The sequence below is a fragment of the Quercus lobata genome, chromosome 7 (assembly GCF_001633185.2).
Source record: "Quercus lobata isolate SW786 chromosome 7, ValleyOak3.0 Primary Assembly, whole genome shotgun sequence".
NCBI classification, from domain to species: domain Eukaryota; kingdom Viridiplantae; phylum Streptophyta; class Magnoliopsida; order Fagales; family Fagaceae; genus Quercus; species Quercus lobata.
Genome location: NC_044910.1, coordinates 36,783,452 through 36,855,209, shown reverse-complemented (window position 1 = coordinate 36,855,209; position 71,758 = coordinate 36,783,452). Strand labels below are relative to the sequence as shown.

General features: G+C 37.2%; 6 protein-coding genes across 6 annotated transcripts; all 6 read right to left on the bottom strand.

Moving 5' to 3' along the window:
* Positions 1 to 6,363: 6,363 nt before the first annotated feature.
* Positions 6,364 to 9,343, bottom strand: LOC115953677. Its single transcript, XM_031071434.1, has 4 exons — positions 8,846 to 9,343; positions 8,544 to 8,702; positions 8,198 to 8,417; positions 6,364 to 6,809 (listed from the first exon to the last, which is right to left on the bottom strand). Exons 1-4 carry the CDS (start codon positions 9,062 to 9,064, stop codon positions 6,685 to 6,687), a joined length of 723 nt encoding a protein of 240 aa, XP_030927294.1. The 5' UTR covers positions 9,065 to 9,343; the 3' UTR covers positions 6,364 to 6,684.
* Positions 9,344 to 24,507: 15,164 nt separating this feature from the next.
* On the bottom strand, positions 24,508 to 24,960 carry LOC115951993. The gene has a single exon (XM_031069099.1). The coding sequence runs from the start codon at positions 24,958 to 24,960 to the stop codon at positions 24,508 to 24,510; it is 453 nt and encodes a 150-aa protein (XP_030924959.1).
* A 4,075-nt stretch (positions 24,961 to 29,035) lies between these two features.
* On the bottom strand, positions 29,036 to 30,609 carry LOC115953522. The gene has a single exon (XM_031071235.1). It carries the CDS (start codon positions 30,421 to 30,423, stop codon positions 29,632 to 29,634), a length of 792 nt encoding a protein of 263 aa, XP_030927095.1. The 5' UTR covers positions 30,424 to 30,609; the 3' UTR covers positions 29,036 to 29,631.
* A 7,381-nt stretch (positions 30,610 to 37,990) lies between these two features.
* Positions 37,991 to 42,668, bottom strand: LOC115952410 (protein CHROMOSOME TRANSMISSION FIDELITY 7-like). The gene is made up of 7 exons (XM_031069581.1): positions 42,442 to 42,668; positions 41,810 to 42,034; positions 40,944 to 41,208; positions 40,571 to 40,666; positions 40,229 to 40,297; positions 38,920 to 39,272; positions 37,991 to 38,546 (listed from the first exon to the last, which is right to left on the bottom strand). The coding sequence occupies exons 2-7, from the start codon at positions 41,968 to 41,970 to the stop codon at positions 38,393 to 38,395; spliced, it is 1,098 nt and encodes a 365-aa protein (XP_030925441.1). The 5' UTR covers positions 41,971 to 42,034; positions 42,442 to 42,668; the 3' UTR covers positions 37,991 to 38,392.
* Positions 42,669 to 45,306: 2,638 nt separating this feature from the next.
* Positions 45,307 to 57,235, bottom strand: LOC115953122. Its single transcript, XM_031070630.1, has 21 exons — positions 57,139 to 57,235; positions 56,787 to 56,857; positions 56,612 to 56,684; positions 56,308 to 56,430; positions 55,905 to 56,074; positions 55,651 to 55,800; positions 55,075 to 55,224; positions 54,233 to 54,293; positions 53,339 to 53,649; positions 52,972 to 53,103; positions 51,445 to 51,564; positions 51,239 to 51,325; positions 50,965 to 51,087; positions 50,644 to 50,764; positions 50,429 to 50,554; positions 48,786 to 48,920; positions 48,100 to 48,251; positions 47,782 to 47,922; positions 46,667 to 46,906; positions 45,882 to 46,024; positions 45,307 to 45,694 (listed from the first exon to the last, which is right to left on the bottom strand). The coding sequence occupies exons 2-20, from the start codon at positions 56,841 to 56,843 to the stop codon at positions 45,914 to 45,916; spliced, it is 2,583 nt and encodes an 860-aa protein (XP_030926490.1). The 5' UTR covers positions 56,844 to 56,857; positions 57,139 to 57,235; the 3' UTR covers positions 45,307 to 45,694; positions 45,882 to 45,913.
* Positions 57,236 to 65,325: 8,090 nt separating this feature from the next.
* On the bottom strand, positions 65,326 to 66,459 carry LOC115951992. Its single transcript, XM_031069098.1, has one exon. It carries the CDS (start codon positions 66,457 to 66,459, stop codon positions 65,326 to 65,328), a length of 1,134 nt encoding a protein of 377 aa, XP_030924958.1.
* Positions 66,460 to 71,758: the final 5,299 nt, after the last annotated feature.

Below are 71,758 nucleotides of genomic sequence, written 5' to 3'. Positions count from 1 at the left end.
ACTACGTTTTTCTTTTTTTCTAGTCAGTAATTATTGACAAAAAGAAAAATCTATTATTAAGGTTTTATATATTTATATTTATAAATAATAGTCTAACTTTAACCATTTATCTATTAAAAAAATTTTGTTTAAAAAAATACCACAAAGTCAAATGATTAGACAACTCACTGACACAGTGACATACCAATTAGTATGACCAATCTACTTTCCCACTATATCACTCCCCACCACACACGTACACCTTTCTTTAATGAAAAAAAAAAAAAAAAAAGGAAAATGGCAGGGAGAGGTAATTTCGGAGAAATGTAGCTCTAGTTTGGGAAGCTGGAAGTGGATTTATGTGGCCGTGCACTTTAGCACACTTCCATTTCTTTTTTTCTTTTTGTAACTTTCTCTTTCCCACGTTCATAGAGAGAGAGAGAGAGAGAGAGAGAATAATACAGAAACACACAGAAGCAGTAAACCCAACTCTAGCACCCCAACAACCTCTCTGTTGTCAATCTAGCACCCCACACGGTTTACTATCAAAAAGTTTTATTTTTTCAGTTCTCAGTGTTTTGTATTTTGTCCTCCAGTACCTCTCTCTCTCTCTCTGTGTGGAAGTTAGATCTCCATCAGATCCTCTCATTCACTGCCTCACCGAAGAGCTGTGGTTTCAACACCAAGCATGAGCATTCAGTAATTTTCTCCCTCTCTCAAGCATAGCAGATCTGAGGAAAAAAGAAGATTTTTTTAGCAAAAAATCTGTCCTTACCCACTTAGACTGGCAGATCTGAGAAAAAATAAGAATTTTTCTGCAAAATAAAGCTCCATTTCAGATCTCCTTCATCAATTTTGCAAAACCGGTTCAACCATTTCGGTTTCCGGTTTTTCCGGTTGAACCAACGGTTACCGGTTAAATCCGATTTTTCTTACTTTTTCGGTTTTTAAACATAACCGGACCGGATTACTGTCCGGTTCCCGGTTGAACCGGTCGAACCGGACGGTCCGGTCCGATTTTTAAAACTATGAATTTTTTCTTTCACTTTTTTTTAAAAAAATTTAAGAGTTTCAATGGCGTTATATCCTGATTTTTGCTCTTTATTATTAAAAGTTTAGTGACGAATCAAATCCCGACAATAAAAGACTTTATTAATTGAACTAATTAGAATTTACATCAATTTTTTTCTCTTAACTTTTGAATTTTTAAAACATTATTTTCTTTTTGAAAAAAAATATATTACCTCCAAATTAGTTCGAAAGAAAATTCATCTAATTCACTATTTAATGTTTAAATTAGTTACATGAACTTAAAAGGTTTTTTTTTTTTTTTTAAATTGTTACGTAATGAAGTGGAAGAAAATATTTTTTACAAATTTATATGAAATCATTATATGTAAGAAATGAAAAACCAAAGAGCTTCAAATGAACAATTGAGCATTATTTATGGTCTTCAAATATTTGGATGCATTTAGTTACTTTTTCTTTCCTCTCACTTATTTTAGCAACAGCATCCGAGTAAAGTCCAAAAATAGACCTTACAAAATACTCCATTGGGGCAACAATTGTTGCTTTAATAAAAGGTTTAAGGAAAAAAAAAAAATTAGTTTTTGTTGTTGTGAATTGGCTGTCTAAAAAGCTTGGCTATACCTATACTATACGTAGCCGTTGTTCAAGTGTATTATTGTATGTATTATGCAGAAGCAGGGAAAATAGTAGTACGTACTAGGAGTCTAGGAGAAGCTGCGATGCAAAAGATTCAAAAGATGGTGAGAGGTCTAAAGAGAAAGTGGAATGGAGAATTGACTTAGCATCTGAGCATGAAAAGTATGGTTCTATCTTTTTTGTGTTCCTTCTGCTTGAAGCTTGGGGTTTTTATTGTTGCCTAGGTTCATCCATGTAGATATAGTTGCTCCATGTTAAAAGATGTCCACTATTATTGTGTGTATGGCTATGTTTGTTTCATGGTGCGGAGTTTAGTTGAGTCAAGTCGAAAGGATGCGTCACCGCTTTAAATGGTTAGAGAGAAACTTTGTCCTTTATGGCAAGTTTTGAGATATTTTGTCATCTTTAATGAATTGGTTTCAACATTAATGAAGTAGAGATGAAATTAAAAAAAAATGGACAGTCATGAGACTATTTAGAGAGAGAAGCAAGCTCCTAGAGATGGTAATAAAATATGTATAAAAATATATTAAATTATATATGTAAATAATTTAAAGGGATAATTACAGCAAACCCACATGGAGTTTGGCCTGTTTTCACATTACCTACCTGTGGTTTAAAATTTAACATTTTGCCCACCTAAATTTCAATCTGTTACCCATCCGTTACCCACCTTTGGCTTTTCCGTTAGAAAACAGCTTTTACAACCAAAACATAACATAACACAAATCAAAAAGTTAGGGTTTGAATTTTTTTGAAAGAGCTTGGAGGGTTTTGTGTCTCTATACAAGGACAGAGACAGCAACACATGTTTCCAGAGTTGAATTCAAGGGTATGGTTCTGTGTAATGATCTATTTCTTTAACAATTAACATTAATCTTTCTCGTAAAATATTTAGCATTGGAAAAAAAAAATCATGCAATAAAATTATAAACATGGTGGTGGCTCTTCTGTACTTCAAACTCATCGTATCAACATGGTGGTGGCTCTTCTGTACTTCAACATGATCTTTGCCTTCCACAAACTCATCAACAACCCCATCACCCAGGTCTGAGAGAGGAGAAAAAGGATTATGAACCACCCAATGGGTACTGACCAAGGATCGGTGACACCACTGTCAGACTCGAAGGCTCAATCCCCGCCGTCGTCGAGCTACCCACCATAACACCGGTGGACGCAGAGTCACGATAGCCTCGTCCATGAGTAACCTCGGCATCAGAGACTGAGCCCAACAAGAAACCCACCTTAATGGAGCCGAGAACCATCGCGTCGGAGTTACTACAAGCCGCCAAGGCTTTTCCGGCCACTGGATGTCCAAGAACTCTCGACGAGATGGGTGCGAGAAGCTTCGAATCTTGATCGGAGCTGGATATCGACGATGTACCTACCGTCGTAGCCTTGGGCATCGCTGATGTCTCCGTTGACTCCATCGTTGGCTTTGAGCTCTCTCCCACCACACTTACACTCTGACTCACACTCACGCCCAACCCAATAGGAAGATCTCAGAGAGATATTTCAAGTATGAGAAATTTTTGATCATGTGTTCTAGGTTTGAAATTTTTTTGATTTGAGTCATCTTCTAAGAGATGCCCATTTTGATCTTTCTTTCTTTTGTTTTTGTTTTTTTTTTTTTCCTTGTTTTGAGAGGAGAGAGACATAATTTTTAACAGAGGTGGGTAACAAAGGCTAAACAGAAGTAAGTTCAGGTGGGCAAAGTATTAAGTTTTAAATCACGGGTAGGTAATGTGAAAACGGGCCTAATCTCAGGTGGGTTTGCTGTGATTATCCTTAATTTAAATTTATATTAAATAACATATCTTTATCTCGTCACCTCTTTACAGTAAGAAAATCCCGCACAAGGAAAAAACAAAATAAGTCAAGCATACCTACCATTGAGACGACCACCATGGTCGTATCTTCTATTGAATAACAATCATATTCAATTTTTCTTATAAAAAATCAATAGTTAAGTACTCTCTCTAAATATATTACTACCATTATATTTGTGTTCTTTGTTAAATTTATTTTTGTTTTTAGAATTGTGTTTTTGCATATAAACGTACTATTTATATATTTAATTAGTTTGAAAAATGATCTTATTCTAGATTTAATTAAAATCATTTTTAGTTGAAGGATACTAAACACAATGTCTTTTATGCTTGTAAATGCTTATATTATTTCAATTCTTTGGAAAGTTCGATTTTTTTAAAACTTCATTTATTGGCCATCTCATTACTCATTAGTAGATATGAACGGAAATGTCTTTTTTCAAGAGTAACCTAATATTAAGAGTACAAATTCAATTTTTAAACCTTTAGAGGGCAAGATTCAAATAATCCTAAACTTTAAGGGTCTTAATTGCAATTGTCTAAATTAAAAAATAATAATAATAAACAATGATCATTGAAGTTAAGGTTTGATTTTGATAGGTACATGAGTACAACCAGCTCTAGTCCCAATCAAGCATGGTTTTAGTCCCATATTTTGAAACCAATTGCTAAGGCTTTTCTTCTAGTTCTTACGTGCCAATCAGGTACACTGATAAAAAGCCCATTTAGCACGCAGAGCTTTGGAGTCTTCCATTTGGCAAATAGGATTTGGGCACAAGGTAGTGTCATTGATAATGTTTTGGGATACCAATGGCTCCATTCAAAGGATGATCATATGAGTCAAATACATGAGCCATTTCTCTTACATGAGAGTGAATCTCACAAGCCCCATGTGAAAAGGAAGACTCATGCATGATATTCCTCCTCTACAGGAAGACTAATTATGGTCAAAATAAAAAATAAAATAACAACATTGAATAATAGGAGACTACTTATAGTTTTTTAAAAAAAATTAAATTAAATAACAACATTGAATAAGTGGTTAATTCCAATAAGTAATGAGAACAAGTTGCCAAGAATTTGTAACTAACTAACACATCTTGCTATTTTTAATAGACACGTCTGGAGACTTAAAAAAAATAATTTAAAAAATAAATAAGTTTTTGATTAATTGAGCGATTAATATGCATAGTTGTCAAAACGTGAATCGAATTGTGAATCGATTTTTTATTTTTCTGTATCATGTATCGAATCATATCGTGTATCGTAAGATACATAGACACCTAATAAAATTTATAAATAATTATAAATAAACATATATAAAGTATATATTCATTATAAATTTTGAATATATTCAATTAATGACTAATTTATTCATCATTTATATAATAATATTTAACAAGCTAACTAAATAAATCAAACTAGCATGTGCTTATAACATACACATTCAAATTGCTTAAATTCAAAGTAATAATATATTACAAAAGCCCAAAAATAATAATTTATTTTCATCATATTCGTCATATTGCCTAATTAACTCCATCTAAGTCAATACTATCATCAAATTTATCATTTTGCAAACTTATTTCTTCATTAAAATTTTCTTCTTCATCATTAACATTTACTATCTCTTCTTGTTCTTTTCATTTTAATAATTTTTTTTATTAAAGAATTTCTTATTGACATTCTAGTTTCTTTAACTTATAACAATAATGACAAATAAAAAATTAATTATTTTGTTAATTAATATCTTATCCATAGTATAGAAAATAAATTTGTAAATATTAAAGTGAAGTGCAAGTGTATACTGTGTAGTCCAAATTTTGTAAGAAAAAGAGAGAAGAAAAAAAAACTTACGAATATGTTATTTTATTAGACTAAATTAAGTACCCTAATAATTTTTTGATAAAAAAAGTCTAACAACTTGTTAGATTCAAATAAAAGTACAAATTTCAATTAAAAAAAAAAATCTCATTTTAAAGCATTTTTCTATATATCATACGATACGATACGATTTATATGATACGCACATTGTATCGTACGATTTATGAACACTTACGATACACCAATACAATAAGAAATTTTTTACACACGATATGATACTTATCGTACAATACTAACAATTATGTTGATATGACTCATATGAGCATCCTACATACACATGATGTATTTTTCTCCCTTCATAGGATGCTCTTATGAGTCAAATACATGAGTTCTTTTACCTTATATGAGAGTGAATCCCACAAGCCCTATTCATAGGATGCTCATATGAATCAAATACATGAGTCATCTCTATTACATCATAGTACTATGGCCCTACAAACCCAGCCCTTGTGAGAGGGAAGACTCATGCATTCCATATGAAGACTACTTTCTGTCAAAATAAAAAATTAAATAATAACACTGAATAATAGGAGACTACTTATAGTAAAAAAAAAATTTAATAACAAAGTGGTTAATTCCAATAAGTAACTGACACATCTTGTTGTTTTTAATAGACGTGTGGAACTTAAAAATAAATAGTTGTATATTATTTCATATGTAAACCGTTAGTTTATGGAGGAAAAGTTGGTATGTTCTTGGCCTGAAATAAATAATTTTGGGCCACATGCTGACAGTGAATAACCTTTGAAAATTGCGTATTCAAACAAAACAGAGAGGGAGTTCCAGCATTCAACCTTCATGTACTATTCGGCTATTTCCAGGTGGAGGGGTCATAATAAATGTTTCTGGTTTTGTCTTCACCAGTGGAAAAGGAAAATGAGGTTTTAAGGTAGCTATCATAGCACGATCAGTCGCAAGAGTAATAAATAAACCACAAACAAACAGAACAAGGGTCTTCCAAGAATCCATTAAATTATTATACTACTGAACTACAACATACTAAAATACTATTTAATGTAATACTAGAATATATAATAAGCTGAAGAAACAGTTCAAATTCCGACAAACACCCTTTCAAACACTTCTTATTTATAACTTAAAACTCTACAAAAGCTAAACAGCATAGAGAAAACCAAAAAAACAGGCCTAAAAGTTCTCTAAACTTCAATTTCTTTACTTCTACTGCACAAGACCCAAAAGATTATATATAATTTGACCTTCCATTCTTCCACTTGAGCTCTCTTTTTTTATTATTCTACCATTCTCAAGACAGAACTCAGAAGGACCACTTTACAGCAGAAAAGAGAGTGTAGGAGATAATTAAAGCTCAATAAGTCCAGTCCTGAGGCAAGGCCATCTCAGGTGGAAGATAGTGATGGCTCTCCCTTTGCTTGCCCATGCCAATTGCTTTGAAGTGTTGAGTGGCTTGAATCTCTTGCCTATTTCTCAAAGCTGCCATAGATAAATGAACAAAGATACTTTTAAAAAAAAATTCATCGTCAAATTAAGAAGATTGAGGTAAACATAAATGAAAACTTGGGATCAAAGAACTATTTGAGGGTTGAAATGGTCAAGTTATATACAAGTGTGAATATAAAAAACCTACCTTTCTTTGTATTAATAATTTGTGACCTCGTATATAGCCATGTAAAAAGGAAAAAAAGGGAATTATAAAAGGGTAAATTTGAACCTAATACTAAGATTATTTTTTTGTCTCAACAATAACCCATAAAAACCTTCCGCTTAAAATTTATTGTAAAAATATTATAAACATATCATTTCTCATTATAAAAAAGGTAAAGAAAACAATTTTACAACAAATTTTATGTAGCAAGTTGTTACTAGCAATGTTATTGACGGTCAAATAATTAATTTTAGGTGATTGGTTCAAATTAAAAACAGTAACAACTTCCCATTTTCAATTTATTGTAAAAGTATTGTGAACATATTTAGATTTCCTAATTATACTCAAACTAGGATTCACACTACGAAGGAATCCTCCATTTCACACCCACTGCACGTACTTCTTCCTTCTTTTTTTTCTTTTTTTGCTGACTTTTCATTTTGGATTTATCGTAAAAGTGTTGTGAACATATTAATTATACTTGAACTAGGATTCACACTACGAAGGAATCCTCCATTTCACATTCATTGCACGTTCTTCTTCCTTTTTTTCTTTTTTTGCTGACTACTTTTATTTTTTATAGGTTTAAAATGGATTATTAAAAAAAAATCAATAAGTGCTATGCTGTAATTAGTGAAACATAAAATTAAACGCCAAGCCTTTTTTTTTTTTAACCCACATATTATACACTAGCCAACTACCATGCAACCAAAATTTAATCAGGAACCTAAGTAAGCCATACTTTGTGTTTAGCGTTTAGCAAGAAGTTATGAAAAATTACGTGATTCCAGACTCTTCCTTTTCTTTTAGTTCACAGGACACTTTCCATGTCATATAACGTCATAACGTGTGGAAAAAGAAATTGGATAAGGAAAGCAGTAAAAAAAAAAAAAAAAATACTACCATTCATTAACACCAACCACGTGCATTGTAAAGTACCGTACCATCACCCCCCAAAAAAATAAAAAAGCAAGACCCACTTCATAAAAATCTCATACGAAAAGATATCTTTTGCAATTTTTTTTTTTTAAATCCAATTATGTAAAAATCTACCAATGTTTCTTGTCATTCACTTAAAGTTAAAATTACCAAAATAATCAACACAGTCAATCAGTCACACAAAAAACCAAAACCCATCATAAAATTTTCCACATAAAAAATAATAATAATAATAATTAAAGCAAAGAATAAAAAATAATTAGTTAAAAAAACTGACCTTGTTTCTTTCTCAAATCAGTGGTGGTGGTGGTGTTCAAAATACGTGGATGAAAGACACCTGTACCACCAGACTCTTTGACAAAACCACCACCACCACCACCACGTCCTCCACCACTAACCCCAAAACCGCTACTTGCTTGAAATGGATAAAGACGGTTTTGTACGCGGCTTTGCTGACTCTTCAGAACCCTAGCCCTCAAGCTATTCTCATACACATCCTACAAAAAAATATATTATTAATATTAAAATAATATAATAACAACTCTGAACTCTCTGAGACACTCGTTTATTAAAAAAACTGAACCGAACAAAAAAGCAAAAAATAAAAAAGCTCGAAACCATACCTGTGGAGGTTGAGGTTGTTCAACGAGGAGGTGCTCGTGTGACAGCCTGTGACCGTTACGAGAGGAAGAACGGCCGTAACCGCCGTTGAGGTCAAGAATATATTCCAGCGGCGCATGAGCTTGAGTAACAGAACCGTAACGAACAGCTTGTCTGAACCTCTGCAAGATACAAAAAACAAAAACAAAAACAAAAACAAAACAAAAAAAAGAGAGGTGGTTATTATAAGATTGCCATGCAAGGTGGTTAAAATTTAACGAAACAAACAAAAGGTAGGTTGGGGTTTTTTTTGAGAGAGGGCGACCTCTGAGTTTGGGGGAGGTTTCGAAACGTTTCGGAGAGCGAAAGCAGCGAAACGCTGAGCAAGTTCGTCGTACTCGTCTTGCATGCAAGAGCAAGAGCAAGAGCAAGAGCAGGAGATATGGTGGCGTGGGTTGAATTTGGTGATGGGTTTTTCGTTGATGAAAATATCAGAGGGAAGCCATACTTCTCCATCGTCCAAATTTGGAGGAAACTGTGCCATAGTGTGAAACTTTTAACCCCCAAAACAAAACCAAACAGAGAGAAAAAGAGAGCAAAGGCTTGGGTTTTGGTTTTTTTGGGGGTGGGGTGGGGTGGGGTGGGGAGAGAGAAATAAAAAGAAAGGGTGTGTGTGTGAAAGCGGGAATTTTTACTTTTGGGGAGGAGAGATAGTAAGGGGTACAGAGATAGAGACAGAGAAGAGACTAGGGGCTAGAGAGAGGGGTCTATGATTTTAAACTCCTCCCTCTCTCTCTTGGGGTCTCTCTCTATCTCTCTTGGCTTGGGGTCTCTCTCTCTCTCCCTCGTACTCCCACCTTTATAAGGAGGGTAGGAATGAAAGAGAGAGATTAATAAGGTTTGTTTGGTTTGTATTTCTATAACAACTTTCGACAATTTTAGCTCAAAATTTATTGGTTAGTTATTTAGTTATAACTCTTTCGTTTTCGATCATTCGATTGTTTCAACAAGAGGCGAGGGAATTTGAATATTAGATGTCTTGTAAGTAATAGATTGTAAGTAATAGAATGTGTCAATCTATTGGGCTAGTTATACTTATTATAAGACATAATACAATTTTGAGTATAATATTTTCACAATAAAATTTAGGTGGTAAATTATTAACAACTTTTGTTATAAAAATGTTATATATGTAACAATACTCTATAAGGCATGACCTGTTTACAATTTTTGATTGGCAATATTCAGTTTTAGATTTTTTTTTTTTTAATATTTAATATCGACTATGAAATGAATTAATTTTAAATGGAGAATATATTAATAGGTAAAACTTAAGTATAATTTTTTAAAATCTTTTCTATAAGGTTTTCTATTCAAATATAAACAAATAGTTACATTTACCAAAAAAGAATAAATAATATTATTTATTCCAATACAATTAAATTCAATAAATTAAAATTTTTTCAAACAATTAGGGAACATAATGTACTGCACCTAAGTTTTCTCCAATTCTAATTGAGTTTGGAGTCGGTGGTTAAAGCACTATACAAATGTTGCTATTTAATTAGTATCACATTATGTAAAAAAATATTATTTCTTAATTAGTGAAATCAATTATGATTTCGTATTTGATGAAATTAAAATTTGAAATTCATGGTTTTATGGACACCCTTTAATTTATAAAACTAAATACGAACCAAGATAAACTAAATGAGGAAAAAATGTTTCAAATATTATCTTTGAAAGGCCAAAACATTAACATACGAATTTTACCATACAAGGATATATAAGACATGTATAAGTATGTACTAAAATTCAAAACTAAATTATTACATTAAAAAATAAAATAACATCTATTTAGTATTAACAAAATATAAGCAAAAGTCATTAAAAAAACACAAAATATACTTTTTTTTGAGAAATTTTAACTCAGTTATTTATGACATATCAAAATGCAACCTGACATTCTTTTAAATCCTTTAAAAATCATAATATTCAAGGATATAAAATTCTTGTTCCATAATTGTAATAGAAACTAGAAAAGGCAAGCACAAGTACAACAACTCTACAAACAAGTTGGTCATTAGTGATTTTATGGTTCTTTGCTAGCCTTTGGAATGACTCAAAAAATACTTAGATAAAATTTTCAAATTTGGATGCTCAACCCCATTGTCCTCGTAATTGATGATAAAGTTTCATTTTCAACTATTTATTGTTACGCGAATAAAACAAATTGTCTTTTTTAAGGGTACTATGTTGGACTAAGAATATGCAACACAGTTAAATCCTTTCAAAACCAAGTTTTTGTCTTCTTCTTTTTTGTTGCTAAGCAAGGAGATCGATTGCGGCAAAATGAGGGATTTTTTTTGGGCAGTAAGAGTATTCACGTCAGCTCTTGGATAATTGTATATAAATGTATAAAATACACATTTTAACCATTTTTACATATTTTGAAGTAAAAAATACACTGCATCAGTCTTTGTAAACTCGTGTAAACCCATGTATAATTTTCAACGAGCTACAGTATCCGTGTAAATTTACACAGGCACTGTAGCATGTGTATATATTATTTTACTAATTTCCGTTCGCACCAATTTTTATTTCTCTTCTCTGTGCACAACAACCTCAACTCATCATCTTGTTTTCCTCAGATGCACACAAAATACATCCACACAAATAAATCAACACAGAAACACACCCACACACAAACAAACCAACAAAGAGATATGGGTCGCTGGTGAAGAAAGGATATAGGTCACCGGAGCTTGGTTCGTGGATCGGCCGGTGAAAAAAGGATCTGGGTTGCCGAGCTTGGTTCGTGGATCGGTCGGTGAAGAAAGGATCTGCATCGTCGGAGCTTGGTTCGTGGATCGGCCGATGAAGAAAGGATCTAGATCGGCCGGTGAAGAAAGGACCCGGTGAAGAAGTGATCTAGGTTGGTAGTTTTTAGAAAGAAAGGATCTGGGTAGCCGGTGAAGAAAGGATCGACCGGTGAAGAAAGAATTTGGATTGGCCGGTGAAGAAAGGACTCGGTGAGGAAGTAATCTGGGTCAGTCGTTTTTGGGAAAGAATGAGAGAAGGGAGAAAAGAGAGAGACATAGAGAGAGAGAGAGAGAGAGAGTTCTTCAGTTTAGGAAAAATGAGTAAAGAGAGAGAGTGAGAGCATGCGTATAGAGGTAGGCAGTTGAGAGAAATAATAAAAAAAATGATAAAGGTGAATATTTTATTAAAATATCTTGTAAAATAGAAGAACTGATGTGGGTGTTTTATATAGGTGTTAGTGTAAAATAGAAAAAGTAGGTTTTTTCGTGTAAAATAGACAGAAAATTTAGAAGAACTGATGTGAATGTTCTAAAAGGAGACTCTGATTGTTTTGTATTAGGGATACGCTAGCCATAAATATGAACCACATGGTCATTTTGTTTTTTTTAGATGATTTGGGCCACCTTCAAACTTAATGCAGTGGTTTTTAATATTTGGGGCCAAATTTCATATGAGATGTTTTTTGAAGTGCTTTTATCTTTTAGTTAATAATTTTATAACTCAATTAGCACATTTTGATATTTACGTCGGAAATGTATATTGTTTAAATCCCCTTTTCTTTTAGTAACTATTAAATTGGAGTATTAAAAACTAGAAAACAAATTTTTTATGTTTTGCTAGTTTATTTTCTAACTTATTAAATTTTTAGTTAACTATTTGCACTTCTTAAAACTTTTTTTATCAGACCAAGATACCATATATTTTGTATATGCAAAGATCAAATCTCAAATTTCTTATTTAACAACAAGAAATTTTATTAGTTGAATTAAAATAAAACCCACAACAAAACTTTTTTTAAGTTATGAGTGCAATTATACTTTTAGTACGTAATAAGCTACTAGAATGTTATACAAAACGATCAATACAACAATTATATCCCCACGAAGAATTAAAAAAATGTTAGGGTAAACTACAAATTGCACTTCTAAAATTTGGAAGTATTTAAATTTTATATCTTGAAATTTTAGAATTTAGAATTTACCCCTTGAAATTTGGGTATTTTTGAATTTTACACCCTGACATTTCAAAATTTGGATTTTATCCACTAAAGTTTGAGAGTGTTTAGATTTTACATCCTCCAAATTTTAAAATTTTAAGATGTAAAATTCAAATACTCTCAAATTTTAAAAAATAAAATCTAAATACTTATAAAATATAAAAAGTGAAATCTAAATTTTGAAATATTAAAATATAAAATCTAAATATTTCCAAACATAATGTGATAAAATTTAAATTTCGAAATTTTATAGTGTAAAATGTTAAAATAACAAACAAGGCATAGGGTTCCATTAAGCAACCGTACCACCATCACGTGACCACTCGGCACACGCATGTTTTGCCTCAATCCGTCAAAATCTGCTCTTCTCACTCTCTCTCTCTGTCTCTGCAACACTACTCAGCCGTTTGCATCCTGACCACAACCACTGATTTCATTTTCATTCTTATTTTACCATCTTTCATTCTCTACCAAATCCGGGGTTACACAATTTTCAAGCGCCACACTGATTAGACATTTTTTCCCAATTCCGCGTACGTGTCGAGCTGATAAAGAAAGCGTAGGATTTGTTGTAAGCAGAGGCGCGTGAAGAAGAGAGAGAGTTGTTGTAAAAGGCTGATACGTTATGCGACCTACCCATAACTCGATGAGACTCGTCCTCTCCATGATTACACGTGTCAGTCCGGAGATCCATTTGCAGAAGTAGGAGAGAGAAAAAGTAAGATATATATAAAAATCCGCTACCATAATTTTTTGATTGTGAGGGCGCCTTCATTGTCTTTGTTGCGAGCACTCCACCCCTATTGGCACAATGGCACCAAAGCTAGGCCAGCCTGTTCTTTGGGATGTATTGTTCCTTTTTCACAAAATCGATACGAGTAACGTTAAGGAGAATATAAAAAATGCACAATTTTTTGTCACAATTTGTTGTGTGACTAGTTATGAGTAATGAAATTGTATTCTTATGTGACCTATTATTACACATTTACCAAATATAACTCGTCATAATTTATCATACGGCAAGTTATGAGTAATGAGTTGTGACACAAAATTTTTTATTTATATGTATCTCTAACAGTACTCGATAGATATCATCAAATTTTGTCACAATCATCATCATTCTAGACAGCATTAGTTTAGTCTGTGAATCATATTAGTTTTTGCTATAAGTACATATTTAATTATCAATTGAACTATTTGCTAAGAGCTTGATGGCTACTCATCAAAAAAAAAGGAGCTTGATGGCTAGGTGCATGGTACTCTCTCTAACAACAACCTTACCTTTTTTTTTTTCTTCTTCTTTTTAATGTCCACAGCCCTACTTATTATTATTATATGCAAAAAAGGAATGTTATGTTAATAACATTTTCACAATAATTTTATAACAAATAATAAGTGATAAGTTATTATTAGCAATAATTGGTAGGTAAAATTGTAATTTTAGTAATAGGTTCAAATTAGAACAAGTGACAACTTAACACTTAAAATTTATTGTGGATGCAAAAACTATTGAAAAGTACTACATTCATAATATTTTCACAACACTTTTTACAATAAATCATAGGTGGTAAGTTGCTATTGGTTCTAATTTGAATCTACAACTTAAATTATTATTTTGTCCATCCATAACAGTTACCACTTAAAATTTATTGTGAAATTATTGTAGATATGGTATTTTTCAAAACTAATAGTTGTAACTTGTAACGTGCATATTTTTAAGAAAAAGAAAAGGATGAGACTTGAGAGTACTCTAAAATTCAAATGGGATGTACATTAACACTTGTCAAATGATTTTTGTTGTTATTTGCTAAAAAAAATCAATCAAATTACGCACAAATGATAAAGTACTTAAACTATTGCATTGAATTTATGTGTGCTTCCATGAATTATTGATAAATTTATTATTTTTTATTTTTTATTTTTAAAAAAGTGTTACAAATATTTTATATTTCTATACCTATTAACATGTAACATTACGGTATTTGATGATGCCGTAAAATCACCAGTGAGCTTACACGATCCTCGCATGCTTGAAATAGCGACCTGCAAGAAGAAATAAGTGATCTAACAGAGGGCACCAGTGTGATGCCGGCCAAATACCCTCCGAAAGTCAAGTTAGAATTATTCTCAACTCTAGAGTGCTAGAGAGGGGGTAAATTATGCGTACCTTGATTTGTGAGCGTATTGAGGCTTTTATAGTAGTAGAAGGTTGGCCTCTCTTCCTTGATGTAGAAGTCTTTTCCTAATAGGAATCCTCTTGAGTAATCCCAAACGTGGTGGACAATATATTTCCTTGTAGAGAGAGTCTTTCATCAACGTGCGTATCTTCCGGAATTCTTCTTGTACTGGGATTCCTATTTCCTCTGGGATTCTACCAGGATTCAAGCATGTGGAACAAGTATTTTAAGTCAGGGTTCCTGCTACACCCTGGGCTTACCCATTGTCGGCCCATGGGCTAGGATCTGTCAGGCCCAACATAATGAAGGTCCGTCATGCCAATTTTTACCCCTTCAGTTGCCCCCTTCACCCTATGGTCCGTCATGCTTTGGTGGACGGACCAATAGGGTGACGGTTCAATATTCTTTGGGGTTTACGGTTTACGGTTCTTGGAGTTGACGGTTCTCCAAGAGGACGGCACGAACTGCGATCATTTATTGACAGGTTGTCAAGCATTTATGAGGTACGACACGTGTCACTTTTTGATTGGATTTTCTCCCAGATCGAAGCGTAGCTTCGTCTTCCGTGCATTTCACATATATATATTACACTTCTCCTCCCTCATTTCTCCACTTTTCAGCTGAAACATATTGTCAGAGCGCCATCGTCAACCTTGTCAGAGAGCGTTCCGTCGAATATCTGTACCCGTCATCTACACAACCGTCGACCTTCAGTTACTCAGACTTGGTGAGTATTATTATTATTTTTTACAAGTCTTGCATTTGTGCTTTCATTTCGATAGACTTGTATACACACCCGTCAACACTCCTAGATCCGTCAGTCTTAGGTTTTGTCGTCACTTGTAGGCAATGTCTAGTGCGTCAAGTAATCAATCAGTAGTTCGTGTCGGGGCGGATTACGAGGAAGTATACCCGTCCAGTCATAAAGACCAAGAGAGTCCAGGCGAAGAGAGGAGTCCATCCGCCTTTTCCTCGTCCTCAACAAATGAGGATATGGAGATGGCTGAGCTAGAAGATATTTCTGATGATGGCAAGGATCAACCATTGAGATCCGTCAATGGTGCTGATGGACTTAGGGAGTTCATCATGCTACCAGAGTGGACGGTGCATAAATTCACATCCGTCATCAAGGAGAAACACTTCAGCACATTTAGGGCTAATTTTCAAATTCCAGACTACATTCCAATCCGTCTACCCTACGTATTAGAAAAATGTTATTACGAGGGGGTAGAAGGTGTCGGAGTGTTCGAACAGATGCTGATGGTGGGACTTAGGTTTCCGCTGAGTACCCTGCATAGAGAACTTCTAAATTATTTGGGTCTGTCCGTCACCCAGATATCCCCGAATGCCTGGAGGGTCTTCATAGCAATGGAGATTCTTTATGGTGCTATGACAGATGACGCTAGGAGGCTGACGGTGCGTGAATTCCTTCATTATTACCGTCCAGATGAAATTGACAGGTCAAGGGGAATGTATAGTTTTGCTAGTAGGAGTCCATTATTGAAGGTCATATTTGAAACACCCGACTCAAATAGAGACTGGAAGAGTCGTTACTTCTTCCTAGAGGGTGACGGGTGAATGGGTCGTCTAGGGGAGACGAAATATATGCCCGTTGACACAACCTGGGGAGTATTAAATTCATTTCATATGCATCTGTCCTAATTTGTAAATACATTTTATATTTGCTCAGTTATGACTTCTCTCTTTTAACCGTCCATTTCTTCTGTAGGTAGACGGCGTCCACAAGTTACTATTAAGGAGTTTAGTTTTCCCGAAAAGATTTTTCAAAAGACCAAGCCAAAGGAAAGGACTTGGGCGAAGTTGGTAAATCCAAATACCATCCACTGGTATTGTGACGGTCCTGAACCCACGCCAGAAGCCGTCAGATATAACGAAAAAATTCACAAACGTAAGTCCGTCAACCTTTATTTTGCATAAATGGCTTCAACTCTTAGTTAATAATTTCATCGGTCCTTCTTTACAGAGATGGACGACGCTAAGAGGAGGGCGCTGATAAAATCACAGGCTGCCAAAAGAAAAGAGTCCGGCGAGGTGGTTCCTAAGGGGACGGCTCCATCGACAAAAAGGAAACCTCCATCCAAATCTGACCGTCCTCACAAGCAGCAAAAAGTATCTCTAGAACCCGTCGTAGGGTTGATGGCTGAGGGTGTGAAGACCGTCACCCTAGTAAAGCATGGGTCAGGCAAGGGCTTAATGAAGGCCCCGTCCACAAGCCAAGAGAAGCCTCCTTCTCTCCTTCGTGACGACTCCAAATATGCCCTAGAGAAGCTTTCAACTATTATCTCGTCGGAGGACTACGAGGATTTGGGTAATCACTCGACGGAGGCAATGGGGGAGACGGGTCTCTTTGCTGTTGCACAGGTAATTTTATCCGTCGATTTATGCCCGTCCACTCCACCTAGTTTTTGTCTAACACTCTTAACTTGTTTGTTCCAGTCCCTGGTCATGATGAAGGGCCTAATGGATCGGTGCCTTAACCGTGAGGCGACTCTGGAACGTGTGTAAGCAAAGGCAGAGCAGACAGAGGATGAGCTGGGTCAACTTAACAAGTGGAAGTCCACTATGGAGAAGAAGTTTGATCTTTTAGAGCAAGTAAGGAAGGAGCTTGAGCAAAAGATGGATGAGGCGGGGAAGGCCTTGGAGGTCAAAGAAAAGGAGATCCAAGACCTGAACGAAAAGCTCCGTCAGGCTAAGGAGGTAGCATTCCGAGAATACCGTGACTCTGATGCTTTATTGGCCAAGCTGGGGGACTCATTCCTGCAAGGTTTTGATGATGTGCTCCGTCAAGTTAAGAAAGCCTACCCTGAACTGGATGTGTCCATGATAAACGTTGACGATCAAGGCCAGACGTCTGCTTTGCCTGTCGCCTCAGAGAACACAGATGACCTTTTTGCTAAGGATGCAGCCCCAGGTAACGGAGAGTCAACCCAAGCTCAGAATGCCCAAGATGCCGGCCCTAAAGAGTAGAGAGAAAACCCTTCTTTTTGTATATTTGAAAATGACCCGTCATTAATTTTGTGCATTGAACAATTGCCCTTCGAAAGTTTTACCCGTCATTAATTTTGTGTATTGAACAATTGCCCTTCGAGGGTTTTACCCGTCAATGTTGTTTTATTTCCCAACTTTTATGCTTGCATATATCTTGATTATTTGTATGAATCTCCGTCTTCTCCATTTGTCCATTATACTGAGAACTGGCCATTTTTTTGGACATTTACAATTTTAGTTTTTGGAAGAACCGTCCTCCTTGAATACTTAAGTAGTTTATCCCGTCCTTCCTTGTGGACTTGGAAATTTTCACCTTATGGGATGACCCATGCAGTTGATGGGCTTGTATCCGTCCACTTATGTTGACTTAGAACTCGTCATTATCCGTCCATTTTATGGACTAGCCGTCATCCATTTGGATCGCTCCATCCAACTGGTGGGCTTGTTGATTTTGTTTTAACCGTCATTTTTATTGACTTAAGGAGTTTTCACTCATCAGGGATGATTCGCCTACTTAGTATACTTTATTTGTCATCCGTCCATTTTTATGGACTTTGACTATCACCCGTCTAGGATGATCCATCCGTCTTGTGGATTTTGATAATAGTTTGTAATCTATAGATGGTCTGTCCACTTTGTGGACTTGATAATAGTTTCCGCCTTATGGATGATCCGTCCACTTTGTGGACTATCCATTTGCACCCTATGGGTGATCTGTCCACTTTGTGGACTTTTTAACATTTCCGCCCTTTGGGTGATCCGTCCACTTTGTGGACTTTTTAACATTTCTGTCCTATGGGTGATCCGTCCACTTTGTGGACTATAACCATTAGCACCCTATGGGTGATCCGTCCACTTTGTGGATTTTTTAACACTTCCACCCTATGGGTGGTCCGTCCACTTTGTGGGCTTGGTAGAGATTTCCACCCTATGGGTGATCCATCTACTTTGTGGACTTTATAACATTTCCACCCTATGAGTGGTCCGTCCACTTTGTGGGCTTGGTAGATATTTCCACTCTATGGGTGATCCGTCCACTTTGTGGACTTGGTAATAATTCCCACCCTATGAGTGGTCCGTCCATTTTTTGGGCGTTGTTTTCTCCTGTTCACTTTTGAACTTAAGTAGAAAAGCACGGTTGTGTCTGAATAATTCCTCTTTAAAATAAAATACGTTTGTAGGAAAAAGTACCTGCCCCCTTGGGCTTAAAAAGGCACAAAATATTGTAGCAAAAATTGTTAAAAGAAAACTAGTAATTGTAACTAAAATTAATAAACTGGGAAATTAGGGATCGTCGCTGCTCTTCATATTATCTCTAATGGTAGTATGTTCCATGGGTGCTGCAGCTTTTGTCTGTCCAGCGTCTCGAGGTGGTAGGTGTTCTTCCTCTGCCACAATGCGATCCTGTAGGGTCCTTCCCAGTTGGGGCCGAGTTTTCCTTGCGAAGGATCTTTAGTGGCGCCCATTACCTTCCATAGTACAAGATCACCGACCTAAAAATCCTTATGCCTCACTTTGGAGTTGTAATGTTTTACCATGAGATTCTGATAGCGCGCCAACCTCTACTCTGCTGCCGCTCTAACTTCGTCCACTAGGTTGACTGGAGGCGCATGGCCTCTTCGTTCTTATCCTTGTCGTAACTTTCCACTCGGTAGCTTGTGAGCCCCACTTCTGCGGGAATGACAACTTCACTTCCATATGCTAGTCGAAATGGTGTTTCTCCAATGGGTGTTCTTGCTGTGGTCCGATATGCCCATAGAACGCTTGGTAGTTCGTCCGGCCAGATACCCTTTGCCCCCTCGAGTCGGGTTTTGATTATTTTGAGCAAGGATCGGTTCGTGACTTCGACTTGCCCATTAACCTGCGGGTGTGCGGGCGACGAGTAGTGATTCTTGATCCCTAGCTCGGAGTAGAAGTCTCTGAACGGGCTGTTGTCGAATTGCTTACTGTTGTCAGAGATCAGCACTCTGGGTATCCCGTACCTGCATATGATATTTCTCTAAACAAAATTTCGGATGTTCTTCTCCATGATGGTGGCTAAGGCTTCTGCTTCTACCCACTTAGTGAAGTAGTCTATGCCAACTACAAGGAACTTCAGTTGCCAGATCGCCGTCGAGAACGAGCCCATGATATCTAGTCCCCATTGTGCGAACGGCCTGGGTGCTGTCATAGGGTTCAGTTCTTCAGACGGTTGCCTGATGAAATTGCTGAACCTCTGACACTTATCGCAGGACTTAACATAAGCCTGCGCGTCCTTCAGCATTGTTGGCCAGTAGTATCCTACTCAGATCAACTTGTGTACTAATGACCGTGCGCCCGAGTGGTTTCCGCAGATACCCTCGTGGATTTCTCTCATTACATCATTTGCTTCCTCATGGCCTAAACACCTCAAGTATGGTTGAGAGAACCCTCTTTTGTTTAAGATATCTTTTATCAGCATAAACCGTGATGTCTGGACCTTTAACTTTCTTGTAGCGTCCTTCTCGTCCGGTAACACGCCGGTTTTTAGATAGGATATCAATGGCGTAGTCCAATTGCATTCAGAGTCTACTTCCTACATACTCATTCTGTCATCAATAAGTGAAGAGAGTTGAACGAATGACAGTACCTGTTCGGGGACAAGCATAAATTCGACTGAGGCAGCTTTTGCTAGACGGTCGGCACATTCGTTTTCTTCCCTTGGGATTTGAACGAATTTGACTTCGAGGTCGCCGATTCGGGATTTTACTTCTTCTAGATACCTCTTCATCCTTTCGTTCTTGCACTCGTAGCCGCCATTAATCTGACTCGTTACCACCTGTGAATCGTAGTGTACGACTATGTTTTTCGCACCCCCAGCCTTTGTGAGGTCTACCCCTGCCACCAAGGCTTCATATTCTGCCTCGTTGTTTGTTGCGGGGAAATCTAGTCGGATCATACATTGGATCTTATCCCCCTCTGGGGTTTGGATCACTACACCGGCTACTCCGGCTCATCTATTCGAAGATCCGTCTGTATAAATATTCCACTGTCTTTTCTCCTCTGCCCCCTGGCCGTCTCCGAGGGTGAATTCGGCTATAAAGTCAGCTACTACCTGCCCTTTTACAGCCGTCCGCGGACGGTACTAGATGTCAAACTCGCTAAGCTCTACTGCCCACAATGCCATTCTTCCTGCTGCCTCTGGACTACTCATAGCTTTTCTCAAGGGTTTGTCCGTCAAGACGACGATGGTCTGCGCTTGGAAGTATGGCTTAAGCCTTTGTTGAGGTCTAAAAAAGGGTCATAATAAAATAAGCCCAAAACAGAAGAACAAGTCAAGCCCAAAAGGAAAAATTCAGGCTAAGCCCAAAGCAATAGATACGGAAGACCCATGGGGGAATAAAAGAAAGGTCCAGAGGATCCTGAAGCCCAGAAAAGAAAGAAGCATCCAAAAAGAGACCACGGCAAAGTATAAAGAAGCAAGGATCCTCAGAAACAATCAATAGGCATGGATCCCTTCAGGCACAAAGAAAAAGGAAGACTGGGACAGATCGATAGAAAGAAGGCAGAAGAAGAAAACAAGAAATAAAAGCAAAAAACGCGAGCGACCTCTCATGGCACAGACAGAAAGGGCCTCGGGGAACCAGGACAGGGAAGGAGAATGATAACAAGCGACTTTCAAAAATGGCAGAACAGGATTCCGCCCAAAAAGGAAAGAAAGGGAAAAGAGGAAGACGCCAGAAGTGGGGATGCCGAGAAGGGCATACCTCAGCACGTCCTGAAGAGGATGGCTAACCAGAAGCTTTCGAAAGAATCAGAACCAAGAGAAGGAAAGAATGAGAGAAAACGGAAAAAGGACTTACCGAGACGATGGGGACAGAACATGCTCTGTTTGCAAAAGAACAAAACAGGGGAACCAACGGTTCCCCGGGAAGCCCAGAAAACTCCATTATAAAAGGAGGGGATGGGTTGTGAAGAAGGCAGCGAGAAAAAAAGAAAGAAACAGAAGAAAGAAGAGATTTCCTAGGAAAAAACTATCAGAAAAATCTGTGCAGAAAAAAAAATACTAAGGGAAAAACAAATATTGCTTCCCGGTATCCTGTAAAGGCCACTATTGCACATACTCGGATTCAACAAGAATCAAACTTTGCAAGTTTTGAAGGCTGAAATAGCCATTCAAGACTGTAATTTTTGAGCTTGATTGGACCTTGTATCACGTCCTAGTGAGCTTTCTGTAATCAAACAGATAATATATTAATGAAACACTGCTTAATAATTCCCAGGATCCCCACAGCGCTATTTCTTTTTTATTGTTTTGCTAATCCTGCTTTCTTTCCTTCTGAACTTACGTTGTTAATTTTTGGCACTCTTCGATATCCTTGTTTGTCATTTTTCTTTATATTGTCAAGAGTATTCTCTGCATTCACTTGATTCTTAAACAGCTCGTTAGCTGCGGTGAGTCAAGGCCCGGTCCACCAAATCCTCCCTTTTTCATTCAGGCCCGGGATCCTTGGGCCTGAGTGTCAAGAAAAAGGCACTCTCACAGCCTTCGCGCTGCGATTATTAACGCGAAAGCCAACTTCTCCATCTAGAGGTACCTCTCTTTTGCCCCTCGGAGTGCTCGGCTAGTAAAGTAGACTGGTTTCTGAGACCCATCTTCCTCTCTTACCAGAGCTGCGCTTACAGCAGCTTGTGAAACGGCTAAATATAAGTAAAGCTCTTCTCCTGGCTTGGATGGACTGACCAACAGTGGAGATGAAAGATAGGCCTTTAAGTCGTTAAATGTCATCTGGCATTCGTCCGTCCACTCGAATGATTTCTTTAGAGTGCGGAAGAATGGTAGACATCTATCCGTCGCTCTTGAGACAAACCTGTTTAAGACTGCGACTTTTCCATTCAAACTTTGGACCTCATTAACCATTCTTGGTGGCTCTAACTCCATTATGGCCCGTACCTTCTCTGGGTTGACCTCTATACCTCTTTGGGATACCATAAAGCCCAATAATTTCCCCGCCATTACTCCAAACGCGCATTTGTTTGGATTCAGCTTCATGTTGAACGATCGGAGTGTGTCAAAGGTCTCCCTGAGGTCGTCTAGGTGATCAACTTCACGCAGATTCTTTACCAACATTTCGTCAACATAAACTTGTACGTTTCTGCCAATCTGGTGCGCAAACATCTTTTTCATTAACCTTTGGTATGTTGCCCCAGCGTTTTGAGTCCGAAAGGCATCACCTTGTAGCAGAATAACCCTTGGCTTGTAACAAAGGAGGTATTCTCTTGATCAGATTCATTCATCTTGATCTGGTTGTAGCCCGAGAAAGCTTCCATAAAACTTAGGAGCTGGTGCCTCGCAGTTGAATCTACCAAGGTATCTATCCGTGGGAGCGGGTAGCTGTCTTTAGGGCAAGTCTTGTTAAGGTCCGTGAAATCTACGCACATCCTCCAGTTTCCATTGGCCTTTTTAACCATGATGATGTTTGCCAACCAGTCGGGGTAATATACTTCTCGAATGAAATCTGCTTCTAGTAATTTTTGAACTTCCTCCGCTATGGCCTTGTCCCGCTCCTGGGCGAACACTCGTTTCTTTTGTCGGATTGGAGGGAGCAAGGGTGATACATTTAACTTGTGAACTATGATTGAGGGGTCAATTCCTAGCATGTCTTCGTGGCTCAAAGCGAACACGTCTTGGTTATCTCTGAGGAAAGTCATGAGTACTTGGCGTACCGACCAACTAGCTAGTGTGCCAATTCTAGTCGTCCGTTCCGGCCGCGAGCTATCATGGATCACCTCTTCCAGTTCCTCCACTGGTTCTGCTAGTGCTTGTTGCTCTCCGATACACATTGTTTGTTGTTGATCCTTCATCTCTAACATGGCAATATAACATTCCCGCGCTGCTACTTGATTCCCCCGCAGTTCTCCAACCCCGTAATCCGTCGGAAATTTAATCATCAAGTGGTATGTTGAAGTCACCGCCTTCCAAGAATTGAGAGTGGGCCATCCGAGAATTGTAGACGGACAAGCAATCGATGGCGAGAAACATCACGTCCCTAGTGATCTGCTAGGGATAGTCACCTGCCGTCACAGATAGTGTGATTGTGCCCAAGAGGAACACATTCGTTCGTCCAAATCCCAAGAACGGGGCATTCGTTAGGGTTAACCGTTCCCTATCAATCCTCATTTGCTGGAATGCTGGGTAGTATAAGATGTCCGCTGAGCTGCCGTTGTCAACAAGGACCCGATGCATGTTATAATCTCTTATTTGCAAACTGACTACAAGTGCGTTGTCATGCAGATGGTGAAGTCTCCGAGCATCATCTTCTGAAAATCCGATGACGGGTTATCTATTCGCGGCATTTTAGGTACGAATCCTGTAAGTTGGACGCTATGAACCATTCTGAGGTAGGTTTTACGGGCTTTCTTAGAAGACCCGGCAGCGGTTGTGCCCCCTACGATCATTCTTATGTCTCCTATAGGTGGTCTAGGGCCCTCGTTCTCCCGACGTAGGGCCTGCTTTTGGGATGGATCGGTTCTTTTCTTGTTGACGAACCTCTGTAGCTTCCCTTGTCTAATGAGGGCCTCAATCTGCTGTTTCAGATCGTAGTAGTTAGCTATGTCGTACCCGTGGTCATGATGGAATCGGCAATACTTGTCCCTTGGCCTCTTATTGGGATCTCCCTTCAGCTTTCCAGGGAACGTCAGTGCTCTTTCATCTTTGATCTGCATTAAGACTTGATCTATCTGGGCTGTTAATGGGGTGAAGCTGGTGAACTTCCCAGTGGGGGGTCTAGAGCGTCTTTCATCTCATTGATCTCCGGTTCTAACCATCTTTCGCCCCCTATCCTGTCGTGTGTCTTCTTGCCTCTCTCTTTTCTTGGGTCTTTCGTCTCGGGCCAACAACGCGTCTTCAACATTCATATACTTGGTGGCCCTGTAAAGCACTTCTGACATGGTCTTCGGGTCGTTTTTGTACAGGGAGAACAAAAACTTACCCTTCTTTAGCCCATTAGTGAATGCCGTTACAAGTATCTTGTCGTCAACTTCGTCGATCGAGAGTGCCTCCTTATTGAAGCGGGATATGTAGGATCTCAGCGTCTCCTCCTCTCGCTGTTTGATGCTCATCAAGCAGGCCGTAGACTTCTTATACCTATGTCCCCCGATGAAGTGTGCAATAAATTGAGCGTTTAACTCCTTGAAGGTGCTGATGGAGTTGGACGTCAACCTGCTGAACCAAATTCTTGCCGCACCCTTCAGCATTGTAGGGAAGACCCTACACATAATTGCATCTGCTACTCCTTGAAGGTGCATCAAGGTTTTAAAGGTCTCTAGGTGATCTAGAGGGTCATTGACCCCGTCATAACTATCTATCTGTGGTATGCGGAACTTACTCGGCAGGGGGAAGGAGTTAACAGAAGCGGTGAATGGCGAGTCAGTTTGGTTAACAAGGTCGTCCAGATCGCTGGACACTCGTCCCTTAAGAGCATTCATCATAATTTCCATCTGTTCCTTCATTGCCTGCATCTCCGCGAGGGAGGGAAGGCTCACGTTTTGTCGCTCCGGTCTGCTTGGGACGTTACTGGCCTGTGGTCCCTCTTGATTCCTTCTTTCAGCGTTGGTTCCTTCTTGATCTGCTCCTTGGTTATCTGGTGCTGCATTTTTCTAGTGCAGCTGCTCTTCCAGGTCATGATTGAGGCGCTCCACGGCAGCAGTGAGAGTTTTAACCTGTCTCTCGAGTGCGATCGTGGGTGGTTCTTCTTCTTGAACGTCGTTAGTGGTTGCCATTGAGCGAGTGAGCACCATGAAACTCTTTTGTTTGGGAAGCGATATTATGGCTTACAATCCGTGAAACGTTTCCCACAGACGACGCCAACTGATGATGCCGTAAAATCACCAGTGAGCTTACACGATCCTCGCATGCTTGAAATAGCGACCTACAAGAAGAAATAAGTTATCTAACAGAGGGCACTGGTGTGGTGCCAGCCAAATACCCTCCGAAGGTTAAGTTAGAATTATTCTCAACTCTAGAGTGCTAGAGAGGGGGTAAATTATGCGTACCTTAATTTGTGAGCGTATTGGGGCTTTTATAGTAGTAGAAGATTGGCATCTCTTCCTTGATGTAGAAGTCTTTTCCTAATAGGAATCCTCTTGAGTAATCCCAAACGTGGTGGACAAGACATTTCCTTGTAGAGAGGGTCTTTCATCAACGCGCGTATCTTCCGGAATTCTTCTTGTACTGGGATTCCTATTTCCTCTGGGATTCTACCAGGATTCAAGCGTGTGGAACAAGTATTTTAAGTCAGGGTTCCTGCTACACCCTGGGCTTACCCATTGTCGGCCCATGGGTTAGGATTCGTCAGGCCCAACATAATGAAGGTCCGTCATGCCAATTTTTACCCCTTCAGTATCCATTAATCATAACTTTTTGTTTTATGGATTTTTATAAAGAGTAATATCTATTTCACATACTCACAACTTTTGCATAAAAATCATGATTTTCAAATTAGAAATCGCAATGATTTCATTTTTAAAAACTAAGGGTATGTAAGTGAGCATGGTCAATAGAAATTTCAATTTCTTAGACTTTGATATTAGAGTAAATTAATACCCACACTTATCAATTTGGACAATTAATTCCTATGTACTTAATGACCACAGTGTGTGGTGGTTGAAGTGGTGTAGTATGAACCCGTAGTGGACGGGTGGTGAGCAAGGGGGATGAAAGAAAAAGGTTGGCCGGCCCCTGTGGTGGAGGGCTGCTGGAGTTTGATGTTGTTTTTGCTCTGAGAAAGGTTTACTAATGTTGTGGGGGGTGTTTGGCTTGTAGACTTGACACATCAAAATCACTAATAAAGTGGCACTGATGTGTCATTTTTAATTAGTGAGCGTTTGGGGTGGGTTGAAAGTGGTGTTTTCAGTTCTGTGTTTTCAAGCTTTTTTTTTTTTCCCCCTGTGCATGAACAGTAAAATCACACATGATTTTACTGTGCAGGGGACAAAAAACATTGTTCATGTACTGTTCGCGCACTATTTATGGGTCCCACAACACTATTCACAAATTTAAAAATTATTTTACTACAGTGTTTTCAGTTTTCAATTTCAACAACAATAAGTTCAATCCAAACGGACCCTTAGTTGTTAGTTTTTTTTTTTATTATTATTATTTTATTGATCCATGTGTATATATTGCAGGGATTGTATTTGTTTGGTTGGGAAATTTGAATGGTGATCTGCTTCCCCGAATTCTATGGCTTGCTATAAGTGCTTGCTGGCAACAAGTTTGTGGATGAAAAGGAAGATATATAAAATCAAACATATACTTTATGAAAACTATTCAAAAGTTCAATTATTACTCTCAAACTTTTGAGCGAAAAGGTTTGCCCTACAAGGGTTGGGATTTATGGAATTATATATATATATATATATATATTCTAGATAAGATGAGGGTTATATATATATATATATATATATAATGGGGAGATTCAAGGCCTAATCCTAGAGAACGGGTTAAATGCCATTGCACTAGTGACTTTGTAGAATTATAAACAAGTCTAAGAGATCCCAAAAAGATAGAAAGATAAGCTTAAATATGCAAAGTATGAGTTAGCATTTTGTATAGTAGTTGCTTGAGACATTTCTCTCACTACTTGAGGGATTTACCCCAGATGAGAGGAATGTTGAGTGCAATTGTGCAGAGTATTAGAACTATTTAGACTCTATTCCTTGAGCAATAAGCAAAAAATGTGGGGGATTATGGCTTATGACTTCATTTTCATCAAATTCAACACACCTAATGTATTAGGATAATTTCTCCAAAATCTGAGTTAGAGTTCTGTTAGTAATGATATAATCCATCTCTCACACCTCTTAGATTATTACCACTAAAAGCACCCAAAAAAAAAAAAAACCAAACAAACAAACAAAGCAATAGAGTTAGGAGCACTATTTGACTCGAATTAGCAACTGGAAAAGACTTCAATGTATGAGGCGATTAATTTATGAAAAGTATTACACAATTATATCTTGTGACTCTTGTATAAAATATATAATAGAAAGGGTGTTCAATCTTCTAAGCTATGTGTCTCTAATATTATTTATTGGTAGCTAATAACAGTTTGTACTCTGTAGTTCAATTAACCGTGTTTTTAACGCGTTTCTAACAGATATGTCCAAATCAAAACCCTCTTATCCATTATAACTATCAAATTATATATTTATAGGCTGGTGTAATATTATTTGTTGGCAATTGCAGGGTAGAGAGTTGGTGTTTAATCTTGTGAGTTATGTACCTGACTGCCAGGAGAGGTGGTTCAATCTTCCAGGTCCAAGTTTTTTGTCCATAATCCAACTTTTACACTTTAATTACCAACCAATTATATTTCAGGCACATGATATGGAATAATTACCATTGCTATCATCTTTCACACAATTTTATGCTAATTAATAAAGAGGAGATGGATTTGATCCTCTAACTTGCATAAACTTTAATATATTCTCCACATGATTGCCCTAATCTTTTTTTTTTTTTTTTTGATAACTGATTGCCCTAATCCAATGCATACCAAAGCAATCATTTTTTTTTTAATGAACGTACGAAAGCAATCATATTTTTGTTGATCCATAGCAATAACATCATTAGTCATATAGTTTACTCTCATGATAGGAAAACGCAAGCTCGTAATGAAGCCAACCATTATATGTTGCAATTAACATTATCACATGTATAAATACATTCGTATATGAAGTTTTTAATAGTTGAATAAAAAATTTGATGTTTAATCTCTACTTACACCAAAAACCGATTGATATCTTAATCTGATGATAAAGAGTCATCATTAGGAGCAAACACCATAGATCTGAAACTCTCTATTAAAAAAATGTATATAGTTATCCTAAATGTAATTTAGTGACATTCTCAATTCTCCCACATTTATCCTAAGTTTTATGACGAGTTTGGTTATATTGTAACTATTGTGCACAAACCCACTCTCAACCGGACTCTATCATATTCTAGAAATCTAGACCCCATCCAAACAAGATAGTTTAGTTTTATTCCATTTTACTATTTTCCATTTATTTCATTCTAACGTACAAAACCAGTTACATATTAATAAACGATGAAAATAAAATTTTCCAATAAAAACGAATACATGTTGGCCGTGGCAATTAATTAACATAAGTTTGGCTATCAAGGATCAATTGAAAGCATACATTTTGGCTACTAAAAAGGTAAATCAATACTCACAAACATGAGAATAGACCTTCCAGTTTGCCGAGAGGGTATTTTCTATTTTGACCAATCATCCAAAGAGGCAGGCCCCTCCTTAAAATAAATCCATAAAACCGAGCAGAGAATATCACATAGATAATAATATACATCTTATAAAATAAATTGAACTTGTCCCTTGTAAATACAAGCAAAAAAACCCCAAAATCAAAGTAGTGGCAATGTATTCAACTTCAAATACCATACCATACCATACCATACCAGCATGGAAAACACACACAAAATGATGCCAAAAACACCTTTAGCAAAACCCCAAAAGGCCAATTTTCAAGGCCCTACAATAATAATAATATTCCTTTTTTCATTTCTCACTAATATCAAATTTTCCTCACATTTTTGTGATTTGTCACTCTATTATCTTCACTTTTGATGTCTGCCCTATGCTCTGTACCCCACTCTCACTCCCATACCCCATATAACCAAAATATAGAAAAAAAGCAACACTGCCCATTTTTCCTTGGTCAATTTGTTTCCTCAATTAACCAAACACTTTAGCCCAGAAGGTCATAAATTTATATACCATCTATAAACACCCCCACTGACTCAGTCACGTGCAGTCCCTACTCTTTCGTGTAGGTACATGGTAGCGAATAGCATACCATAGTTACCGTATACCAACCCTCAAACTATAAAAATCACTGACTTTAATCAGACCCTTTAACGGGTCGGGCAATCGGGCCAGCTGGGGACTTGAACCCGAAAGTCACAGCATCGTAAACGCACCAATGAAACCCAACCTCTCTTCTATTGCACTCTTCGCACGCAACGACGCCGTTTCGAACCGCGGCGTTGTCGTTTACGAATACGGCGCCGTTTTCTTGATTCCCCAGACACAGACGGGTCAGGCCCATGTTCGCCAAATACTTCTCCCTTTCGATCAGCAACTCCCTGACCCGATTCTCGTACCCGACCCGATCCACGATCGGCGAGAAGGCCATTTGGCTCTCAATCCCTGCGTTGCGCCGGAGAAGCATAACGTTCTCCGGGACTTTCTTGCTCATTCTTTGTACGAAACTCATCGAAGAAGAAGAAGAATCGTAGCGTTGTTGTTGTTGTTCTTCGTCTTCGTCTTCGTGAAGCTCTCTCCGACCCTGCGTTCTTCGCCGCCTCTCGCGCCGCGATCGCTTCAAGACCACGAGGAAGAACCAGTCCTCGCTGTTGTTCTCGCGAGAAGAAATCGCCGAGAAATTGAATTTCGCCGTGATCGGAACCTTCCTTCGCTGGTGGCGATTCGCGCCTTCTCCTCCCACTCCGCCACCACCGGCGGCGAGGTAGGCCGAGAACTGGTGCGGCGATATTCCGATCTTCCGGCTCAAAATCGACTGGAAGCCCTTGAATTGCAACGACGGGTAAACGAACACGCTTCCGATGTCGCTCTCGCTCTCTCCGTCGAAAAAGACGACCGGGACGGAGACGCCGCCGGCGATCTCCACCATTTCGACACTATCTCCGGCGTGATGACGTCAGATTTTCCGGTGAGGTCGGAATGGAATTTTTTATTTATTTATTAGGGCTTTGAAACGTGATTAGAGAGCTGAGAGAGGGGTTTATATAACAGGGTGAGAGTGAATGGGTTTTTAAGGGACAGAATGGTGAATATATTAAGGCGGTGGGGGTATTTACGGAATAAAAAATGTATATTTTTTTTTTAGGCACTTTCGAGAGACTAGGATATTGACGTAAATGGGAAATCTTGGGGGGCAAGTTTAAACAAAACGATGCGGTTTTGCTTTGCTTGGTTAAAACCCAAATTCCCTGTTTTATTGCCATGTAGACGAAATTGCCGCTCTATATCAAGCATATTTGCGAACTTGCCATTATATCTAATCTAGAATTTAAAGTTGGTAAAAACGATTCCATTGAATTCAGCAAAAAAACCAATCCCATGATTTTGAAATAAGGAATAACCTTTGATTTATTGGGAGTTTACTTTGACCTGTGAGGTATATGATGCAACAAAACCAAAGCCTCTTTTCACAGAAAAAGTATTTTGTATTACTATATAATGACACGTCATTCGTATCAAAATTAATAATTGAAAGACATGTGTGTAAAAATAATTATTCACTAATATATGTCTTTTATTTGTTAGTAGGGTAGTTATTTTTTACTAACATGTCTCACACTTATTAGATTTTGATATCACTGACATGGTATCATTTGAGGCGCAATACCTTCTCATTTTCATGAGTATGATATGCAATTCTATGGGCATTACGAATTGTCAAAGGCAGAAAAATATGGAGAAAATTGAAGTGGAGGGAGATGTTAAAAGCTGTTTTGATGCTATTAAAGAAAGTTGCTCTACCGCTACTTGGCTTATCCAATCTAATATTTTAATTTATGATGTTGTATACTCTAGCAAATTTTGTATTAGTTGTAAATTTGTAATTGTAACTAGATTAGTAGAGAGCTTAGCTCTGCAGCTCATTGTTTAGCTAAATTTGCAACTATTCATAGGTCTACTGTTTGCTGTAGTTCACATATTCTTTCTTCCTATTGCAATCTTGGATGCCTGCATGAAAAATGCTGATTCCGCTTTGTTTTAATAACATTTTAGGTTTATTAGAAAAAAAAAAAAGGGAGAGTAGTGGTAGGGAGGGGTTATGGGTTTATTTTATTAACATTGTTGAAGCTTCCAAATGCAGTAAGTTCTCCAGGCTTACTATAAAATTAGAAGGAAAGAAAACATAAAGTTAAATTATTTAACTTTTTTAGTTCATCAAAAAAAAAAAAAAAATCATTTAACTTTTCGAAGTGGGTAAAAAGAATGGGCTATTGCAAGAAAAAGACATAATTGTTGATAGTGTATAGTTTTCTCGGTGACTTCAATTTCGATTGATTAAAAGGATCACGTGGCAATTATGGTCCCTGTTGGGATATTGTTGTTCTTAGTTATCCCTACATATTAGCAAGTTTTTTAGGCATCTTTATCTTTTATCTATTTTTTTTCCTTAATGTATTTGTATTAGTAATATTGTGATAGTGACGAAAAGGGCTGCTCACAAAGTAAATGAAAAGTTTAGCTCCAAACTGAGGTCATTTTCCTCCAATCTACCATGTAGGGATTAAAAAGACCATTTAATTTTAGTCATATGACCTTTTAATAAGTTATATAATTAACTTATATATATATTAATAGAAATTTAATTAGAGTTTAATTTTGCACCACGTATTCCATTTAATTTAAACTTTTAAATTTTTTGTGCTAAGTGGGTTATTTCAGTGTAAAAAATGGATTTCAATTAAAGTTTAATTTTACGCCACGTGTCTCATCTAATTTAAGTTTTTTTAATTTTTGTATCAAATGAGTTAATTCAGTGTAGAAAATGATGAGTTCAATATAAAAATTAAAAAAAAAAACAAATAATATGTCTAACTCTATATATAAAATTAGAGGAAAAGAGAGTTTGCATGATTTTATATATATGAACTCTTTTTTTGTGTAACTAAAATTAATTCAAAGTTATATATTATTTATGTAATATACCATGATTATGTACGATTCATTACTAACTAGGTAATATATATATATATATATATATATAGGGATGTTGGGCCCCGAGGCCCATCATTTATGAGTATAATGGGACCAAGGCCTAAGCCGAGGACTGAAGGCGTCCAAGGAGGGGGTAAACGCTCTCAAAAGAGCCCATTTTGGTAAAAGGAGAAGTCAGTGGAGATCATAACTACCTTGGAGGTTGTGCCGGGGATAAGAGCCTCCTTGGCTAACCGAGGCCGAGGTCTGTAGGGGTGGCCTGCCATCTGGAAAAATGTCACAGAAACACCCGGTTGATGCGGATAAGCATTACAAGAACTTAGGATAGGGAGATGTCCTAAAATATCTAAAGAGAAAGCTGCTACCTCCACATTAAATGCACTGCAGCTAACTCCCTGGCTATATTAATGTAGAAATGATACCTGAACAATATATTTCAGCCTTACAGCTACTACATAAGGACTTATGAAGAGTGCCGATGGGACAAGTATCCACATCGACCGTCTGGCAAGCACGTGGAGGGTGGATATGAAAAGGAAAGACAATATAAAAGAGGAAGGAGGCAGTAAGATAAGGGGATGGGGAAAATCTGAAAAGAATAACTGTAGCATTTTAGAATCAGACTTATAATATTACCTAAGAACTTTATATAAGAATTCGTATCCTCAGATTTCGCCAAGGATATTTTTTCTTCAGTTTACACTTGTGTATCTTCATTCTTTTGTCATCAAACCTACCTAACTTGATGTTTGGATAACTAAAGCCCAGTGTTCTAACCCATTCTCTACAAATTCATTGTTTTGGGCCTAAGTCCATTCTCACCTTAGGCTGGGATCCCAAATCGGGTCCTTACATTATATATATACACTAAACCAAATGTTAGAGAAAATTCAATTAGAATCAAAATTAGATTTTGCTTTTGTTAGCTTTCCATAAAAATTAATTTTTTAGATTTTTGCTATTATTTTTTCTTTAAACTAATGAGCGTATTTTTTATGCGATTCTATTCAAATATTTTGTATGCGAAAATCTTGAACCTAAAAATTTGTAATTGAGCTGAATGATCTCATACACCTATCCTCATTCAATTTAGGAGATACTATTGGACCAATCTTTTTTTTTTTTTTTTTTTTTGTATTTAGTAGAATTTCACGTACAATGATTGTGAATTGATATATATATATATATATGTAGGATCCAATAGTGATTTTCAAAATTATATACATAATAGCAATGTAATAAAAAACTTGGCGTAACTAATGTCATGAAAATTGTAAGGAAAAACCATTTTATTACGTCTAAATGTCCTGGTTGAACTAATTTTTATATGTTTAATAACTCAAACTAACATCAATAGCACCACTTTAATTTATCATTCCCATGCGTAAGCATGGGTTACATACTAGTTTAAGTAATATACATGGATAGTCTTATAAATCATCATTTAGTGAGTTAGAGATGATAGTTCCAATTGGGTTTGGAGTTAAACCTTTTTGTTAAAAAAAATTAAAGCAAAGATACTTTAAGAAAAATTAAAGCAAAAAAAGCTAATTAAAAAAATAAAGAAAGTTAGATTTTAAACCCTATATTTTTGGGTTATAACAAATTAAATTTTGTAACTTCAAATCTAATAAATTAGTTTGAAAAAGAAACAAATTAAACTCTAATATTTTTTAAAAATTAACAAATTAAATCCTAAACTTGTATTAAACTCCAAACACAATTTTGTCAAACTTAAATGAGCTAAAATTTTATTTTATTTATATTTATGGGAGCTGAGATTTTATTTGTTACTTTTTGAAACTTTAAGGCTTAATTTATTATTATTATTTTTTTTTAGATAAAGGCTTAATTTATTATTTTTGAAGCAATAGAATTTAATTTGTTACACTCTTCAAATTATAAGGTTTAAAACGTAATTTTTCTTAAAAATACAATCATTCAAACATACACTACTTGACTCTTGGATGGTGATAAGCTTCTCGTGTAGGAAGTATTTGTCTAGAGTTCTAATTTATTTCATACTCAACACTCAAAACTCTAAAAAGAGTCCTGCGTAAGATCCCTACATGGGACTATTCCATTGATAAGGGGACCTACAAATAAATATTTCTCAGGTGCAATGAAAAGAAAGTCCAATGCAGCTGATCCAAGTAGTGCTTAGATAAATGCTTTTGATGTCACTTTCGAATGTGAGGTTTACTCAAATGAAGAGAGGTATGACCGTATGAGATTGAGAAAGGCAATTGTTCCTGGCTGCCAGCAACGGAGGCAGGACTTGTGGTTAAGGGGATGACTTTGCTGCTGGATGTATGTGGCAGCTTAGTCATTGATGTGTTTTTTTTTTTTTTTTTTTTTTTAAAATACATGTTGTTAAGTAAGGATAAAATTATTTTGTTTAAACTTTTTTAAAAGGTTGGGTTGTTTGTTTTGGGTAAAATTAGTTGATTGAATTTAATTTTTTTTAGCTTCACCATTAGTAATTTTTGATGTTGGGCTAATTTTTTTGGGCTTTTATATTTTGTTTTAAATTTTAAATTTATAGATTTTTTAATGGTCTTTAAAATGAAGAAAATACTAGAGTTACAAATTTTTTTGCAAATTGCTGATGTGGTGAGTGGTTATTAATAAGTAAAAAAATGGTGTAAGTGGTGAGCCTAGATACAAATTAATAAGAATTTGCTAAAATGATATTGTTAAGCGGCCAAAGTGTAATTTTATAGAACAGAATTACTAAAATTAATACTTAGTATATATTCTAATATTTTTTTTTTAAAAAAATGGGGGGCATTGCCCCCAAGTCAAAGGCTACCTTTGTCCTTGTTGGCTGCTCTCTCTCTCTCTCTCCAATTTAGAACAAATCAAACCAGGACTTAAAATCAACTATCCCACGATTTTGAGGTTAAGTCACAACAATTATTATTTCATATATTGGATATATTTATATAAATCCTCGATATCACTATATTTATGTGTGGATTTTCTAGTAATATGAGACCCACACATTATAAGAGGAAAATTACATTATCCGATACATAAGACACCTTCTCAAATATGACAAGATGGTGCTGATGAGTAGTGATTTTCAAATTACCCTTCTGAAATGTGCATGTGGTAGCAATAGTTGGACTGTTGGAGTACCGTATTATAACTCCAATTTGATAGAAATATTTTAGCATCATGTACCTGTCACCCGTGGACTAATTTTCAAGTTTGATATATTGGAGTTTGATGTAATGGCACATCAGCTAACTTAGAAGTTAGTGCTTCCCATCTAAAGTCAGAGATAGAGTCAATAATTATTGGGCTTCAAAATTTAATGGTCAAGAACAAAACTGGTAAATCGTAAACATAGCGATAGAGTCAATCTTGTAGCGGAGGTTATACCGGTTTGACTAGTGAAATGATATATTTTAATACCTCAATTCAAAATAAATTATTCGTGGTTTTAGACTTTAACATCAACAAAAAGAAAAAAAAAATCACAATATAAAAAACAGAAAACTTATTCATTGCATACTAAGAAAACAAATAATACTAATAAGTTACCATTCTGCCCTTAAAAAAATTCAAAAATTATAAAATTAAAAAAAAAAAGCTTTTTTTCTGTACCAACTGGTACACCCAAAATCGACTGGTATACCCGGTACACCTGGTATTTAAACCGGTACAAAATGTTGGTGTTTCAATACCGGTACATGTACCGGTATGGTATATACCGGTTGGTACGGCCGGTATGGGTACTGTATCAACCATCTTGAAACATACACCAATTCAACTTTAAAAAAAGTGTAACTAAATTTGGTAGAGCTAATTTGTGCTAACTGTAAAGTGTAATATAAAATTCATGTATATAGAAATCATATCTTAAGAACATGATTTTAGTTTTGCATATCAATTTGGATATCTAAGGTTTAAACCTTTAAAGATATAGATATCTTTAACGTAGGAATAACTTTTTCGAATAGACTATTCATGTTATACATAAATCGTCTCTTAGAAATACTATTTTGGTTATACTAACCAATTTGGATATCAAACATCTAAACCTTTAAGGCAAAAATTCAAATAGGATTCATTTTATGCTGAGATCATTTCTTAGAAACACTATTTCAATTCACATACAATCTTCTTCATATTACGTAGAAATCTTGTCTAGAAAAAACAATTTTAGTTCTACATTAGTTTGGATATCTCTAACGCAAAAATTCAATACTAACTCAAACATACTCTTGGATGTTGATAAGCTTCTCACGTAGGAAATATTTGTCTAGAGTTCTAATTTATTAGACATGGGGCTGTAGTGCTAGCGCTAGTAATTTATGCTGCTGTGTTACTACTTAGTTGATGGTGGCTACTTTGGCTGTTGGTGCTGCTGTGCTCTATTTGTTACATGGATTGAGCTGTGAAGAGCAAGGGTTAGAAGTGTTGCTGCCGCTAGCTGATGCATGGCTATGATTTGCTGAGCAGCACTGTATATGGTGAATGCAATTTGACTTTCCCTTGTCCCGCCACAGCTAGTATTAGCAGACATTAAGGTTGTCGCATTAGTTCTCTCTGTCTCCCTCTCTCTCTCAGTAGCCATTTTCCAAGTTAGAATAGGAACAGGGTTCCTAACATTCATTGGCTCTATCCAAGACTAAAAAAACTAGGACTTAATCAACTATCCCATAATTTTGAGGTCGAGTTACAACAATTTTTATCTTATATATTGAATATATGTATGTAAATCCTCCATATCACAACGTGTGGATTGACAAATATATGAAACCCACACATTGTAAGAGTAAATATGCATCATATAATATATGAGATACTTTGAATTACACAAAATGATGTGCGATGAGCTGTGATTACTAAATTACTCCTTTCTAATGTGCATATGATACTAATAAGCCAGAGTCCTCTAATATAATTCAAATTTTGATAGAAATATTTCAGCATCTTGCATCTTTGGACTGTTGCTCTGTTTGTTTCGATGATAATATTTTCTATAAAATAAGTCATTTTTCAAAAAGTATTTTCTATAAAACTATATCATTTTCCTATGTTTAGTAGCAACTTTAAATGAGTTGAAAAACAATCTTTCAACTTACTGTGATATAGAGTTATTTTCCAACAAAAAATAGTGAAAAAAAATCTTTAAAAATAAATCACATTTTTTATGTTGACTAAAAATAGTTTTCTTTTGATTTATTTTGTCAGATGCTACCAAATGTTAAAAAACATTAAAAAAAAACTATTTTTACACAATATTTTTCATAATTTTTAAGTTGGATATATTGGCACATCAGCTATTAATGTAGGAGTTATAACTTCCCATTTGAAGTAAGAGATAGAGTCAAAGCATTATTGGTGGTCAAGCGAAGAAATAGTAAACAAACACCAATTCACCTAAAAGAATTATAATCAAGTTTGGTAGAGAGCTAACTTGTGCTGCTGTCAGTAATAGTTTAATTTATTACTGTAAGGAAAATTTATTAGACCTCTCTTTAGGTCTTAAAACACAAATTTTGTTGTTCTGAAAAGATATCCACTGGATCTCAAAAAAAAAAAAGATATCCACGTTTTTTTAAGGATGTCCACACTAAAACTACTGAGTGTGTACAATAGCGTGCAAATAATTATTGTTTTTCTTAAAAATGGTCCTATCTGCTTTATTTTTCTCTTTCATATTTATTTCCCCTCTCATTTGGGTTACCCTAGAGAGTTACAGATATCTTTTACTCCCCCCAATAACAAAGCAGATATGCATCTGCATGACTCAGCTGAACAGAGGTGGTAAATACTTCCACCAAATATTAGCAATAGTTTCCCTAAAAATTAATGCAAAAGCAGAAAAAGGTTTTGCAAAGCTTCCATTGAAAGTAAACAACTTCATCAGGAGATGCTTAGTCTAGAAATTTTTAATTAACCATCTGTGAGTTTAGACCGTTGGTTTTGTACACCAAGAAAGATCCAGTGCTAAAATAATTGGATGCCAGTGCCTTTCCAGCTGAGGTTGGCTGAGAGAGTGCCAGTTGAGAGAGTTCAAGAACAGAACCCATGCAGAAACTCATCCTGCAATTAGCATAAGATACGAGAACAGCCAAAATAAGAGCAAAACACATTAGCGACTGATTAAGAAAAACCAATCAGTTCAGTTTACTTCCAAGGGCTGCAAAAAGGTTTCATATTGGCGTTGAAGAAAAAAATGATTGTGAAATGTTCCACTCCATTTCAAGAAACAAGTGATACACATTCATATTTGTTATTAAGATATCCTAGGTTTGAAATAGTCTTGATCTTCATTTAGCTGACATGATTTGGCTGTATGTGATAGAAATACTTGAAGATGCCATATATAATTCAGTTACTTTATCAAAAACCCCAGTGAAATAGAACACATAGAGATGAAATGTGTCAAATGACTCAAATAATAAATAAACCTTACCTCACAGCATCCAGTAATTGGCTAGCTATTTGCTTTCTTCTGTTAGAGGGAGTGACCCAAATAGCTCTAATGCCACAGACAGCAGGTACCCCTTCGTTTTCACAAATGATTGCTCCATTGAGATTCCCATCCAAAACCTTAGAACTATTAACAGAACGGGTTCTTTTCTTGACTTCCCTTTTAAAACTGATATCCCCAAATTGGAGGGAGGTTGAACTTTGTCTTGCCACTTCCTTGGAAGAAGTGCCCTCAGATCCCCCATTCGATGAGCATGAGCAAACTTTGAATGCTTGTTTTATTGGTTCTGCAAGTAGGCAACCTACAATCCTTTGGGAGGAAATAAACAGATACACCTGCCAACATGAGAAACAAAGCAAAGAACAGCAAGTCAACACCTCCATGCACAATCATATACAACAGAGGCATGACCCCTGATTCAAGCGCTCTTCTTCCAAAAAAATTAGAAAATATAGCGAATGACTCTAAAATCTACAGATAGCATACCAGAACCCTCTATCTGGTGCAACTAGACTATAAGGAGGTTCATCTATTACAGTGGCAGAGTAGGGCTTTAAGGGGAGGTTAGGAAAATCAATTGCAAGATGGAATTAGGTACATCCAAATAGAAGACAACTCAAAAGTGGTCACCAATTTTGTTATTAGAAAGTCTGTAATGCCTTGGAGAAAATGGATGCTGATCCAAGATACTATTGATTCATCAGATGACTGCCATGAAGTTAGAATTAATCATGCTCATCAGGAAGCAAATAGAGTAGCTTATACAGTGTTAGTATTGGGTATTGTTATGGATAATTTCAGTCATGGGAAAACAGATTTCCTCCATCAGTAGGAAGAATTTTAGGAGAAGATGCTGGGGAACTATCATTTATTCCATATACTTTTGAGTCTAGATTATGGTTTTTCTGTTTCTAAGAAGGCAAAACTAAACACACACACACTCAACACAAAAAGAAGATAATAAAGTTCAATACAAAAGCCACACACATGTATGCATGTATGTATGAGATAGAATTCAAGGATGAGAAACTAATGCAGACAGATGAACAAGTACACATTTTAGTATTACAGAACTGGAAGGAAGCGTAAAACAATCATCATAGAAGTTGTAGTTTGTTGATCGTGAATTCATAAAATTGATGTTCTATTCTGGAATAATTGAAATCTGAATGGAATCAAGTAAAATTTAACAAACAAATCAATAACAGTGAAAGAATCCTCTAGCAATTTCTTCCATTATAAGAGGAAATAAAACCTTATGAAACTATCAAGTAAGAGATAATGCCGATACCTTACAACTCTTATGGAAAATCCATCCACTTCCAAGCTCAATCTCCATCATTTTTACCACTTCCTCGACCTGCCAGTACAATATTGTTCCAATTTAATACCACAAAGCATTAACTCACAAGTCCCATTTACATACCAATTAATATAAACTAACAAATTTTATTTTGTTATTGGTAAATTACAGATGCATCGAATGGATTCTAAATCCTTAACCTCACCCTCTACATATTCTTATGGGAGGAAAATTGCCATTTAAGCCAGAACTCATTATTGTAGGTATACGCTAACAATTACAAACCATCTTATTCAATAATTTCATAGAAATCACAAATTAAACACGAACCTTGCTCCTATGTGCAACAGGATCACAATCTAACACCAAAACGATTCGACCACCTTCAATTGAAGGCATATGGACAACCCTTTCACTGCACCAACCCTTTAAAAAAACTCCAAGTTAGCAATATAAAAAATAAATCACTAAAAAAAGAGCAATGCTAGAGAGAGAAAATTTTCAAAACTTTTTTCCCACAACTTGCTAAGGTAGCAAATTATGATTGGTGTAACACTATTTTCACACCAACCCATCATTGATGCTACTTTTATTGTATGCCAATTATAAAATGTCACATCAACTGTTGTGGAAATATCATGAATTTTTTTGTCACTAGACTTAAAAACAAACAGCAAATCACATAGATCTTAATGTAATATACCTTGAATGGAATCCCAAGGGTATAGTCTCTATGAAATCTCTTGTGAGCCTTCTCATCCTCTTCCTCTCCAGGAGCATATTTGACCCCACATGTTGAACATGTGTGTAAATTAAAATCAGACTGACCCAAATCCAAATGCAACTGTGCATAAGTTCTCTTCTTCTTCGTCTTAATTGCTCTTTCAGAACTCTTCGATTTCGCTATTGAACACAAATTATCTGAATTGGGTTTCTTCACTAGTATCTCACCAATTGACCCTTTGTTACTGTACACCCAAAAATTAAAAGTGTCATAGAACATATAAATTCATCATCATTCTTCAAAACCCATGTGTGCAAACAAGTTGAAACACCCAAATGTTTAACTTAATTGATTATTGTTTAGATTCCCAGATAACAAAACAGTGTATTAAAGCCAATGAATACATAAAATTCATCATTATTCTTCAAGACCCATGTATGCAAACAAGTTGAAACACCCAAATGTTGAACTAAATTGATTTATTTAGATTCCCAGGTAACAAAACGTTGTATTAAAGCCAATGAATATATAAAATTCATCATTATTTTTCAAAAACCATGAATGCAAACAAGTTGATACACCCAAAATATTTAACTTAATTGATTATTGTTTAGATTCCCAGATAACAAAACGGTGTATTAACGCCAACGAATATATCAAATTCATCATTATTCTTCAAGACCCATGTATGCAAACAAGTTGAACAGTGAACACCCAAATGTTGAACTTAATTGATTTATTTAGATTCCCAGATAACAAAACGGTGTATTAAAGCTAAATATAGAAGCAAAAATGAAGAGCCCCAGTTATAAGATCCTTCAAAACACACAAACAAAGAGCTTTACCTATCTGGGTTTCGAGCTCTGCGTGAGTAGGTGTGGAAGACTTGGTGCTGTTTGTTCTCCCAGATGGTGAGTTCGTCAAAAATGGGATGTGGGTCTGGAGATTTGGGTGCCATAGAAGTAGAAGTAGGGTTTTTGAAGAAAGTACTGATCTTAGCTTGCATTGTTGTATGGCAATGTGTTTGGTTTTCTTGCCTAAATCTTCAACTCCTTCCCACCATTTCTGTCCTATTATTTAGGAAATTGAAATAATAGAAGCTATAAATTTAACATTTAATAAATGAGATGGATTGGACTCTTATAATATTCTAGTGCTTTTTTCTTCTATCTTTCAAGTTGTTCTCTTTTCTATTTTTTTTTTTTTTAATTTTAATTTTATTTTGGCGCCGAAATAGGAAATTAATAAATTGCAATGTAGATTTTCCCACTCTTTTTTTTTAAATCTTAAAATTTTGGAATGGTTTGGGTGGTGCGGTTTGGGCCCATGGGTATTTGGGTAATGTCAATGACTTAATGTATTTGTGATTTTGTTTTGTGTGATGTACCAAAAGATTTTAAAACTCATCTAGGAAAGCAAAAATACCGGATTTCGGCCCGAAACAAAAACACAGATTTCTTTGTAGTTTTTCACTCACCTAAGATAATTTCTTAACAAATTTCACCATCTGATGCATCTCTATTGTATCTCGGTCTCTTTTCTGCTTAGCTTTCCATTTTTCTTCGTGGTCTCTGCAATGTCTGTCATTCTGTGTTCCTCTAATCTTCTTCTTCTTCTTCTTCTTCTTTGCTTTTTTATGTCTCAAGTGTTTCTCAGAGAGTCTTGCTTTGGGTGCCCACGTGATGACTGACCAAAGGCAAGGAGATAAAGACTAGCTTTTTGAAATTTGAAATGAGACAAGACTCAGTGGGGGAGATAAAATCAAGATAAAAATAAAGAAAGATAAATTGTAAAAGTAAAAGAGATTGAGGGGAGGTGAAAAAAAAGTGAGTTATTAAAAAAAATTTGTTGGCAGAGGGTAGTGGAAAATTGAGATTACCGATACGTGTATTAAAAAAAAATTTATAATATTTTTACAATATTTTTTTAATAAATTTTAGGTTATTATGAGTTTTTATTGATGGGACAAAAAAGTTATCTTAGTAGTAGGTTCAAATTAGAACCAATAAAAAATAGTCACATCTAATTTGTTATAAAAGTGTTAAGAAAATATTATGGACGTAGCACATTTAGAGCATTCTCATCAGGTGTGCCAAATGTGGCACACCAAACACCAAAAAATCCTTCTCATGAGGTGTTCTATATCCTATAAATTTTGGCACACATAAACAGTACCGTTCCATTTTTAGAATGATACGAACAGATGTTCTAAAAAAAATATTTTTTTATTCTATTTCTCTCTCTTCATTTATAACTCTTTCTTCTTTCTCTGTCTTTTTCTTCTTTCTTTCTCCGCCTAATTCCTCTTCTCAGTTCACCTTTTTCCTTCTTTTTTTCTTCTTCTTTCTTTATCCATAACCTTCACCTCTCCCTTTTTCTTGCTTTTTTTTTCCCCCCTTTTTTCTTTTCTGCCACTTTCTCCGCGCCGCACATGAGATCAGCCGTCACTGTGGAGTTTGGCCTCACCGTGGAGTTTAGCCTTGCCGATGAGGCCATCGCCGTGGAGATCTCTGATCCTGATCTCCCTCTTTATTTTTTCCCTTCGGTTGTGGATTCCATGTGATTGTGATTATGGGTGAGTTGGTTCTTTTTTAAGCTCTTTTTTTTGGGATAGTTTTGTGTTGATTGTGGAGATTTTTTTAAAAGTAGTATTGGGTGGTGGTGGTGGCGGCTAGTGGATTTTTGTTGGTGGTGGTGGGTTTTACCTGTGGGTGGTGGTGGTGGGCTGTGCTTGGGTATGGTGGTGGCGGGCTGTACTGTATATCAGTGTATGGTGGGGTTTTGTTGAGGTTTTTGGATTTGGAATTTGTTGGAGGACCGGTGATTGTGGTTGTAGCAGTGGTTGTTGTGGCGGTGGTTCTTGGTTATTGGTTGGTGGTGATTGCCGGGACTGTGTTTTTGTATATTATTGGGTTTTAAGAAAATATATTATTTTAATGTGTAGTAAATATTATTTTAATGTATAGAATTGAAGTATAGAACATCTAATAAATGGTATGTTGTAAAATGATGTGCTAAAATGATAAAGTGAGTTTTTGGTATGTTAAAATGGCATTTTTTATGAATGAGCTCATGGGAATGCTCTTATAATATATATATATATATATATATATATTAAATATATAAAATAGCGATAAATCCGAAACGGTCCACCAATATTAACCGGTATCGAAATATATTGTTCTGTTAATCAAACCAATACAGCCTCCGGCACAAGATTGATTTCATTTTTTTTTCAAATCACACTTTTTTTCGAAGATTTTTTTATTTTTTATTTATTTTAATAAAAGGTTTTCAAATGATCTTATTTTGGAGAAACTTATAAATAAACTTTACCAGATTGGTATTAAATTAAAATGACTAAACTCCCACTAAAGTGTTCCATTTTTGTGACTTTGGCCCACACCCATTTTTCACCCGTTTCTTTCTTGGATTTTCTAGATGGTACATTTTTCTCTTTAGATTTTAATTACTTTGTATTTTTTGTTTTTCATTTTTTGACTCTCCCTTGTATAGTACAAGTATATTACTGGGGTTACAGTGTTACACACTTACACCCTTTTTATTTTTGATAAGCAACAAGGATCTTATTATTTTTTTATATAAAAAACAAAAACAAAAACAAACAAACAAAAAACCCAAAGCATCCCAAACTAATTGGTGTTTGGTAGAAGAGTTTGAATAATATTGTTTGAGTGTTTTTGATATACATGTGAGTGAAAATGTGTATAAGTATGTTTAAAATGCTCAAAAATGTGCTTAAAATGCCCTATCAATCTCTCAAATTACAATGCTCAAAAATATCTAAAAATAGAAACAAAAATGATCTTTTAAAAAAACATATATAAATGAAATCCAACTGCTTATTAATATATAAAAATAATAATAATAAAAAGGTTGAAGGCCTTTGTAAATAACCTGCTCTCTTTGAATTGCGACTTTGCCAACTTGTGCTGCAAGTTCTGGGTTTGCAGGTGTGGTATTAACACCCCCATAACATTTAACTATAGTTCAATTTAATTTGTATATAGATGGAATCCTCACTATTTTTTGATTGGATATGAATCAAATTGAGGATTTTGACAATTTTCCATCTTGTGTTGAGACACTAGCATCAAATAATGGGGTTCGAGAGCTGGTGAGAGCAATGAGACACTATCTATTATATCTGAGAAATACCAACCTATTGTCTTTCTAAATTATCTTCAACAAAAAAGTATCATAATCATGTGTTTTCTAACAAAATAAATTTTTTTTTTTTTAAATGCAAGTGACAAATTGGACATAATCTCGGTGTATCAATGTATATGAGAGAGAGAGAGAGAGAGAATCCCTTATTCCCTAAGGTCTAATAAACAAAAATATATATATCATAAGTTGTCTAATACAAAATTTCATATCCAAGAGATTAACTATAGTACAACCAGAAGGATTAGGGGGAAAAAACACAATCAAACTATACATTGAGATAAGATTGCTTCTATAATTTAGCTCCCCACCAAAAATTCCCAGAACGATGGGTAGAATTTTACTACCTAACTCAAAATTGCAGACACAGAGTCCTGTAGTAAGACTTACACTCAGGACCAATGCCTTATATTTACTGTAAGACTTTGGCAATGTTCACTAGCCAAGATAGTTGGATATTCCATTCTCAGAGCTCATTACTAGTGCATTCACCTTGACTGGGGCTGATCTCTAAGAGTTACCATGGTGTAAATTAAGTATTGCTGCAAGAAACAAACGAAGTGTGAGGACTAAGCGACAAGTACATTGCCAAGATGTCTTGAAATTGTCAGAACCATCGGGTGCATGAATGATGCATCAAATTTTGAAAATGTTAAAAAAAAAAAAAAAATACTAATAATAGTTGAGATTGGTAGAAAAGGCATGAATTTGAAAAGTTAGACAACTCACAAGGGTAAGATGACGATTTTATAAACATCATCCTATATTGCAGGTATCCCATTCGATGATTTACTTATCAAAACTTTTAGTCGATCAAAGGCACGCCGTATTTTATGCCTCTCCTCAATGGACATGCTGATTTCCTCTGAAGACTGGAAAAATTACATAGAAGCAATCAACAAGTATCTTAAAGCTACTAGCATAAGAATTAGCATTTAAAACTAATAAATAGTGACTTGCTAGTCAGAAGAAAATTTCAATCTTTTCATAAATCTCAAGATGATTTGCCATAAAGCAGCAATCAGAATCTAACCTAAAGTTTCTTCAATCAAAGAAACTAGAAAGTTGAAACAGACAATCTAAGGTATCAACTCACAATACAAAAACAACAACAACCAAGCCTTAGTCCCAAATCAAATTAAAGATGACGTGAAAAAATCTATCTTACAACAAATTTGTCAACATGTCCATCCCATGCCCGTTATGCATACAAATTCAAGCTATTTGGCACCAAAAGTGAGAGCTCAATGTAGTACTCAAATTGGAATTCTGTCTTAAATTTAACAAACAATGAGAATGTATAGTGCAAAGTATGGCTATCTACAAATTATATTTGTTATGCATGATCTGCATAAAGGGGCACCTGCCTCAGTAGTTGGCTTGGCAAATCATGGTTCCCATACAAGTGTCTATATACCCATACATACAGGAGCAACACACACACACGCTAATTAATATTATAGGATTTGATGGCTTTGAATTAGGAACTACATGCTTGAGGTGCAAATTTATACCTGTAAAGAGAGTATTTTTTGTAACATATGGACGATTTCTGCCTTGAATGCAGAGATAATTTTCTGAACTTTAACATCCTTATGCAGTGATGAACTACTTGCAGTTATCAAGGATCCCATTGTCTTCAAAACAAGATTCAGAAGTTTGTGACTTCTATCAAACAAGAAAAAACAAGGTAGGATATAATAAAGGAGTGTAGGAAAGGAGACATTGGCCTCATCATGATCTTCTGGAATGCACTGCACATTAGGCAAACTATATTAGTAAGAATCACCCAACCAAGTTTGTGAAAGATTCAACACACTCAATAACACCAATAAGCTTTGTGATCTTTAAAACAAAAAAAAAAAAAAAAAAAAAAAAAAAAAAAAAAAAAACGAAACTACTACATTAACAAAATAAGATTATACATCATAATATTACTAGGCCGATCAGCATACCACAATACATCATTAAAATTAGTCCTACCTCGTATATTGAGCTATAGACACAAAAAAAGACATCTTTTGCAGTATAAAAATAAAATAAAATAAAATTATTATATAATGGAAACACACTTCTACATGAATTTTGTGGGCCAAAATTATTATCAGAATTAGAACCTCAAATGTCTCAGTCAGCATGCCCATCCTTCTGGATACCATAGGAGATGATGGCTGTTACATGGTCAGGATGAACTTTAGCAATTTTGCAGAAGTTCAATTTTTTTTTTATGAGAACACTTTCATTTACATATAACACTTAAGGATGAAAGCTTTTATGATTTCCCCCTCTGGATGAAAGTTAGCATGTCTCAGTTATGCACGTGCCATGAGAACGTTGTAGATCTTTTAATTTTTTTTTTTAATTATTAAATATGATAACTTTATTTACATAGAACACGGACTTGCGTACAAGAACTCTCTAATCATAATAGAGAAGAAATAAGAAAAACTAATGATTTCTGCATTCTCGCAATATATGGGCATCCAAGAACAAACCACTGCCAGCACAATCAAAGAACATAAACTAAAAGATATGCTAAGCATATGTATTAACCTTTTTCATTTTTTTTTTTATAAAAATTATTTAAAAAATAGTCAAAGGAAGATACCAAACAAGACAAAATACTTACATGCACAACATCAATCAGATATCCTGAAATGAAATTGCTTAGAGTGACAATACTCTGCTCAGAAAGTCTCGTGGGTTTAGAATCCAGCACAGCAAGCATTCTGAGCATGGCACAAGCATTGTCCAAAGGTGGCTTCATTAACTGAAATACAAACACATCAAGAAAATTTCATAAGAATCAGTCAACAGACAATCAAAGAAGAAAAGAAAATGGTTCAAAAACCATTTCCTAATTCAAGTAGGAAGCTTTTGGAAGTCATCAATTTAAAAGAGAACAAAATAAATAAAGGTTTAGATTAAACAAGTCTAGTAAACTTACTATCTGTCCAACTGTCACTTTCTCTAGAATCTGAAAAACAAGAGAACTGTCACCAATCTGCGACAGGTTTGAGCAAACAACAGTGGTGACTGACCTATATGTTCCATGGTTTCTCATCTTTATATCACTCTCTTTAACAGGATGTATGTTTTCTGCAAAGATCAGAAGATCTTTTCAGATTAAAATAAATCAGTAATGATGAATTGTATAGAAGTAACGGAATTGGATCCCAGCAGATAAAAATCAAGATACTTGTAACTTGAGAATGGGTGTAAGAGAAGCTGGCAAATTTTTGTCTAAACATTAGTTTATAAGTATTAACTAGCTCCTGCTATTGATGCAGTATTTTACCTACAAATGAAATATTCTAAATTCAAATTAGATAAGCTTTTTTAGACATCAAACTTGTCATAATTACTACTTTTAATGAGTTGGTTACAGTTATTGATGGATGACATGGCAACTACTGTTAAAACATATAAAAAGGTATCCAAAAGCTAATTCTAATACCCAAGCATGCAGTTATAAATTATCTCATGCTAAAATTCTCTATTTGCAAATATATAAAGAAGAATAAGATTAATACATATTGAAACTCAGCTGGAAAAGTGAATAGAAAACCAAATGCTGGTCTGGAAATAATAAAATATAATAATTTGCAAAAGAAGAAATTCTTTCCAAGGTACCAGGTAAAACTTTAAAACGTGAGAGCAAAGTGATGATGAAACTGATATAGTCAGTAATTTTGACATGACCAGCAGCATAGGCCGAATGGAGAACCTCTATACTTCGTAATAATATAAATGGTTCCAAATCAGGACCTGCAACAATCAGAAAATAAAGAAAATGTAAACAAAGTCTATTTCATAAGAATTTCAGGAGAAAGGGCATAGCTTTCTACTGCATGTATATTCCACCACTACATGTATATTCAGTGAAGTTCATACTACCATATACTAGAAAGCAGAAAAAGAAATTTCCCTAAACACGCTATGCCTTTGGCAATAACATCAATCACCCCAGATATTTATAAACATGTATTTAACTCCTATTCATGAATCACATCTTGAAACTTAATGCAGCAACATCCTGGACATGATTGGCGCTGTCAATCTGTGTTCTAATTCAAGGAAACTCTTACTTCATTTAATAGCAAAAATACCTTTAAGAAAAGCCATTTGCCTAATTATCTTATGAACAAATTCTACTATAAATGAAGTAATATAAGGAGACGAGATTTCTATCTTGCTGTGAGAGATCATTCTACCGCCCAAACAAGAAAGATGTCCAAATCTTTTTTTTTTTTTTTTGATAGGTAAGAAAAAATATTATTGAAGAAGGAATAGCATGAAAAATACACAAGGTTCACCATAGTGAACAAAGAGATAAAGGAAGAAAAAAGAAACAAATAGACACTAAGCTATTCTAAGAGACAAAAGAATATCCATAAGTGTAGAACAATCCGAGAGACCCCAACACCAAGACCAATCAAAGAGGGTCCGTTGGCATAAATCTAACAACTGAGCAAGAGATTTCCCAATATCCTCAAAAGAACACTAATTCCATTCAGTCCAAATAGCCCACATTAAACAACCCGGAACCAAATTCCAAATATCAGAATTATGTTTCCCAAGCCAATGATACCAACAACAACAAAAAAAAAGTCTGCAACTGAATCTAGCATGACCCAATCAATTCCAAACAACCGAAGCATATACATCCACAAAAAATGAGCTACCGGATAGGAAATCAGCAGAAAATCCACAGATTCCTCATTACAACAACACATACAACAACAATTCACCAAAATGCGATCACGGAGCATAAGATTATCCAAAGTTAGAATATGGCCATGAGCTGCTGTCCACCTAAAGAATGCCACCCTTTTAGGAACTTTTACTTTCCAAATGCCCTTCCAAGGGAAAGTAGAAAGAGTTACATTTCAAATCTTATGATAGAAAGACCGAACGTCAAACTTCCCACTTCCATTGAGGCGCCGACAAAGCCTGATCCAACAAGATGTCCAAACTTTTAAGTAATGTTTTACTACTATAAAGGGAACCTCAGTCATTGCAGCTTAAATTTGAAATCACAAACTACCTTGATCTGTTTGGCAAGGAATGTCAAGTAATTTCCCCAAGAAAGCCATTACCCACAAACACTTTGAAAAGTATAAACATAAGTGGTTCATATATAAAGAAGACCAAATTATCTATGCTAGTAAATCATCAATTGTAGGGATACCAAGCAAGTTTAGGATTGCTGCAATTAAATCAATATTTGAACTAACAGACATGTAATACTTACATAACTGACATGTAATACTTACATAGGCAACAAGAAGCTATTGACTGCAACAAAGGTGTATCCAAATTAGAAAAATAGTAAAGGCAACAGAGAGAGAGTTCCTGCGAATCTCTAGGAAGCCTGATGAAAGGACCATAGTGTAACTTTCCTGCAGGATAAAAAAGAACAGGAAACAAATTGATACTGCCCCAAAGGGTATTGACCAAATTTAAATGTCTTTAGCAAATTGATTTTTACCATCATCCTGACATGTGCAGTAAAACTCTAGCAATGAGTATTGCATGTTGTCATATTCCCATGCAAGAGAAGAGTTCAACAGAGCACACTGTCCCAGCCGAAGTTGCAAATGCAACACAACCTGCAATTTCAAGAGATACAGAACCCATGTAAAGGTAAATAATGAGTAACAATAAAAATGGAGATGAAGATTAAAGCTTAGAAATATGGGGTGTTCAAAATCCACATTTTCATCTTATCAAACTTTTTTTTATTCAAATAATAATAATTTTGTCTAATTGCAGCACCATGAAGTGTTCATGAGGTAAATCATATGGTTACCTGGGAACAAGATGGATGCTTATCACCTAGCAGGATTAGCAATGGAGAAAGCTCTCTTATCCAAGCAATCTGATGGTCTAGTATTTCTGGATCACTTGAATCTAGGTATAGCCTATCTTCCTTCTACAATATGTACCAAAAAAAAAAAAAAATTTGGTGATCATATTTTTGGTTGGGGGGGGGGGGGGAAGGAGAGAGAGAGAGAGAGAGAGAGATGGTGACCCTAGGCAATCTTAAAGACATTGTGACCCAGAAAGTAAAAAACCAAGCTTACTGGAATAAGCATATCTTCAATTGTAGAAAGGCATGCCAACTTTAATGAAGACTCCGGGTGGCAATCCTTAAAAGCATTGGTAAATGCCTGCAATCAATAAAGTGCATGAACAAACAATCCAATAAAGAAAGAGGGAGGTTCAACGGATGTGATTTACCATAGAAAATCTCTCAGCAATTAATAATTCTTAAAAGCACAAGTCAGACCTGAAGAAGACGAGACCTCCAATTGCTCGGCACTTGTGAAACAAGTTTTGGGAAAAAAGGAAGAAGTGAAAGTAAATGCTTTTCCCAGACTACTTTACCAGACCTTGTGCCACTATAAATCTGCAAAATATATAATTTACTCAGATTAAAAGAAAAAAAAAAAATCACCTATCTATACAAAATAAGCCTGTTATATGAACCATCAGATCGTCTCAGCAACCTCCCTAATATATGAAAAAAGCAGGCCTTATTAAGTAACTTACTTGTCTTGTGAGTCAAGATAAAAGGATTTACTTTTAACAAACAATTACATAAATGATTAACTCCTACTATAAAACTCAAAGGCACATTATAAATCCAACCAATCTGACTCTCAACTGTGTCTGAGATACTGGTCCAACACATACTGAAAATGATACAGCACAATGCAATAAAAAAAAATTTAATTAAGTTGCACAAGCACCCAATGGGCCTCAAACCAATGACTTTACCCTCCATCCTATTAGACTATAAGTTTGGAGGAAGTGCCATTTGAGTTCATAGGCAGCACAATGCAATAAATATTAAAATGTCCAGTGTGTAATATAATTTGATCTCCTGTATATACATCCTAATAGATTATTAGTCTAACAAATCATCTTGATTAATATGTATGAATATATGTCTAATAATGCTAAATCTTTATATTATACTTCATTTTGATATATACCAAATTATAGTGTGCCATTTTTCCCTGATGTGCAGTATCGCAACAAACAATTTAATGTTCATTTAATCTGATAGGTAACTTCTACTCAATCAAAAAATTAATGTGTAGATCACATTATTGTAATGATGATTAATATTCTTGGACACTAAAATATGTTGATAATTTGCATAAACTGACATTATTATTACTTTATAGGCTTTCTTTTATTTTAAAAAAAAAATCTTTATGTTTTAGTAACATAAGTTGGTTCACGATTTGCAAATGAAATGTGCACAGATTGAATGATAATATTCTTCTTTGCATACACAAACAACCACAAGCTTTTTTGCAATATATATATATATATATATTAATCTATAAAGCTTTTTGCCCTCTACGTGATACATTAAAAAAAAAAAAAAAAAAAAATACTCCAATTAAGTGCAATGTTTCAACTATAAATTGTTCATTATACCTCATTTGTAATGCTCTTCAAAAATTCATTGCATTTTTTAATGCTACTTTTGAAATCAATATTGATGTTTCATATCAGACTGGCTACAGTCATCTATATCTCTATATTATGTGAGCTTTGTGGTTCATGCACTCTTCTTGGTCCTCCATGATTGTACCAATTACCAGTATTAAAATATTTAAGCAAGAACAAAACAAAACCAAAAAAAAGGAAATTAAAGTTATACCTTTTCATTATAACTTACAACTGTTTATATATACCTCACCGGAAAAAAACTCAGTATATTTTACAAATCCACAGTTGCAACATTTGAAGACCATGCATTTTTAAAAGCTATAGGAACATAATGGTGCAAGAATCAGACCTTTCCAAGCAGTGCATTTTCTATAAATTCTAGAAATTTCTCCCATATGATAGCAGGAGGGCAGATCCATTCACTGATTTGCAAAAGTATTCCCGTAACCAATGTGTTCAAGATAAAATACCTATCATCATCCTGTCAAGCAGAAGAAAAGAAAACCACAACAATTCAAATTTAGACAACAGCACCTTAAGCATGCACACAAAAGTTTATAAAACATGGGTCAAAGGAGAAAGGAAAATATTATCAGGGAGACACATAAAAGAAAGGAAATCCAATCAAAACCGATAAAAAGGGGAAAAAAGAATACAACACTCTCATTGGGAACAAAGAAAATAATCTGAAAACTTAATATTGAGGTCAGTCATACCTTTTCTGACATGGGACATGTCGGGTTGAGGGGAAACACTTGTAGTACCTTCTTCATTAGCAATGATGAGAGATTTTCATCCCACTCTGTCACATCAGGTACTCCGTGAGGTTGATATTCTGATTTACCCTTGTTAGTCCCATAAATAAAAAATTTGGCCGTGATATCTATGCATTGGAGTATGCCCGACATACAATCAAATGATTGTGCATCAAGAACTGGCATAGCGCGAGCAAATGAAACAAAATCTTGGAAACAATCGGCTAAAACTGGCATAAGATCCTTCAGCTTCTTGAAGATGACAGAAAATCCTACACAAACAAAGAGAGCATTGACGAGGACCATCAAAAGCTTAGAAAAATTGAATATCATATTTAAGAGAGATAGAGAGAGTATAAAAAAATGGTACTATTGAGTAATACTGAGATGGAGGGTGCGGTCATGGATTAAGATCCATAGGTGCATGAATAATTACTATTAAAAAAATACTGATATCATGAGTAGATACTTATCATAAATAATAATAATATCATGATTACATAATAAGCAACATAATGATAATAATCAGATGTGAACTTCAATTTTCCATTCTTTTCCAAATGAATAAATATAAAAAAGATGCCAAACAACAAATTGATAGAAAACCAAAATAGGTATCAAAAGTTAGAAATCTACTAAAATTAATCATCGAATGGCAGCTGGTAAGAGCACCCCACCACATCTAAATATGTGCGATAAATAAAATTTTCATGATGAGAAAATTGCTGGTGTCACCACCATTGCAGGATTAAGCACGTTTATTTTTATGATGCACAAAATATTGTCATACCCAATCACCAAATGATGACATCAAAATACCCATGTACAAGTAAGGTATAAAGTGCTTTCACATACCAGCAGATTCTGTAGGCACGTCAGGCTCAAAAGCATGTAACATCCCTTGTCCAGCTTCATTCTATTAAATTAACAAGAGAGCATTAGAAACTGATAGGCACTTGTAAAGGGAAAAGGCATAGCATACTACACGAGCATAATTAAAAACAAATTAGACTAGAACATGCAATTTTTACTGCTTTTTTTGATAGGTAATAGAATTTTTATTAATTAGAAAAGTACAATGTGTTTACAATAGTAAACCCACTGCAAGTTACTGCCCGTGCAATTTACTGCACTAGGAAAATTTTCATCTTTGAAAGCTGTAGTCATCACAATCATGACATAGGAGCCACCTAATAGAAAGAATAAGAGTCATATTTCAATGGACAAGGAAAACCAAAGATGGCCATCATCACACAGCATACTGATTATCCACTAAATTCTTCATATTGACTTGGTCATTCAGATACTCACTTTATAGAAATCAAGATTTATACACTTTAAAAACCTGAAAATAGAGTCATGTGAAATGAACTTGACACTATATATATACAATTACGGGCAAATTACTCAACCAAAAGAATAAGGATGCTGCAAGGATGGTAAAAAGCACACAAGATACAACTAGTACCAACCAAATTAAGCAGTAAGAGATAATTGAAAGTGGGTACAAATTTTATAATATTAATGAGATGACAGAATCATAACAACAACTTAAAAAAATATTACGCATCCAAATTTTTAAAAGTAAAATATGGTTATGCAATACATTGGAAGAGCTAAGCACCACAATAATGAATAACCAAACAATAAAACGTGTAAAACAGATGGTGCATTTGCAAATGATAATTAGAAGGTACCTTTTCACAGGAGTCAACTTCTTTTTTATTACATGGCACCAGCGACAAGCAGTACACCAACCCAGCAAGAACACTCTTGAGCTTCCCTTTGTCCTGTACATAGAACTGGTACTGGTTCTTCCGTAGAATATTCTTATAATTTTGAAGAATCTGTTGATGAAGCAACCAATAAAATCTTTAAGAAAATCCCAAAGCCAAAAAGAATGATATCATGGGAAAATATAACTATTCCTTAACTCTCTATTTTTTGGGTAAGTTACATACACACTCAGTGAGTTTGAACCCTAGAACTTAGCCTCTATCCCATTATTTAGAGAACAAGAAGTGCCATTTAAATTAGAGCTCATTGGAAACTTCATTTTTTTTAATCACTTGGTATTTGACCACATCACAAAAGGATTGGAACTGTGAACTCACCCACCACCCTATGGTTATGTGGGGTGACATGGCGGAACACCTAAGTTAATGAGCCAAAATAAGAACACAGATTCTCAAATAGCTTAGATCAGAAGGATTTTCAAGAGACAAATGCCAATAACATAATCACAATTAACTAAAAGAATCAAATTAAGATACCTTTTCAGCATACAGGAAAAAGGAAGGTGGATAATTCTGGACAACAAGGTCAAGAAATTTGAATGCCATCAACCGAATGTCAATTGATAAATGCGTCATTGCATTAAAGATATACGCCATTGTTAAGGAAATAAAAAGCCCTTGATTATCCTGGACAAGGAAAACAGAGAAATATATCTCAAAAAAATGAAGAACTGGTGTCAATCAACAACAATGAATAATACAACTAACATTTTTTTATTATTATAAATTACCTCTTTACAATTAGGGAATATCACAGTCTTAAATAGTTGATACACTGTTTCTCGAACCGCTTTATCATTATCCCCAATACGTTCACGCAGTTTCTCCACAACAGCGTATTTGTGCAATGTTAGCTCTGCTGGATATTTAAGGAATAAATCCTTAATACCCATCAATGCATCTTCAGAGACGAACAAAAAATTTTAGTTGAACATTGCAATTACCATTCAATATGAAGAAAATAAAAACGGAGGTACATAACATTCGAATAGCTCTCTTCAAACTAATGCATTAAACTTTATCATTACACTAACTTTTGTTTCCTTCTTTCTAGACCACTCAATACATATAATTGTTCTGCAAAATAGAACACTTTCAAAATAGAGAAACTTCCATAAAATAATAAGAAAGTACCTCTACGAACTTTTGGGTTGTGATGAGATGTTTGCTGAAGAAGTTCCTTCAAAGTCAAACCTTTCTTGTTCACAGCTAAGCCTCCCTTTTCTGATGCCACGCTCTGCTCGGGAAGTGTGATTGCTGCTCGTAATGCACATTGAGTAAACTTTTAGTTAATAAAATCAACACAAAATGCTTCAAAAGGTTCGTATATGTGTATGTGTGTATGAAAACAAACTTAATAGGCAATTCTTCATTTACAATCAAATTTTGCTGCCTAATCAAAATTAAATTTGGAGCTGAGAGACTCTTCGGTCAATACCTTTGGATTTAACTTCGGTATTCGTAGCATTCTTCGGCGGCGGCAACTTCCTTCCAATCTTTCGCTTTATTTTCTGCACAGTTTTCAACAAATAACACGAAATCACAATAAAGCTTTGAATACTTTGAAATCACAATTTCAAAAACAAAGTTTTTGTGCTAAATTGAGAGATTACTTTGAAATCGACTCCACGCTTTTGCTGCTTCTTTGAGTGAGCCTTCGATTTCGCCATTTTTACTAGAGAAGCTAAAAAATCAAGAAAAAACGAATAGGTTTAGATTCTGAAATAGAATCACAGTTCCATTGCGTTATAGAATAGTAACGAAGCAGCTAAACGGCGTCGTCTAGGGTTTTCAGTACACTAATTTAAGTCGGTGATCCTAAAAGCAAATAGGTTTTGCTTGCGCAGATTTTTTTTTTTTTTTTTTTTTCATAATAATATTAACAATAATTATGATGATATTAATAAGAAGTAAGAAAAGCAAATTATTTAACAAATTTTGATTTCTTTTTTTTCTCTTTCGTACCTTTTCTTGGCAGCCAAACGGAATATAGTGGCTCAAAGGTAGGGTTGTTAACGGTGAAGAGTCTCGAGAGATTTCAAAGCCCTCAACGGAAATAAGAACGTAAGTGCAATTTTTAATTTATGGAAATTGCGATTTACTCCCGTGGTTTGTTATAATTTTGTCTTTTGCCTTTTTTTAATAGAAAAGTTACAATTTTGTCTTCAATTGCATTATTTCACTCTTTTATACCAGTATTTTAGTCAAAAAAACAAATATTTATACCAGTATAAAATTTGGTTAGTCCAAAAACCTCTTGATAAAAGTTTTGTAATACTAAATTATAATATTTTTAAATCATCTCTATGGGGTCCAATAATTTATGGCCCTGGCCCATGCTCTGTTAGAGCCCGGGGCCCGTGTCGAGGAGGGTATTTGCCGAGGACGAATGGGGAAAGGCCGAAGTGTCGAGTGGAACAGCCGAGGATGACCCTGTCCTCGGCACTCCAGGACTTCAAGGGGAAGAGCAACGTCTCAATGATGGCTACCCCTAAAAAGCCCCTTGAAGGAGATACGAGTAGAATGGGACCCACGTTGGGGGTACGGTGCGAAACTGGCTCAGGATAAATACATCCCCTCCGCATTAAATGCACCCGCCAGCGTCCTGACCATGTTAATGAGAGAAGACGCCTGGACAAGGTGACTTTGATCGTCGCAACTAACAGAAAGCAAGATGGGACAGTTGATGGGACGAGTACAGAAGTGGGCACCTGCCTGGCCAACAAGTGGAGGGCTAAGATCAATCAAGAAGGGCTATATAATGTGAAGGTTAATGCACTAAGGAAGAGGCTGGGAAAAATGGCCAAAACCAGAACCTCCCAGCCCGCCTCCAGGAGAAAGACTCCAAGAGTGAACACGATTTATTTATATATGAACACCACGGAATACCACGGTCATGTGACCAAGGCCTAGCCTTTCAAACCCACGCTCTATAAGTGATATTGTTTGGGTATTTTTACATGCGAACCCAACGTTGTTATGGGTCGTTACAAATCGTGTCCTTACAATCTCTAACCAAATAAATAAATCAATCAAGTTGGATAAATTGTGGCAGGAAGTTTGTTTTATAAAAATGTAATTTTTGATAATTTGAAAGAATTTCTAAACAATTTTATTTTAATCTAAAGATCATATTTAATGTGAGGACAATAAATACAACTACATGGATTAAAAAAAAAAAAGGAATATTTCATTTTTTCATTTGTTTGGAAGTTTATTACTGAAAAAGAAAATGATTAGAGTAAATTGTGCATTTGGTTCTTATCTTATACACTATATTTCAATTTGGTCCTTAACTTTTTAATTGTGTCAATTTGATCCTTAACATTTCAGTACCGAATCAATTTAGTCCTTATTGTTAATTTTTGGATGAAAATTGATGACATGTCTAATGGCCAAAATAAAAAATTAGCTTTCATATTTCAATACCGTGTCAATTTAGTCCTTACTGTTAATTTTTGGATGAAAATTGATGACACGTCTAATGACCAAAATAAAAAATTAGCTTTCATTGATGTGACAATACAATAAAATTTTATTTTGCCCATTTGACATGTCATCAATTTTCATCCAAGATATAACAACAGGGACTTAATTGACACAACACTGAAAGGTTAGGGACCAAATTGACACAATTAAAAAATTAAAGACCAAATTGAAATATGTTGTAAAGGATAGGGACCAAATATGCAATTCACCCATAATGAAATGTTTATTTCATTTCCTCCTTAATAATCATCCCACAAATTGGAGTAACACTAGTTCTTCTACACAATGTTTAGGTGTGCATGGAAAAATGGAATGGAAAAGGAAATAAAATGGTAGGCCCATAAATGAATGGATTATGATATTATGTATTCTTTTAGTGTTTGAAAGCTTAAAGAGGGAAACTTTGAGTAGAAAGTTCCATTTTAAAAATTAAGATGCAGTGAATTACACTATATAATTTCAAAAGTAACAAATTAAACATTGATGTTTCAAAAAGTAACAAACTAAATCTCGATTCATTGAAGTGAAGCAAAATTGTTTGAGACCCATAGTTTAATTTGTTATGCTTCTAGAGTATAGGGTTTAGAATGCAGATTTTCAAATAAAAATGAAAGATTATATAATTCTACTAGTATATCATTTACATTTAATTTGTCTTTTTTTCGGGATAATTAAAATTGACAGCTTTGTCTATAGTGGTTGCAATGGATTTGGGTGTCGGTTAGCCATGAGCTTTTCTATTTAGCTTGTATCTTAATTTGTTTATGTATAGTTTTAAAACCTCGTTTTCAAGTACATCATACTTGAACTCACTTTCATGATAAAACCAAAATAAGCTAATATCAAACAAACATCGAGTGGTTCATTACTAATTGATTTGGATGGTTTTGGCACTGTGCAATAATGATGGAATAGGATAACGATTTTATTCTTTTTATATTTTTTTGTCTTCCTCGTAAAAAATGACACTGTAGGCTTCAAAGACGGGCTTGTTGGGCCAAACCACTATTTGGGCCCACAATTTATTTATCTGGTGGGTCTGGGTATCCTACCTTGGGTTGTCCTAGGCTAAGGGACCCAATGAGGTCACTTTTCTCTCTTTCTCAATGTTATCTTATCTCTGTCTCACTCACTCTTTTCTTTCCTCAGAATTGCCTCCCCCAACTATCCATTCATTTCTCCTATTTATAGCCTTTGTTAATGGGGTGATCATCATTATCTTCTCCCTTAGTGCAAAGAAAGGTCCAATGTCGATGAACTTAAATGGATTTTTAGGTATGAGTGGCTTTGGAAATGGTTCCCACTTCAGTTAATGTGTACGGCAGTGGAGTTTCCTAAGGTTTTGCCAAGCACTTAAATAGCGATGTGACTGGGCAATGTGACCAAGCATGTGCATAGTGCCCGGAAATGGTTTCCTGAGCATCCTGTGAGCAGGGCGTACACAGTCCACCTTTTAAGTGTCCGAACAACATTCAGTTCAAATTGGTAGTTATTCATGGGTTTGGGCCGGGGCTCTTGTTGATGTGAAGGTTGGACTTTTGGCCCATATCATTGATTCATGGTCCAAGGCCCAATATGAACTTGGGCGTTAGTTGTCGTATAATAGCCCCCCCTTGATTTGTCTTCGGCCCCCAGGGACGAATCAAGGAGTCAGAGAGGCAGTGTTTTGCCCGAGAAGTCCAACGGATGTGCTTGGGTGGTTACAGCGGTCCATAAATGCGCTCCTCAAAAGACGCGTCACTTCAGACCCTGCGGTTCTGCCGTCATTATTACCTGGCAGTTCACAAACCGAGGCGCGTGTGTGGATTGCTCTGGGCATCTCTAAGGTCACTCCCCTTTTACTTCATCATTGCTAATTAATGTCACTTATTGCACACCAACTGATGCTTTCCTTGGCTCCTATAAATAACTCATCTTAATCCATTTTCTCACTTTTCACTCTCTGTTACTCCGAAACTTCTCTCTGCCGAGCATTCTCCTGCGCTCCAGTTCACTAACCCAGAATCCTCCTCTCCCTTAGAGCTAGAAGTAAGTCTTCTTCCCCTTTCCTTTGTTTTTATTTCCTTCCCTAGAGCCCTTTTTAATTTCTAGTCATAGGATGAGTTTTGCTTACCTCTTGAACACCGGAGCTCCCTTAGTTGCCTTTAGGCAAGCCTTTAGCGTCCCTGATGATGTGGAGTTGGCTTATTGTCACGAAAGTGAAATCGCCCTCCACAGAGGGGCAAACACGGCCATTTTCCCGCTGATGTCCGTCCTAGAAGGCGGGGTCAGGTTTCCCATAGACCCGCTTCTATTTAACACCCTTAGATACTACGGATTGAGTGCCGACCAACTTCCCCCCAACTTTTACCGGGTAGTGAGTTGTGTGGGTAGGTTGAACCAAATGTTCGGCTTGCAATTAGACCACCACGATGTAAACCACATGTACAACCTTTGTGGAAAGAAGAAATCAAACTACTACTTAAAGACTAGAGATAACAGGGTACAGCTGATTTCTTGTTTGCCGAACTCTAATAGGAATTCCACTGGGGAATATATCCGGGTGCGCGGCAATTGGTTTGCCGGTGACATCCCTCCCCCTTTGTCACGGCACGAAATTGGTTCGTCCTCACCTTCAATTCCTCATGTTTCCTAAATTTGTAAATACTTTATTTACTCTAACCTTGATTTGTTTTCTTTTTGCTGCAGACGGTTCAGTGTTCACTTAGGATATCAGAACAGTTCACGTCCAGGACCTGAATTTTGTGCTAAGGTCCGAGATCTTCGTGCACTAGGACGGGCAACTCTGTGCTTCTCACCTTATTCTCGGCGTGGACCCGGTGTACTCCACTTGGCAACCTTTCAGCCAAGCCCTCATTGTAGATAGCCCACTTCTTTCTTATATAGATGTTTGGCATGTGAACTTCCTCCCCCCTAGCATTACTGTAGGCGAAGTCCGAGACCTCGGCCCGCGGTATACCTATTTGGACGAACTCGTGCCTATAAGGGACAAATCAGCCGAAGCAACATCCAGACATCTCTGGGAACGTGCTCATGAGGCCATTCGGCATGAAGCCGTACCAGCCGAACCCGCGAATCCAGTTCAAGAAGCCGCGGAGTCTAGTGACTCTTCCAGGACACATTCCACTCCCGAAGATATGGTGACCAAAAGGACTTTGACTGTCAGCCGTTTCATCCCTGGGGCAAGCTAGGCCGTTCAGCAGCAGCCTCCACCTCAAGGGCGCGTCCCGGCTCCTCCCGCTCATCATCCGTCTCCACTTACTCCCAGGCTGCAACGCAAGAGGCAAAGGCTTACCGATCAATCCTCCACCAGCCCGGGAGAGGGTTAAATCCAAACTCCCCTTCAACCTTCTCGGGATATCACCATCCGGGATATCCCCTTACTCCCAGGCTGCAACGCAAGAGGCAAAGGCTTACCGATCAATCCTCCACCAGCCCGGGAGAGGGTTAAATCCAAACTCCCCTTCAACCTTCTCAGGATATCACCATCCGGGAGCCGCTGGCCCAGGTTGGAACAAATGTGGCCTCATCCTCTAGACCGGCGCAGCCGTGGCAACCAACGTACGAGCTAGACGGCACGCCCCTCCCGGCTAGCGCAAGCGTCCGAGCATGGGAGAAGGGTGAAGGGGGCCGTGTTGCCCAAAACTTGGTCCACAGTCTCCTCCTGCCCGAGGATGTGAGCACATTTGCTGATGGGACCGATGAGTCCATGGGGAGAAGACTCCAATGGCACACCATCGCAGTAAGTCCTCTTCCTTTGCACTCTTATTATTATCATTTTCCTTCTGTGCACGTCCTTATATTTTTTGTGTTCGTTGTAACTTCAAGTTGTCGTGCGTGAATAACATTGTCTTTAACAGGCCGCCCAGCTAGCTCATATACTAAATGAGAGGGTGAAGGATCTTACCGTAGAGGTTGATTAGGAGAAAGCCGGTAAGGAAGAGGCTGTGAAAGCGGCTAAGGAGAAAACAAAAATTTCCGAATCTGCCAAGAAGAGGGCTGCTGCTACGGAGAAATCCTAGGCTTCGGCAGAGAAGAAATCGGCGGAGCTAGTGACGCGGCAGAATAAAACGGAAGTGAAGCTGGCCGAAATAGCAAGCTTGAACTCCACTCTATCCGAAGAGGTTGCTGATCTGCGAGCGGCCCTTGAAGCTTGTAAGAGTAAGTGGTATGATGAGGGGTTTGTCGACGCTGAGAAAAGTGTGGAGCCAGTGGTATTGCAAGCTCGGCAGCTATCTTTCTGGGAGGGCTGGATGGCTGCTCTACAGGCCTTAGGGATGCTCGAGGACTCCCCTCTTAGGGACCCTGGTCAGATCCCCATTCCAGTCTCTGTCCCTGCCGCTCAGAACCTAGTCAGTCCAAATGAAGAGGAGGAGACGGATAGCTTGAGGGAGCTGGTGGAGCAGATTGATGCCCACGTGGAGATGATCGGGGCAGAAGTAACCAACAACCCTCCCACTGAAGGCCTTCAAGGTGAAGATGTCCATTCCCAACCTCTCGTACCCGAGCACCACTTCGCCGAGATGACCTCCGAGACGCAGCCCGTGGATCTTTCTTCCTAATTGCCGAACCTGCTTTACTTTTCTTCTATTCGCTTTTATTCTTACAGTTTTTATTTAATTTCGAGTTGGTTTGCCCATGTCGCCAGGCTGTGGCGACTAGAAAATTATCTCTTGGTTTTAAACAGTTTGCTCGGTTTCTGAATTTGAATCTCAATATCACCGGGTTTTGGTGATGACAAAATTGATTTATCATGCTTGATTTTAAATTTGTGTTATTTGCCGATCAATTGTGATAATGCATGTATATTTTATCCTTCTTGTGTATGTTTCAAAGTTTCCGCAAATGTATGCGCAGCTTTCCCTAGTTGGTTGATAGGGGTTGAACCGAGAAGTCGGATTATGCTCTTTGGAATTCCGAGTAAGTTTTCTACCTGCTCGGTGATGGGGATTGAACCGAGAAGCAGACTTCTATCCTTAGAAATGTTTTAGTAAGGTTTTCACCTGCTCGGTGATAGGAATCGAACCGAGAAGCAGGCTTCTGTCCTTAGAAATGTTTTAGTAAGGTTTCCATCTGCTCGGTGATAGGAATCGAACCGAGAAGCAGGCTTCTGTCCTTAGAAATGTTTTAGTAAGGTTTCCACCTGCTTGGTGATAGGAATCGAACCGAGAAGCAGGCTTCTGTCCTTAAAAATGTTTTAGTAAGGTTTCCACCTGCTCGGTGATAAGAATCGAACCGAGAAGCTGGCTTCTATCCTTAGAAATGTTTTAGTAAGGTCCACTTGCTCGGTGATAGGAATCAAACCGAGAAGCAGGCTTCTATCCTTAGAAAAGTTTTTGAACTGCTTGAATATCCTTAGCTTCCCCCTTGTCCATCAACCGGACACAGTGAACAAAAAGAATTTGCCCGGCAAGAACGAACTAGTTGCATCTTTATCATATGAGTCAGTACAATATACATTTTTTCATGCATGGACGGTCAATGATAAAACTTCTTAAGATTATAAGCATTTCAAGGTCGGGGCAATGGTACTTCGTTCATGTCTTCAAGATAATACGCCCCCACGCCTGCAATAGCTGTAACTCTGTACGGTCCTTCCCAAGTTTGGGCTAGCTTCCCAACATTTGTATCTCGCATGCTTCCTACTGCCTTTCTTAGTACCAGGTCTCTGGCGCTGAATTCTCTCATCCTTACACCTTGGTTGTAGCGCCAGGTAAGCTTTTGTTGATACTCTACTAGCCTTATGGTTGCTACTTCTCGATATTCTTCAAGTAAATCTAGGCGCTCCATTAGTTGACTTTCGTTCTGTTTCGTATTGAATTATGAAACTCATGCGCTACATAGGTTGACCTCGGTTGGTATCACGGCTTCAGCCTCGTAAGTAAGAGAGAATGGGGTTTCACCCATGGATCTTTGAGGAGTTGTCCGGTATGCCCACAAAACATTGGGTAGTTCTTTAGCCTAGTTGCCCTTCACTCCTTCCAACCTTCGCTTCAAGCCGTTCACGATTACCTTGTTCACGGCCTCAGCCTGGCCATTGCCCTGGGGATACGCCAGAGTAGAGTACCTGTTCCTGATGTTGAGATTGCTGCAAAATTCGCGGAAACCTCGGCTATCAAACTGCAGCCCGTTATCCGATATAAGGGAGTCCGGGACCCCGAACCTAGTGATTATATTCTTCCATATGAATTTCTTCACATCTACGTCTCGGATATTGGCCAAAGCCTCTGCCTTCGCCCATTTGGTGAAGTAATCAACGACCACCAACACGAATCTTCGATTGCCCGTTGCTCGGGGAAATGGCCTGAGTATGTCCAGCCCCTATTGTGCGAAGGGCCAAGGACTGCTAATCGGGTTCAAATGCCCGGCAAGCCGGTGTATCTGAGGGGCGTGCTTCTGACACTGCTCACACTTTTGAACGTATTCTGTGGCGTCCTTCTGCATCTGGGGCCACCAGAATCCCTGAGTCATTGCCCGGTGTGCTAGTGACCGTCCCCCTATATGGCTGCCGCATACCTCTTCATGCAACTCAACCAGGAGTTGGCCTACTTTCTCCGGGTGTAAGCATGACAAATATGGCCCTCTAAATGACCTACGATAGAGTTTCCGGTCTCCAGACAACCAATACTGGGCAGCCACCCTGCGGACCTTGTTGGCCTCCTTCTAATCTTCCAGAATCCGGTCATCGGCCAAGAAATCTATGATGGGGTCCATCCAGCTCGGTCCAAGTGTTGCGACTGCTGTGACTTCGACTCTGGCAGCCCCCTCATTTCTTGACACCTTAATGCTGGACTCGGGGACGAGTTCCACTCTGATAAGCTGGGGAATATCCTTGGTAATTGACGATGCCAGAGTGGCGAGAGAGTCAGCATGTCTGTTCTGTGCCCGGGCCACTTGAATCACCTTCACCGTACAAAAGTCGTCCATGACCTGCTTTGCCAAGTCTAAGTATGCTTTTATCAGAGGATCTCGAGCCTCAAAACTCCCCTGCACTTGATTGACTATGAGTCTTGAATCCGAATAAATCTCTACATCTTGAGCCTCTAACCGTGAAACCATCCTCAGTCCGGCAAGCAAAGTTTCATACTCTGCCTCATTGTTGGAGGCATTAAACCCCAACCTGAACGAATGCTCCAAGAGAATTCCCTCCAGGGTGATTATGACTACCTCGACTCCAGCCTCTTTAGCGCTGGAAGCCCCATCCATATGTACCTTCCATGGGTGATGCTTCACCTGACAAACCATCTCCCCTTTAGGAGAGAATTCTGCTACAAAATCTGCTAATACCTGCCCCTTTACTGCACTTCTCGGCTTATACCTCACGTCGAATGCCCCGAGCTGTGTCCCCCATTTAGCTATTCGCCCCATGAGATCAGATATTTTCAACAATGACTGTAGGGGATGTTTGGTCAGCACATATACGGTATGAGCTCGGAAGTACTGAGGCAATTTCCTGGTAGCATGCACTAGGGCCAACACCAATTTCTCCAAAGGCAAATACCTGGTCTCGGCGACGACTAGAGTCTTGCTGATATAATACACGGGCTGTTGTACTCCCTGATCCCTTAAAAGTACAGCACTTACAGCATGTTCGGATACCGAAAGGTACATGACCAATTCCTCTCCAAGCTCTGGTGCACTCAACATTGGTGCTCGCACTAAGTACTCCTTAAGGTTCTGGAAAGCCTTTTCACATTCATCATCCCACCGAAACCCCTTCCACTTCTTCAAAAGCTGATAAAAAGAACGGCAGCGATCTAAAAATTTTGAGATTAACCGGTTGAGAGCGGCCAGCATCCCGGTCAATACCTGTACTTCTTTCGGGTTGCTCGGCGACCGGAGACGCTTCACGGCTTCTATTTGGTCGGGATTGACCTCTATCCCCCTGTTGGTGATCAAGTACCCCAAAAATTTGCCAGCCCCTACTCCAAAGGCGCATTTTTCTGCGTTAAGACGCAATCTGTGCTTTCGCAACACCTAGAACACTCCCTGGAAATCCTCTATATGCCGGACCTCTTGCTTGCTTTTTACAACCGTATCGTTGATATACACTTCGACCGTATGCCTAATTTTATCCCGAAACATCTTCGTTATCATCCGTTGGTATGTTGCCTCGGCATTCTTTAGCCCAAAAGGCATCACAATGTAATGATAATTAGCAGCGGGAGATATGAACACCGTTTTCTCCTGGTCTTCACTGGCCAGGGTAATCTGATGGTACCCTTGGAAGGCATCCAGGAAGCTCATCCTCAGGTGCCCATAAGTGGCATCCACTAATTGATCAATCTTTGGCATGGGGAACGGGTCCTTTGGGCATGCCCAGTTTAGATCTGTGAAATCCACACAAACCCTCCATTTGTCGTTCTTCTTCCGGACAACCACGGTATTCGTCAGCCATTTCGGGAAAAAGGTCTCCTTTATTGCTCCTGTTTCCTTTAGCTTCTCTACCTCCTGTCTTATTGCCTCAACGTGGTCTTTGGCCGACCTTCTCAGCTTCTGCTTCTTCGGGGGATATGAGGGGTCTACATTAAGTTTGTGGACAATAAACCCGGGATCGACCCCGGGAACTTCATAAGGATCCCAAGCGAAAACATCTAAGTTTTGAACTAGAAACAGTAATACTTGGACTCTTTCCTCGCAACTCATGCTTGCTTCGACCTGAAAATATTTACTAGTGTTTAGCAGTATTTTTACCTTTACTAACTCCTCAGCCCAGCCAGCCTCCATCCCTTCTCGGGATCCTTTAATTACTATAATAGGTCTTTCCTGGACACATCTTCCTGTTCAACACGCCCCTGTTTGGGTCGCCCAGTCTCCTCGTCTCCTACCAGTTGTCCGGTGATTTCTCCCTGACTGACCTGATTCCTCCGCTTCTAGTTCACTATGGTAGTAAGGCACTGTCTGGCCGCTTGCTGATCTCCTTTTATTACATTGACACCCCGCTCGGTTGGGAATTTAATCTTTACATACAGTGTTGATGAGATGGCCCTCATTGAATGGATCCATGGTCTTCCCAGGATGGCAGTATACGGGAAAAATGAACTTATTATTGTGAACGTTACAGATACCTCTTTCCCTCCCATAATCACGGGGAGAAAGATTCACCCCTCAGGAATCACTACTTTGCCATCAAACCCAACCAAGGGTGAAGTGTGCTTTATAAGGTTCTCCTTCTTTAGACTGAGTCCCTTGAATAGATCGGGGTACATCACGTTGGCCCCACTTCCCTGGTCTATCATCACTCTTTTTACTAAGAAACTGTTTATCCAGGCCGTGACCACTAATGCGTCATCATGTGGCTGAATCGTCCCCTCTAAATCGTCATCGTCAAACAAGACGGGCTCCCATGCAAACTTCATCTTCTTACCCAGCGACTGTAGACCCGAGTTACCTTCTACCGGTACCACCGTCAACACTCATTTCCTCCTTCCTACAATGAGCTTCTCCGGCGCAACATGGATTACTTCAATTACCCCCACAGGGGGCGGGAGAAGGTTTCCCCTTCGTCGGGTATCTTGCCCTACGACTCTGTCCCACGAGTCTAGCACAAAATCCTTTAAGTGCCCGACCTTGACTAGTTGCCCGAGGTGGTCCTTTAATACCCGATACTATTCGATGGTGTGACCTTTGTCTCGATGATAAGTGCAGTAAAGACTCTGATTCCTTCTGGATAGGTCCCTTCCCATCTTGTTCGGCCATCTAAAATACGGCTCGTGTTTGATCCGGTTAAGAATCCTGTGTACCGGTTCCTTAAACGTCACGTTCACTTCTCCCATTTGTGCGGTCGGTTCTTGAATCGCCAGACCCCCACGAGGCCTGAACGGGAAACCTGCCTGTCGGGGACAAGTTATCATTGGCGCTTTACCTTTGCTCTGCAATCGGTCATCTTCTAATCGTTTGTATTCCTTGATGCGTCTCATAAGCTATCGCATGCCTTCGGCCAGCTTCTTGGTTAACGACTCTCGTAGCCCGAAATCCTCGGGCAACTCCATCATAAATGTGCTTGTCGCCACCCTTTTGTTATCCCCGCCAATCTCGTTATATAGCTCTCAATACCGGCTGGCGTAACTACGGAGGGTCTCTCCCACCCTCATTTTCATTGAGAGAAAGGCTTCTACTGGCTGAGGTACTCAGCTGCACGTGACAAACCGGACTCCGAACTATTGAATCAGCTCGGAGAAACTACGTATGGATCCTTTTCGTAACCCATTAAACCACCTCAATGCAGTCGGTTCCAACCTCGAAGGAAATACCTTGCACATGAGCGCATCGTTATGAGTATGCAAAGACATCATCTGAATATAATGGTTGACGTGTTCTACCGGATCAGTCTTCCCGTCATAGTAGTTGAACGGTGGGCGGGCAAACCTATCCGGCATTTCGGCTCGCTCGATTTTGTTCGAAAACGGGGACCGAGCTGCTTTTCGCAAAGCATGACTCATGGTATCCATGGCAGCATTCTGGGGTCGCCTTTCTTCCGAGGAGAGTGAGTCCCTCACTTGATTTTCCCAAGAATGTGAACGGTCTCGGCGTTGCCTCGATTCCCGGGAGGGAGACTGATTCCTATTTCGTCGAGACTCTCTCGAGTGCGAACGGTCTCGGTACCGATGGGATTCCCAAGAATGTGAACGACTTCGCCGTAGTCGAGGTCTAAACTGATTGGATCCCTCTTCGTATCTATTTCCCCCAATCCCGTCCTCTTGTTGCCGGTCATTTCTGTCTCCTCCCCGGCGCCTACCTCTCACCTCCAGCTCCAAACCCTTGACTAATTTGCGGAGCCGTTCGAGTTCTTCATCCCATTCCTCCCTCTGCCTACGTCCCGTAGCACCAGAAACCATCCGTTGGGTTTGGTACGACCCTTCTCCCGTGCCGGACATCACTTATAGTTGGTCATGCCTCCTATCTTCTCGTTCTTTTTGTTTGTGCTCTCGCCAACTTGACCCCCGAGAGGACCCTACGGATTTGGTTCCCGCATGGTCCCCCGAACGCCTTTCAGACATTGTCCCCGAGTTTGAGTCCCTCTAGAACTACAGCATCATAGGAGAGCTCCACGGTGGGCGCCAATTGTAGGCTCCAAAGACGGGCTTGCTGGGCCAAACCACTATTTGGGCCCACAATTTATTTATCTGATGGGTCTGGGTATCCTACCTTGGGTTGTTCTAGACTAAGGGACCCAATGAGGTCACTTTTCTCTCTTTCTCAATGTTATTTTCTCTCTATCTCACTCACTCTTTTCTTTCCTCGTAATTGCCTCCCCCAACTATCCATTCATTTCTACTATTTATAGCCTTTGTTAATGGGGTGATCATCATTATCTTCTCCCTTAATGCAAAGAAAGGTCCAATGTCGATGAACTTAAGTGGATTTTTAGGTATGAGTGGCTTTGGAAATTGTTCCCACTTTAGTTAATATGTTCGGCAGCGGAGTTTCCTAAGGTTCTGCCAGGCACTTAAATGGGGATGTGACCGGGCAATGTGACCGAGCATGTGCATAGCGCCCGGAAATGGTTTCCCGAGCATCCTGTGAGCGGGGCGTACGCAGTCCGCCTTTTAAGTATCCGGACAACACTCAGTTCAGATTAGTAGTTATTCATGGGTTTGGGTCGAGGCTCTTGTTGATGTGAAGGTTGGACCTTTGGCCTATATCATTGATTCATGGTCCAAGGCCCAATATGAACTTGGGCGTTAGGTGCCGTACAGACACAATTTGGGCGCACACACACAAAAGTAACAAAATTGACACATTGATATCATGTAACTAATTGAAGGCATAAATTACTCTGTATATAAAAATGTCCAAAGTTTATTTTGTGTTTCATGCTATGCACCAGTTTTTTTAATATTGTTAATTTAAGTTCCAAACTTATGAAATTATTTTAATTTGAAGCTTTCGTTCATCTCAATTATACAATTTCCTTCTTTTGAGTAGTAAGGGATCGAAGAGAAAATGTTTTCACTGGTTCTACAACTTTAGTGTTATGTATTTACATGGTCCTTGCAGATTTGACCCTATCTATACCTAAAACTATTTCCCTACCTCTCCTACCACCACGTTGCAAAATAGGAGCTCATGTGGAACTCTTTGTTTATGGCGTAACAACGATGGAAGGTAACAACATATTACGATCATATAACATATGAGTTGGAGGTACAATAAATTCAAACTTGGGTAAGATAGATTGTGCAAGTAAAGCTCTTCGATTGTCATATTTTGGCCAAGTTTACTCATTGCACACAATCAGAAGATGGTTAGCTAGGGGAAACACAAAAATCTTGTCAACGTTTACCCCTTTTCACTATCATGTTATTGTCTAGATTAATCAAAGAGTAAAAGTTAGTTAAAGTTTCTTATGCGTAATATATTGGGTCCTCCAAGTAAATTCAAACATGTAGTGGCATTGGATTTAATTGTCTTTGGAGTATTGTTTGTGTTTCATTAGTTAATACAACCATGTATTTTTTAGGAAATTATACATAAGTTGTGCCCATAACAAAAACGAATAGAGGATTTAAAAAAGAGAAAGAGAGAGTTTCGAATTGAAAAGATTTCATATATTTGAGATATAATGGATAAAATTAAAATAGTAGGACCCAATCTTGAATTTGTAGAAACCAAGAGCCTTTTTTGTAAATTTGATACTTTAATGGAAAATAAAAAAGTGAGACTTTAATTGACTCAAAATTTATTTAGAAAAATGCTGTCCACAATGCTTTCATAATAAATCCTAAGTGATAGGTTGTTATTAGTTGTTATATGTGGATAAAAAAGTAATTTAAGTTTTAGATTCAAAATAAGGATAAAGTTTAACTACAAAATTGGTTATAACCTAAAACTACAATCTTACTAAATAAAATAGACATTAGTACATATTTTGAAAATCTAATATTTAAATTGTATGTTTTTTATGCTCTCAATACACATGTCAAATTTCGTGTCAATTGGATATTATTAACTATATAATCTATAAGCTTATATTTTATACATAATTTTAAACTACAAAAATTTACAATTTAAACAATTTATTGATGACATATCTATTATTTTTAATTATTTAGAAATTTTTAAGCATGAAGAATATAAAAAAAATATTTTATCC

Excerpts from the sequence above, each read along its gene's own strand:
- LOC115953677 (XM_031071434.1), bottom strand. The coding sequence starts at position 9,064 with ATGGCACAGTTTCCTCCAAATTTGGACGATGGAGAAGTATGGCTTCCC. Across the intron at positions 8,703-8,845 it reads AACCTCCCCCAAACTCAGAG|AGGTTCAGACAAGCTGTTCG; the intron begins GTCGCCCTCTCT and ends TGTATCTTGCAG. Across the intron at positions 8,418-8,543 it reads AACAACCTCAACCTCCACAG|GATGTGTATGAGAATAGCTT; the intron begins GTATGGTTTCGA and ends ATTTTTTTGTAG.
- LOC115951993 (XM_031069099.1), bottom strand. The coding sequence starts at position 24,960 with ATGCTGAAGGGTGCGGCAAGAATTTGGTTCAGCAGGTTGACGTCCAAC.
- LOC115953522 (XM_031071235.1), bottom strand. The coding sequence starts at position 30,423 with ATGGTGGAGATCGCCGGCGGCGTCTCCGTCCCGGTCGTCTTTTTCGAC.
- LOC115952410 (XM_031069581.1), bottom strand. The coding sequence starts at position 41,970 with ATGCAAGCTAAGATCAGTACTTTCTTCAAAAACCCTACTTCTACTTCT. Across the intron at positions 40,667-40,943 it reads CCCTTGGGATTCCATTCAAG|GGTTGGTGCAGTGAAAGGGT; the intron begins GTATATTACATT and ends GTTTTTTTAAAG. Across the intron at positions 40,298-40,570 it reads CTGTTGCACATAGGAGCAAG|GTCGAGGAAGTGGTAAAAAT; the intron begins GTTCGTGTTTAA and ends TTGTACTGGCAG.
- LOC115953122 (XM_031070630.1), bottom strand. The coding sequence starts at position 56,843 with ATGGCGAAATCGAAGGCTCACTCAAAGAAGCAGCAAAAGCGTGGAGTC. Across the intron at positions 53,104-53,338 it reads CATGTCCCATGTCAGAAAAG|GATGATGATAGGTATTTTAT; the intron begins GTATGACTGACC and ends TCTGCTTGACAG. Across the intron at positions 48,252-48,785 it reads ACGTTTTAAAGTTTTACCTG|AAAACATACATCCTGTTAAA; the intron begins GTACCTTGGAAA and ends TGATCTTTGCAG.
- LOC115951992 (XM_031069098.1), bottom strand. The coding sequence starts at position 66,459 with ATGCTGGCCGCTCTCAACCGGTTAATCTCAAAATTTTTAGATCGCTGC.